The sequence below is a fragment of the Panicum virgatum genome, chromosome 3K (assembly GCF_016808335.1).
Source record: "Panicum virgatum strain AP13 chromosome 3K, P.virgatum_v5, whole genome shotgun sequence".
NCBI classification, from domain to species: Eukaryota; Viridiplantae; Streptophyta; class Magnoliopsida; order Poales; family Poaceae; genus Panicum; species Panicum virgatum.
In genome coordinates, this window is record NC_053138.1 from 55,283,943 (window position 1) to 55,353,253 (window position 69,311).

Genomic DNA, 69,311 nt, shown 5'->3' on the forward strand with positions numbered 1-69,311 from the left:
GAGATCGGGGGTGAAGTGGGGACTGGGGAGTGTGAGGGAGGAGGGAGGAGGGAATTTTGAAATTTGTGGACGCTGGGGAAATCGGGGTCCGTTAAAGGCTACTACTAGGGACTCGATCAGATTGGTGCTGTTGAAATCAAATCCAACGCTTCTGAGATGCACACCGCTCGCCCCAAAATCTAACGCTAACGCCGCCGCCTCCGTTTTCGCTCGCGGCCGCGCACAAATCTGCCGGAGAGGAAAGGGACCTCCACGCCTCGCGCGAAGATCGTCCCAATTCCGCCGCCGGGCCCGTCGCCACCGCGGCAAGCCGCCCGTCGCAGGTCGCAGCGGGGCGCGCCGGCCCTGCTGCGTGTGGAGGCGGCCACCTAGCACCTAGAGGAGGCCGAAAGAAAAGGAACTCGAGGGACAGAACAAGCAGAGTCTTCATGTGGCGCAGGACTTGGAATGATACAGCAAAGAACTGCCCGATGCAAATGAACTGGCTTAGATTCACACCGATGACAATGATGCAAGACAGTGTGAGGAAAAACTGCACAATCAGGGGTCCCATCAGCAGCAAGGAACAACTGCAAAACAATTGCAAGAATAGATTGAGCAGAGAGTGTTGGTCCCTGCAATCAAGGGCCAGGTAAGCAACCTGATCACCTTCCTCTTCCTCTCCCTCTCCTTAGCTCCAAGGTAGAAAAAGAGCTGAGCTCTTCTGCACACACATACACTCTGCTGTCTGCTCTCTGCGCTGGCTGAGAGCTGAACACTAGAATGTGGTAAGAATGAACTGTCTTTTCTCATTGCATTGCATTCATATTTATACACCATTGCTACCTACTCTAAGGTGCTACCAGTTATGGCTAATAACTTCTATCACTATCTGAACATTAGTGGCCTAGAGCCATAAGTCAACAAAGGCTGCAAGTCAACAAAAGCTGCTAGCAAACTGCAGACTTCCTTAACCTAAATCAGAGAAGGGACAGCTGCAAATTAAGTCTTACATTACTTCCCCAAATCCTGCTGCTAGCCCTGGACCTCATCCATGCCGATCATCTTCCTCAATTCCGAGAACCGAAGACGCCCAAGCGACTTGGTGAGGATGTCAGCGAGTTGCCGTCCGGTGTCGATGAACTCGATGACAAGGTGCCCCCCATCGACGCAGTCCCGAAGAAAATGGAACTTCACATCGATATGCTTGCTTCGGTCGTGAAAGACGGGGTTCTTTGCCAGCGCAATGGCCGGCTGGTTGTCCACCTTGAGTGCTGGCGGGCGAGCTTCAACGCCAGTGAGCTCACCCAACAGCCGGCGCAGCCAAACGACTTGGCACGCCGCGGTGGCCGCTGCAATGTACTCCGATTCACAGGTTGACAGCTGTAGCGAAAATGGTCTCTCATGCCATATTTCAATATAATGTTTTGGTGATTGATATAGACAACACAACACTTGGACTAACATGATTGTTAAGAAAACCATTCTCAGGCTTTTAGGTTCAAGTGATGACAAAGAGAAGATAGGTGTAGCTAGGCCCGAAGGAACAAGGATTGAGGCATTTTGCTATCATCGGTTAAACCGACGTAGGGCAAAATGAACTCACCGGTGCAATCACAGAGAAGGTCTGCGGGCTAGGGTTTTACACCGGATGAACCGACGCTACGGAAGTTATATACGTCGATACATTGGCAGATGAAGACCGAGGAAATTACATACACCGGTTGAACCGATGATGCATCGGTCAATTGCATCGGTTCAGTTGTCCAGAGAGGTGGTTTTTGGAGGAACATGAAGAAGTTACACTCACCGGTTAAACCGACGCTAATATTACATACACCGGTTGATTACATCGGTTAAACCGGCGATACACCGGTTGATTGCTAACGGCTAGTTTTTCAATTAGCAGTTTACATACACCGGTTGAACCGATGGTGGCTTTTGGGGTACGTCGGATTAACCGGCGTTACGCAGTTTTCTGGCAGCTTTTCTCCAACGGCTATATTTGCTTATACTGCCTATATATACCCCAAAGGCCGGGTCATTTGAGAGTGCTGGAGTTCAAGGAAGTATACAAGAGCTAAAGATCATCTCCAACCACCATAGAGCTTCATTGTACATCATATAGGCTTAAGCACACTTGTGAGAGTGCTTAGTGCTTGTTTAGGCTTAGTTCTTGAGAGAACTAGCTTGAGAGAAAGACTTGCTGCGGCAAGCATCTTGTGTACTCGTCGTGTGACCCTCCGACTTTGTGCGGGGAAGGAGGCCCCTACTTGGTGTTAAAGCTCCAAGATAGTGAAGACGGTGCCGTGGTGACGCTTCTAGATAAACGGTGGCGGTGACCTCGTCTTTGTGACTTGGCGTCACTTAGCCTTTGCTTGTCGGGAGCCTTGGAGGCGTGGCAAGACGGTGATTAAGCGAAGAGACTCGGCATCACACTTGTTCTTTGTGAGCAAGTGGTCGTGGACGTGGGGAGGGACTTTGGTGTCCTAACCGAACCACGTTAAATCGTGTGTCTTGGTGTCTTCACGGGAGTTTGCATATCCTCTCCCTTACCGCTTTACTTACCGCATTACGTTTCCGCATTTACTCTTTCTTGCTTACCTTTACTTTCCTAGTTAGTTTGATTAGGATTGGCTATAGGTTGCAAGTCTTTTGGGGCAAGTAGAGGGTAGCATAGATAAACCTAAGTCACAACTAGCATGTGTAGGACGTGTTAGGTTTATCTTATGCAAGAAGTTTGAGCCCTAGGATAAAAAAGCGATTAGCGACCCTATTCACCCCCTCCCCCTCTAGGGTCGGACACCCCGGTGATCCTTACAACAGCGCCACCACCTTCTGCTTCAGTGACTGCCAAGCCACCGGTGCGGTTCCAAGGGAGACGAGCACACCTGTGGTGCTCTTCCGTCCATCCACATCTCCAGCCATATCCGCATCGCTGAATGCCGTCAGCTGAAGCCCGCCATGCCTGGGGAAGACGACGGCCATGTCCAGAGAGCCCTGGACGTAGCGCAGCACCCGCTTGACCGCTGTCTAGTGGTCCTCCCGTGGGTCTTCGAGAAAACGGCTCACATACCCGACTGCGAACGTGATGTCCGGCCGCGTATGCGTCAGCCACTGCAGCCCGCCGACGATGCTCCAGTAACGCGTTGCGTCCACCCTCGCCGCCGTGCTGTTCTTCGACAGCTTGATCCGCTCCTCCATTGGCGTCGCCATGGGCTTGCAGCCCATCATCCCGGCCTGCTCCAGCAGCTTGAGCGCATAGGCGCGCTGGCCCAGCTTGATGGAGTCCCTCCCCTGCTTTACCTCGATGCCGAGGTAGTAGGAGAGTGCGCCGAGATCGCTCATCTTGAAACGAGCCGCCATCTCGCATTTGAACGCTTCAATGTCCTGCGCCCGAGCTCCGGTGACGATCAGGTCGTCCATGTACATGCCGACGATGAGCTCTTCCTTCCCCCGTCGTCGTGTGTACAGCGCATGCTCGGTGGCGCAGCGTGCGAACCCAAGCTCACCCATGGTGGTGTCGAGCTTGGCGTTCCACGCCCTGGGAGCTTGGCGCAGCCCATACAGAGCCTTCTGCAGCCGGAGCACCTTGTGCTCTGCCCCCGGCACCGCGAAGTCCGGCGCCTGCTTGACGTAGACCTTCTCCTCCAGGTCGCCGTTCAAGAACGCCGATTTGACGTCGAGGTGATGGACCTGCCAGTCCTTTGCCGCCGCAAGAGCTAGCAGCAACCGCACCGACTCCATCCGAGCCACCGGTGCGAACACCTCCTCGAAATCAATCCCTTCACGCTGCACAAAACCACGGGCAACGAGCCGAGCCTTGTGCTTGACAATGGTGCCGCGTTCGTCCCGCTTTACCTTGTAGACCCATTTCAGGCCAATCGGCCGGCATCCCGCCGGCGGATCGACCAGCTCCCAGGTGCGGTTGTCCTCGATTGACCGCATCTCCTCCATCATGGCCTTCCGCCAGTCCGTGTCACGCTCCGCAACCGCGAACGTGGCCGGCTCCTCCGCGCTCATGAGCATGAGCTCTGGATCGGTGAGACGCGAGGCCAGCCCCGACAGCTCTGCATCACCGATGACGTCGTCCACTCGCCTGAATCGGAGCTCCTCTGTGTCGTGGTAGGCATCCACGAACTCCGAGTAGGAGGACGGGGGAGATGCGAACTCAGGATCCGCCGCCGCTGTCGGGGTCCCCTGTTCTGGAAAAACAGGGGACGCTGAACTCGCCGCGCCAGGACTTGGCGAAACCTCCGCCGTGCCAGGACTTGGAGGCTCCACCGCCTCCGCTTCTGGCTCCTGCGCTGCCTCCTCTGCGCCACTCCGGCGCTCGATCACCAGCTGCTCGACGACGAATTCGCCCGTCAAGCCGCCGCCGGACCCCTCTGCTTCCCCTGCCGCGGGCGTGCTCCAACTCCATGCCGCCACCTCGTCGAAAATGACATCCCGGGACACCACCACCTTCCCCCGGGCTGGGTCGTAGAGCCGATAGGCCTTCGTCCCATCTTCATAGCCCAGGAACACCATCTTGGTGCTCCGATCTTCAAGCTTCCCAAGGCCTGGCTTGACGGTCTTCACATGCCCGATGCAGTCGAACGTGCGTAGGTACGAGACGTTTGGCTTACGCCCATACCACGCCTGATACGGCGTCATCCCCTTCAGGGCCTTGGTCGGTGAGCGGTTCAAGATGAACACCGCCGTGCTCACCGCCTCGCCCCAGAATTCCGCCGGCATCGCCTTCGCCTTCATCATCGAGCGTGCCATCCCAATGATGGTTTGATTTCGCCGCTCGACTACGCCATTCTGCTGTGGCGAATATGGTGCCGTCAGTTGACGCGCCACTCCCTCTCCTGCGCAGTAGCTGGCGAATTCCACCGCTGTGAACTCGCCGCCACGGTCGGTTCTGAGGACGTGCAGCCTCTTCCCGGATTCCGCCTCTGCCCGCGCCTTGAAGCGCCTGATGGCCTCCGCTGCCTCATCTTTGCTCGTCAGGAGCTGCAGCCACATATACCGACTGCAGTCGTCCACGAGCAGGAGGAAGTATCTCCGACCACCATGCGTCGTCGGCGTGATGGGCCCGCACAAGTCCCCGTGGACCAGCTGGAGCACCTCCTGTGCCTGGTACTTGGCCGCCTTTGGGAACGGCAGACGCCTCTGCTTCCCGGCCAAGCAGCTGTCGCAGAGCTCGTCGACGTGCTTGATCTGCGGCAGCCCGGTCACCATCTTGCCCAGGCGTCCAAGCGCCTCAAAGCTCAAGTGGCCGAACCTCCCATGCCACAGCCATGGTTCCTCCGTGCACGCCGCCGCGAGACACACCGGCTGCTCCACCTTCAAATCCAGGAGATAAAGCCGGTTACGGGAACGTGTTACCTTGGCGAGAAGACGTCGTTCCCGGTCCCTGATGCTTAGTACTCCGGCCTTGACGAGCACCTCCGACCCGTGCTCATCCAGCTGCCCCAAGCTCACAATGTTTGAGCGCAGCTGGGGAATGTAATACACTTCCTGGAGTGCACGGTGCTCGCCGTTGCGGCACCTGAAGAGGACCGTGCCCTGCCCGCGGATGATGACCCGCGAGCCATCGCCGAACTTGACCGTCCCGGTCTTGCTTTCGTCGAGGTCAGAGAAGGCGGCCCTCCTCTCCGTCATGTGGTTGCTGGCCCCAGAGTCCAGGTACCACCTCTGCTCTAGCTCGTCGCCGACCGTGCCCAGCAACACCCGCGCCTCTGGCTCGTCAAGGTTGACGGGCTGCGGCGCAGTCCTCTGCTCCGTGTCCGCCTCCTCTGCTTCGCCATCCTTCAGCGCGCAGTACTGCGCCATCAACAGCGCGTGGTCGTCGTCGCTCTCTTCTTGAGCTAGGTGGGCCCCTCCTTCTTCTCTTTCCGTTCCGGGCACTCCTTAGCCCAGTGCCCGATCTTGCCGCACTTGCGGCAGGCATCGGGGTCGAAGTTCTTCTTCTTTTTCCCCTTCCCGCGCGGATTCCCGCACGCCTTGTTGCCGCCGGCATACCCGCCGCGGCTTGAGTTCTCCCCGGTCCGCCGCTTCATGCGCGCGTTCCACTCCTCCTCAGTGAGCAGCAACTTGCCGCTCTCCTGCCTCCGCTCCAGCGGCGCATCAGAACGCCCTTCGGCCAGGCGAAGTCGACCGACGACGTCCTCGAGCGAGACCTGATCCAGGTCCAAGGTGGCCTCGATTGTAACCGCCATCTGGCTGTACTTGGCCGGGCACGCGCGGAGCAGCTTGCAGACGACGTCCTCCTCCTCCAACTTCTTCCCCAGCGTTGCCAACTGGCTTGCCAACGACTGGAGTCGGAGCGCAAAGTCCTCCACAGCCTCGCCGTGGCGGAACTTCAGGTCGTCGAAGTCCCTGCGCAGCTGCTGCGCCTTGGCCCTCTTGGCTCGATCCGAGCCAACTCGGAATGAAGCCAGCATGTCCCACGCCTCCTTCGCCGTCTTCTTGTTGCCGATGGCCTCGTGGAACTCTGGTGGCGTGGATGACAGTAGTGCGTCCATGGCCTGGACGTCTTCATCCTCTTCTTTGGTGCCGACTTCCACGGCCGTCCAGAGCTTGCGCGCCTTGAGCCGCCACTTCATCAGCACCACCCACTCGCCATAGTTGGTGCGAGTGAGCTGCGGCCAGTCCCGCGAGCTCGTCTCCCGCACCGTCCTGATCACAACCTCCGAGACATCCTTCCCCTTGTCGCCTGCACTGGACGCCGGGGAGTTTTCGCCAGCCATCGTTCAGCCGCTGGGCTAGAACGACACCGTACGGCTCTGATGCCACTTGTTGGTCCCTGCAATCAAGGGCCAGGTAAGCAACCTGGTCACCTTCCTCTCCCTCTCCTTAGCTCCAAGGTAGAAGAAGAGCTGAGCTCTTCTGCACACACATACACTCTGCTGTCTGCTCTTTGCGCTGGCTGAGAGCTGAACACTAGAATGTGGCAAGAATGAACTGTCTTTTCTTATTGCATTGCATTCATATTTATACACCATTGCTACCTACTCTAAGGTGCTACCAGTTATGGCTAATAACTTCTATCACTATCTGAACATTAGTGGCCTAGAGCCATAAGTCAACAAAGGCTGCAAGTCAACAAAAGCTGCTAGCAAACTGCAGACTTCCTTGACCTAAATCAGAGAAGAGACAGCTGCAGATTAAGTCTTACAGAGAGCTGCAGCAAGGAAGAACAAGTAGTTTGAGGTGTCTGACGAGATCAGAAACATCTTGCTACTCTAGCCATTGCCTTGATGGAAGAACAAGCAGTTTCAAACCCGCGTGATGGTTCTCTCCTCCTACAAGATGTTTCTGCGGCAGCCCCGCCGACCCTCCTCCTCGCTCGCGCGACGGCGGCTCGCCGGTGTCCCGCTCTCTGGTCGCGGCGGCAAGGGCAGTGCGGCCTCCTACAGGCGCTGGGCGGCCGGCCGTCGGCCTCCCGTTCGGCAGGGCCGACGCCCCCTCGCGCGGCGGCCGCTGCAACCTGCGACGGGCCGCACCTCCCACGGCGGCGACGGGCTCGGCGGACTCTGCACCAGCTCGCTCCTGCCCTCTGCGTTCGGCGGCGGCGCGGACGGCGGCGACTCGTTCACGCCTCGCCCTGTTGCCCCGGCGGCCGGCCCCATACTCTCCTCGCGCGGCGGTCAGCCGACTCCTCACTCGCGGCGGGACGCCGGGGCTGGCGGCCTCCTGCAGCGGCAGCCCGCCTCCCAAGCGGCAGGCGGCGGGATTCGCGAGCGGCGAGGTCGAGTTGGGCGCGAGCTGAGTGAAAACGGCAGCATTACGCCGTTACTGCGTTAGCGTTAGATTTTTGGGCGCGAGCGGTGTACATCCGTCAGAAAACGGAACCTCCTGCGGGCCGCCGGCTCAGAAGCGTTGGATTTGATTTCAACAACCAGGATGAGCCGCATGTCACACCTTGACATGCCATAGGCAATTCAGTAATTTTATAGAACACCCCTCCAAATTTTTAATAATCAACCTGCACTCCTATAAAGTTGAAGATGTACAACATATTGTTATGAATTGGTGACATACGGTGAATCAGGATTTAAAGTTAGGGTGATACAACAAAGCAAAAAAAAAAATTACATACCACAATAGCTTAGTAAACTGTCTTAGCAATCCTGCAATAAAATGATGCAAGACGTTACAAATTGCAATAAGTAATTTCTAATTTATCATGGGTGTGTTTGGAGAACTAGCTCTTGGCTATTTGGGCCAGAGCTATTTAGCCCAAACAAATAGCCTTTTGGCTCATAAAGTATTTTTCCTATCATTTGGCTGCCACCTTTTCAAGAGAGAGTGAGAGAATCAGTGGGGCTAACCCAAAATAGCCAAAATAATTATCTGTTGGATGGTATAGTTTTTCAAGATGGACTATTTGCAAATAGCCAAGAACTAACCCTCACATTTGGAAAGTTTGGACTATTTTGGGCTAGAAGGGGTGGACTGTAAATAATTCCTAGGATCCAAACATACCCCATGATTAATTTGGCTACCAATCTAGAATTAACATGTAAGAACAGCATTTTTTTTAGTCAGCAACAAGCTAATTTACCTCCATAGCTGTGGCAGTGTGGCTCCATTCAAACTTGCACCTTGGCACCTTACAGTTGCAGCACGTAGCTTGGGCCTCCGTGCGGCTGTGCCCTCCACGGCTCCACAGACGCTCGCCGGCCACCGACAGCGTACTCCCAATTGGGCTGCCCATTCAAATGCCAAAAAATAATCTAAATACATCTTAGGCCACGGCCTAACCGCCCCACACTCTAGATCCGCTCATGTTATATTTCACATCACATCTTCAATCTTAATCCTTATGTCAGTATTATATATATACTCTTCCACTTAACTCTGTAGGCGAGCAATCAACCACTTTATAGGATTTTTAGGAGTTGAAAAACCCACAACGGACACTGCATCATGATATATTTATTTGCTTGGTCATGCGCCTGTATTGGATTAAATCTCATCATATTTACCTCATATTCCTATTAATTGTTACCGATCTAATTGTAACCGCGGTTGTTATTGCCTCTTCTAGAATCAGTAATAACCATACAAAAAGGCAAATATTTACTCAAACTTTAAATTATCACCATTTAATCAATTTCAACATTACCTTCTCCGAGAGACAAAGTGCAGAAGCGTTAGCTTTCTGTTGTTTAAAGTAACACTATGTCCTCTTATCCTTGCCCTATCATAACTTTTTAATTTGCCTTCCTAGCTCTGTTCCACATGTGTGCGCCTTACCTTCAGCATTGGCCATGCTTTATATTTTTGTAGAGAGTCCAACATTCCAATTTGTGAAACTATACTAAGCTGCCATTAATTTGCTCTGTTATGTTTTCTGTTCAATCACCTACTTGTTTGAGTCTATCAATTGAATCTTAATATGATTGTTTAAGAAAAATATGATGTCATATTTGTTGATTAGGCTCTAAGCCTAAGTTTGGGTCTTTGGAACCAGCAGGGTCACTTCTTGATGGTAGCAAGCACGGGCAGCATAAGATGTCACCGGTGTTATCATTCTATATTTTTTTAGGAAAAGCTATAATTGTTTATTCAGATTATCATTAGACAATATTTATATATGTGTATGTGATTTCACCAGATATAAGATATGGCAACGCCTTGAGTATGCTATGAAGTACTTATAAACTGGTTTTTTTTGTCTGCAGCACACCATGAAAATGTGGTTTTGTACACCGCACATCGTCAAATTTGATTTAGTATCCAGCACATCGTGAAATAATTCTTTGGTCGTGAGGAAGGTAGTCGCTCCCAACAACGCACCTGATCGCCTGCGAGAAATTGATCGAATCTTGGGATGATCTTGGTCGCTTCTTGGGTGTTCTTGGTCTTGTTTTGGTCAAGAACCCAAGAATCTCGTTCGCGATCGAGTTTGTTCGGTTCTTACTTTATTTTGTCTTTGTTTCAAACTCCCAATGCACGAGTGTGGCAGCGCTTGGAGCCTGGCCGTCGCCGGCGAGAGAATTTGGGTTTTTGATCATCATGTCCTGACTTGCTTTCTTTCTTTTCTTTCATGTTGTTGGTCGAAGAGATCGATCCGCGGCGGCGGTCGCCGACGACTCAATCAGTTGGTGCGAGACTTGGAGGACGAGGTAGGGGCGCTCGAATCCTTCTTTCCCAACTCACAATGCAGTTTCGTATTTCTTGGTCTTGCTTGTGAACCATGAGTTGCTAACTTGTATGGTGGCTGCGGGGTTTTGCCTCTAGTGGCGGCACTAGTGCAAGTGATCCGCGAGAGGACCGCCGCCAGTGTTAAGCGGAGACCAATCGACCGGTGCGGCGGGCGGGACAAGCGGCCGGCCGGCTAGCGAGGGCTGTCGGGTGCCGCACGACGCCATTAGAACAGGGAGTACCTTCCACTCCTTTCTTTGTTTGTTTGCTCCTTTGTTTCTTTCTTTCTTGCTCGCGTTTGTTCGTTCTCCTTCTGCTATGCCATCGGGTTTCGGGTGGTTTGTGGACAGACACCTGGAGCGCGATGCAATAGTTCATGCAGTTCGAGGCAATGTTCAAAATAGCAGGCTAGAGGCACCGTTATAACTCAGTCTTTGAGAGAGTCCTGTCGCCAACTGGATGGGCGACATGCACCCTGTCGCCCATTAGGGGGGCGACATGCACCCATTTTTGAAAAGTTTCATATTCGGCATATATTTTTGAAATTTTGTTTTTTTAATATAAAAATGAAAAAAGCGCACTACGCTGCCCCTTATTAGCCCACCACCAAGAACGAAGGGTGTACTTAAATGAAAACACACCTAAAGAAGGCAGGCAGCAGCCCTTTGGTAACAAATTGTATACGGGGAAGGCCCAATAGCCCATTTGTAATGCGCCAAATTCCAGCCCAAGTCACAGCACTGCAACACAGTCGTCGTCAGCTCCGCTGTGGTTGGTTGGATGTTGTTTTGATGGTTCAGATTAAAATTTGCATAAAAAGACTGGTTTTCATCTAATATATTCTCCTCGTAATGAAAGGTGAGGAGAGGAGGTGGCCCTTCTAAAAGAGGATGTTTGGCAGGCACTCCACAGCCCTCCGAAACTATTTGACCGTTTGCATCCTTCGCACAACCCTCAAATAATTGCACGAATCCAATTAACCCTTGTTTATAATTTGCATTGAACGCATAATCAAGCAGATGATGCGTATCTCTCCTGTTTTATAACCAAGTACAATTTTGGAGAACCTATTAGGATTCTTTACAAAATATCCCACACTAAAAAACATTTGTTCCACGTTAAACGGAGAAGAATCCAAGCAATCAAAACTCCTGATCAATTTTATACAAAATCACACAGCAATCAGAGGACTGAGCTCCAACGGGTTCCAGAAATCGACTATGGACAAGGTAAACCAAAACATAAAACAGTACCCATGGCACCAGACAAGTAACATCCATGACCATAAGTAAAACCAGCTCTCCATGGTAATTAAACCCTGTACCTAATCCAAAATCACAACACTGGCCTCAACACGCCCCGCACCCAATCTGCCGGCACATACAGCCCAGGATAAATAGTACAAAACGGGGCACTAATATACACCTACTGGATGAGGTCCAGCTAGGGCCGCCGCATGTCGCTGTGAGTTGTAATTGAATCAACATACAAATGGGAAGGAAAATTGGGGTTACTAAAAACAAGCAATGGTGATTACAATAACTACAGCTATAGTTGAGGTTTTGCTTGGTCTGCTTTCATGCTTTCCCCCAATTGTCCGCAAACCAGCTTGGGTGTTTCTTCTTGAGTAACCTTATGCAGGCGCTGATGGGTATGTTCATTAATGAGGCTTGTTAGAAGAGCTCTTCAGAGTTGATTTTGTTCCATGCCTCCTGTTTGATTAAAGAACAGAGGAGAATTATTAAAGTTGGATATGCCAAGTACAGAAACACTGAATATCATCTAAGAAACTTCAGAGTTACTATCTAACAACTTGGTAAAATGAACATAATGTTACTGGAAAACCACAGAAATAATACCTCCTAATACTTGCCCAACACCCTTTCAACCAATAGATAAACATATTGAGTAAATGGAAATAACATAAACAGTGCAAAGATTTAATTTGCAGTAATCAGCACAGCGCATTAAAATTACTCAACCAATAGGTGTTGTAACTTCTAAAGACTAGTATTTTTTTTCCACAAACTTCCAAGACTACTATGAAGAAGGCTAACAAGTCATTATGATTAGCATTGATTTGGCTGTAGGCGGAACAGTACACATCAAGTACTTCCCACGCACCAGATGGTGGTCCAGGCTGACACAAAGACACAAACCATTGCTGCAATAAACATTCTGTCGTGCCAGGTGCCACAGATAACATCAAACTATAAAGGCTCGGTACTTTTCATGTATGATTATCCAGGCACCCCATCTTTTGTTTCCATGGACCAGTGGACCACAGTCACCGCACATCTAATAACTGTAAATACTAATTGAAAGTGAACATTAAATGAGAAAAGAGTAATTTTTGTGCTCAGCAAAACAGCTGGCACCCCTTATAGAGTGCAAGTTTTCTTCACCTCCGGAAATATAAAAAAACCTATCAAGGGCACAAATTTTCGTCATATTGAAAAAAGAGAACTAGTTTTTAATGTCTTGACAGTTGACACCATGGTGCTTGGGTTCAAGAAAAACAAGGATAAACAACATTATCATATTGGTTTGAAAATAGTAACTGCTGCAAATGTTTTGAGGCAATACACACCTTAAGGAGATCAAAGACCTTCTCAGCAATATATTTCTGCTGGAGATTTGCACCCTTTTGTTGCACCTTGTCAGGATGGATACACAATGTTGCTTTTCTGTACACTTTTTTAACAGCGGCAGCGGTGATCAAATCAGTAAGGGATACAGGTTGCCACCCACATTCTGGCCAAAGAACCTGTTCAGAAAGAACACATGAATTAATAGCAGAAAACTATTGCACATCTTTTTAACTAATTGTGCACAGGAATCATTCCAAAGATTACAAATGTAAAGCAATGGCATTGAGCATGATTACTGTTTCAAGTATTGCTCACAAAAAAAAATTGATGGTATGGTAGAGGGGCAAATGTTACTTCTGTCAATGTTCTATAACACTGCATGAAACCTTCAGAAATGCTACCGGTGGATCTGAATGCTTATAATCATAACTAAAGAGCCTCAAAGCCAAACTTGAACTGGAAGCCAACATGGTGATCATGGTGCATACACAATAAGAAACACACTGCATTTGTAAAATCACAAATAGGATGGAAAAAAAAATCATAGATTACAGTTGGAAGATCCAAATGCAGAATTTCATCTAAGAAGAATAACACCCACATAATAAACAGAGAAATTGATAAAAATGAGGAAGAGAGAATTGCACAGATCTAGAAGTTTCAACTCACGTATTGTAAAGTTGACAGCAATGCACGCAAATTGCCTTCTTTTCCAGCAGCCCACCGCTTAATCTCAAAGTCCAGTGTTTCCGCAATCCTCTGGAATAATCAGACAACACAATTTGAACGAAGTGAGGAATAAGTCGCTAGCAGCCAAGGATAAATTAAATGTTTATGATGTAGGTTCAGCATTGCAATGTATTTACGAGTTAATGACAAAAATACTTACATGTCTTTCAGCCTGCTCTCGTTGTTGCTGCATGTCACGTTCATTCTTCTCAGCCACAGCCTTTGCCTGTAACATAGGAAAGTAATAAAAACCAAGCATTGCAATATGTTTATCCAACAAAATATGCTTAAAACAAAGTGCAAACAGGAACATACAAAGTATCCAAAACCTTATGAACAACCACATCATTATCATCAACAACAACCTAGTCCCAAGCAAGTTGGGCTAGGCAACCAAGAATATACAAGTATCCACAGTAAAAATTGTACAGCGGGCTATAAGAGATAACTATTCTAATTCTTCAGGAAAGAAACTGTTCTATTAAAGTTAACATTACCGCTCGTTCACGAGTTCTTTGATGTCGTTCCAATCTAGCACGCCTTCTTTCTTCACTCTCCCCATCAATTTCTTGAAATTCATCTGATGATGTAGGAACTAAAATAACAAATAAAATCAAATGGACTATTACTGTCATGTATCAAGGAACACTGGCATCATAAGATTATCAGTACCATTACTCGAATGATTAGTACCTCCTCCAAATATTGCAGATAAGTCATCAGCAATATTTGTTGTTGATGATGCCTTTTTCACTGATGCTGAAGTGGAAGTCCCTCTATTTTGCGTTTGAGCATCAAACATTGAATCCTGATATTTCCCCAATCAGAAAAACAACGAGAAAATTGAAACAAATATAGATCTGGAATGAATATTTTGGCAGAGTAATCACCACTGTTGGAGCCCTTTGCTTCGGAGCACTATTAGCTCGGGCACCCATACCAAAGAATGACTCAAGATCATCTGGTTTACTCTGTTTTTCTCTTGCAGCTGCAGCCGCCGCAGCAGCAGCCTGTCTTTCCCGAGCCTCAGCAGCCTGCCTTTCCCGAGCCTCAGCAGCAGCCCTTTCCACTGCAGCTCGTTCAGCTCTCTTCCTCGCTTCTTGCTGAGCTCTCTCCACAGCAGCTCTTTCTGCTGCAGCCCTATCCCTGGCTTGACTAGTGGCTTTCTCCTTAGCTTCAGCAGCAGCCCTTTCCTTTGCTTCTGCAGTAGCTCTCTCTGCTCGCTCTTTAGCCTCCACCGCAGCCCTCTCACGTGCTTCCTGCTGAGCTCTCTGCACCGCAGCGCGTTCTGCACGTTGGCGTGCCTCCCTTTCTGCTTTTGCACGAGCCTCAGCAGCTGCTCTTTCCCTTGCCTCCTTTGTAGCTCTCTCCACTGCTTGTCTAGCTCGTTCTCTTTCTCTCTGTCGCTCAAGTTCTCTCTCTTCTTCAAGTCTTCTTTGCTCTCTTTCCTTTTCCTCTTTTTGTCTCATCTCTCTTTCTTGTTCTAGTCTTTCCTTTCTTTCTTTGTCCTCACGATCCTGGGCATACGACCTTGCTTCATTATCTTGTTCCTGATGTTCTCTATTTCTAAGCTTTGCATCACGTTCTCTCTCTCGTACTTCCTTGGCATGTTTGAACTTTGCCTCAGCTTTATCCATGGCCTCTTTCAATAGCAGCTGCAGATGCTGCTGCTGCTGTGCTTCTCTCAAATTCTTCCTCATTAAAAGCATGTGCATTCTGAGACTTGCCCATGGCAAAATCTTCTAGTTCATCTACTGAAGAAACACCAGCCTTATTTGATGAACTTCTTTGATGATCATAGTTTTTCCTAGACCGCCGTAGATACTCATCATCTTTTCTCTTTGATTTCAATCCATGCTGTTTTTGCTTAATTGCAAGAGGCGGCGGTGGTCTTGAAGGTGGTGGGGCATTAGTTGGCTGTGTGAAGAGGGGAATCTCAGAGACTGTAAGCCATATGTCATCTTCAGATTCATCAGATCTTGGTGACTGATCATTTACGCCATTGCCATTGTATTTCTCAGTGCCAATGTCAACATGGACATCAGAATATCTGGCAGATTGTGACTTATGAAAGATATTTTCAAAATCCTCTACAGAAGGTTGTTGGGCAGAGTTCCTATTGGGGAAACTTTGTACAGGATTTGAGTCTCGGGCTCTGCTCGAGTCATTCCTATCTTTTGGTACATTGTCCACCTTTGAGGTAAACAAAGGTTCTGATTTTGAAGTCTGGTTGAAAGTGCTTGGATCCTCAAACAAGCTACTGTCAGTGCCAGTACTTTCTTGGCTTTTCCCTTGATGTTTTGCAGGTTTACCCAATTCATCCAAGGGATCTGTGAATGAATGAGCTGATGATGAAGTTGTTTCAAGAACAACAAAGGGGTCACTTGCCATGCTAGCAGTTGGCTTAGATGTAGACATGGAAACCTTCTTTTCTTTTGCACCAACAGTCTCCCTGAATATAAGAAAGAGATAGATTTTAACATGTGAACTTGTTTAGAAGCAAGTGAACATGCAATTGCACAAAAGGACAGCCATTGTCATAAACACAGCATGTTATGACTCCCTCATTTTTCCACATGCATAACAATAAATAATCTGTTAGCCCATTACTTCCTCCGCATGTCTGGGACTCAAATGTCAAAACTTGTAATAACAAAAAAAAATTTGGACAGTATGGAGAACTTAAAAGTTGAAACCACGTCATTTGCAATAACATTATCATGTTAGGTGGCTCTATTCAAGAAATGTAATATGAAATAAAGAGTTAAACTGTTTAAAAAACATATGGGCTGTGGATGCCCAGCATATCATCTCAGTTTTCTGTGTACCTTACCAAAGATGAAAAATCTAAACAAATTGGCATATAAACATCAAAGCAAATTACAACTAAAATCATTCATTATGTAAGAAATATATAATACAATTCCTTGTTCCAGGGAAAAACTTCTAATGAATCAAATTGCCCAAATTTAAAATTTTGGATGGGGTATCACCTCCACTGAACATGTATGCAATTTCCTTGAGAAGGTTGGTAGTCATAACATTCGAGGAATATGAGACATGGCTCAGAAATGTATACTTAAATGCACTTAAATTCAAAGCAATCTTGAAATTTGATTTCATTATATAACAATGTATACATTACTCCAGCAACACTATACATATTGATCAGGCCTGATAGCATTATTTAAATCTACTCAACAGTTCCACATTTGAATGAGCCTAATTGTAGATCTTCTTTCATCTTTAAATCATAAAAACATAATCCCCCCAGTGGTAAACTTGAGATTTCAAACATGAAAAACAAGTAGAAGAGAAGCTGGTTTTGCTATCTGAAATGTCGAGTAAACTTGACTGGAGCTAGTAACTTTCTAATTAATCCATCTCAGTAGGCACATAAAAGTACAAAACTCATGGCACATTGGCACCAATTCAATATGTCTCCACAAACAATCTGACATTAACTACAAACTCTCAATCAATCAAATTTTGCCAACCTCATGACAGTATGATCGCATTCTCAAATCAAATTTGTAATTGACCTAGCACATGTATTAGAATCAACACAAGTACCTAAATTAAACCTAACATACATTATATGTACTAGCAAATATGCTCGTGCGTTGCTACAGGGAAGCTATATAATTAATTAGCATACATTTTTTTATAAAAATGTGATATATTATACAATATTCTATACCCACCTTCTATTACTAGCAAAAATAATCGTCAAAATGCTGAACTAAATTTACCAAGTCACTGAACAATGTTCGGCAATAGCTCGCTGATTACTAAACTACTGAAAATCTGTTCGTAATTCTGCTCAATCTAGGCTATTGGTGTAGAATAAACTGCTACACCTAAGGTGTATAATAGCACATGTAATTTATAATTGTATTTTTTATTATTGTTAAAAGAGTAATAACCTAGTATGTTCCAGTTAAGGACTTCAATATTTCCCTGTTTTACTCACCAAGCGCTAATTCTATATGGTTTTAGACTCTTAGCTCAACATGGTTTCCGATTGTGATTCGATCTTTTTTCTTCCATGGACCGACCACCGTTATGGACCAATCAAGATGGAGGAAAGTCAATAACAGATCAAGGAAACGATCTTCCCTTTAGAAAGAGGTAGAGATATCAGCAAGGTCTAAGCAACCAACAACGTAAAAGATTTTATGAGAAGGTGCACTGACATTCAGTAATCTAATATGTTATTGATTTGCACATTATGATCAATATTAAATGTGTATCATAACCAAGGAAACTGACAACTGAGTCTAACTTCCAAAACAGTTTTGAGATAATTTCTGCAGCATAGAACACTGTGTATATGATAAATGCTTCACTACCTCGCATGTACAGATTACCAAATCAAAATGAGGACACAACGGCAAGCTAGAATCTACTTGACAACACATCCAATAAATGAGGCAGCACAATTTGTCCAGCTCGGCAAAGTTCACATGATCCAGTCATTACCGAATACCGACAATTGTTTCCGTTTCAGTTGATTGAACTAACAAACATATGCGCACTGGCGCACATAGACGATGCGTATAGACAATATGACGCCCAAGGATTCCATGCACTTTGAATTGCACATAAAGCACTCACCTTTGCCGCGGCGAGCTTCTCCCGCCAAATCCTGGGATCAAATCATCGAACCCAGTGGACGCAGCAGCAGGCTTGGGCTTCCTCTTCTCCTCCGCCTCTTCCCTCCCCTGCGACTTCTTCCCAAACCCACCAAGCAGGTCATCGAAAGCAGGAGGCGGCGCGTGGCCCTGGCTGCCCCCGAACACGTCTTCGTACCGCGCCGAGGAGCTCTTAATCCCAGGGACCCCGTCGAAGATGTCATCGTCGTAGACCGGCTTGTCGTAGACCGGCATGGACGAGTGCTTCGGCTTGGGCGGCGGCGCGGCGGGCGAGGGCTCCTTGTACGAGTCGAAGATGGAGTCAAAGGAGGCCGACGGCGACGGGGCGGGCTTGGTCGGCGGCGGGGCGGACGCCTCGGGCCCGAAGAGGTCGTCGTACGAGGGCGCGGCGGACGCCGAGGCGGATCTGGTGCTGGCCCAGGCGGATCCGGAGGGCCCCGAGGACCGGGCGGCCGACATGGGCGCGGCCTTCCCCTGCGGTCGGAGGCCGAAGTCGCGGGCCAGCAGGCCCTGGAAGTCGTCCATGCCGGGCCCGGCGGCAGGCGGATCGCTGGATCTAGCGCTCGAGCGCGCGGCCTCCCCTGCCCACCGATCGGCGCGTGGGGAGCGCGCCGAGGAGACTGGGTGGATCTGGGCCGCCGAGCAGGGTCAAGGCGTACCTGGCGTGATGCAGCGATCGGAGAAATGGGGAGCGGCGGCGCCGGGGGTCGCCGGAGACGCAGCGCCGCCGGCGATGTCACCGGCGATGCAGGGGAGGAGAGGTTGAGAGAGAGAGAGAGGAAGAGAGGGTGGTGTTCGTCTCTCTTCTCTGACGCGGGTGTCTGGCGAGCGGGCCCGGGGGGCGCGTGGGATATCATTTCATCGCTGCGCGTGGGCCCCGCACCGTGTGGGCCCCGAAAAAAAGTGAGAGGGAAACTCACGGGGAAGCAGATCCAACCAGCCCGCGCGACTGACATTAGGGACCAAACAACTATGGGACCCACCCATCGGTGACGTGGGAGTGGCGAGGGGCCGGGGCCTCCCCGAGCGCGTCGGTGGCGGCTGCGCTCGCTCGTCTCCGTCGGCGGGGACACGCGTGGGCCCCGGCCCCCGGCTGGGCCGCGTGGCGACGCTCCATTGGTCGAAGCCGCGCTCCCCGTTGTGCGCCGCGCGGGGAAGGCGAGGTGGACCCCACCGCGGGCCCACACCCCCCACTCGTCCTCCCACGTGCGCCGACCCGGTCAGAAGGCGTAAACACGTTTGCACGCCGCAACGACTTCCACATCCAGCTTTGAAAGCGGAAAATCGTAAAATACGTAAACGTCGAAGCGAAGCGGAGTCGTTGCTGTGCTTTTTTAAGGGAGGGCGCGTTGTGTTTGAGCTCTGCGGGTGGTCAGCTTCTGCTAATCCGAAAGGATGGAGACGACGATGGCCGCGGTCGCGAGGACGGCGGCGCCGCTCGCCGGGGACGGCCGCCGTCCCTCCGGCTCGGCGCGGCCGTCGGCGTCCCTCTCCTTCGCCGACGCCGCCACGAGGTCCCGTGGCCGGCTCGGGGTGGGGCTGAGCCTGAGCGCGCGGAGCGGGAGGGCGGCCGGGGCGCGCCGCGCCGTCCCGCGCGGCATCGTCGCATCCGCGGTAGGTTCGCTACGCGTGCTTTTTTGGATTTTGTTTACTTGTATTTGCTAGGAAGTGACTGAAAAATGGCGAGGAGACGGGTTTCGATTTTTTTTTTCTCATGTTCCTTTGGTTGGAGGATTAGGACCTGCTGTGGGAGTAGTTTAGCTAGTTTTTTATGGTTTTTACTTTGACTTTGTAGTGGCTTGGCTCGATTATGGAGAGGGGAAACTGGGAAGGGTAATGGAAACGATAGGCTAATTCATAATTCTCTGAACCTTTTTGATTGCAAGCCTAGTGGGTGGGTTATGCAGAACAGCACAACCGAAGAAAATGCACCGTGAAACGTGTCAATTTTGTTTGTTTCACCTACCGTAGCCTGAAACATTTGTGTCCGTTCATAGATTCTCTGCGATTGTTGTGGCAGGAAGGATGTTGGAGTGAAATTAAGTTTTCGCTCTTCCTGTCAGCAGTCAATGCTGACAACATGTGTGTTAATTATCTAGGGGCACTCACCTTTTTCTTCGGCTGGACACCATAGTCACAGCATGTCTTCCCTTTTGATTTTACTAATACGACTTTCAATAGGAATGTTGTCTGCGTTATGTTCTCCCTGTTTCCATTCAAAGTTTGACCTTGCTTTCTTCAAAGTTTGAGTCCCTGTTTCCAACCATGTGTTGGGGAATTGCAGTACTTTTACATTGAATGGATGCAACTTTTCTGTGACAATGTTGTTCTCGCTGAAGCATGATATCGGCTTACTAACTTCACTGGTTTTACATGTCTTAAGGCATGCTTTGTGGAATACCAAATTATGTTGAAATTATTTAATTTGTTGTTTTAGCAGTTCTCAATACAGAGTCGAGGCAGCTGAGTTATTTTTGAAATATTTAAACATAATCTATTCCTTCCACAAATTTCCATGGGCACAATAGAACACCATTTTCTCTACACAAATCTCAGGTACATGTTACTAGGTAAATAGTGCTTAGTAATATCATCCATTGAACCCCCTGAAAATCCTCGTTAAGATCATCTATAATTCATGTGGGCTAGCTAATTCAGTTTTGCTATGGAACTCTAGCTAGGGATACAAATCCCCCTGAACATGCTTTGTTTCCCACAAACATAGTCCTACACCACAATCCTTGTCATAACCGTTGTTTCCTAGCAGCTTTATCATGATCCTGCCACATGTTTAATTTCTGTAGTCCACTAGTTCTACGCCAGAGGCTTGAATGCGTCACACTTACCCTTCTTTAATGAAACTCAGTCATTTTTTTCTATTTTCATCAAAGAAGTTTAGAACTCATGCAATGTCATAATATTTTAATTATTTCAATATCCCTTGACCTCAGCTAGAGGAGTTGAGAATCCTACATTCATCTAGTCCCTTGCTTACACAAAATGAATTCTTTCTTGACAAGAAATTTATCTGCAGGAGGTTGAGCAAACCTACATTATGATAAAACCTGATGGAGTTCAGCGTGGCCTGGTACGCCTTATTTTTTCCTACCTTTTCCAACTCTTAATTTCTTTCTTTCTTTCAAGTTTGATCTCAGATAAAACACATATCTGGTGCATATAGGTTGGGGAGATCATTTCTCGCTTTGAGAAGAAAGGCTTTTTGTTGAAGGGGTTGAAGCTTTATCAGTGCTCCAAGGACTTGGCTCAGGTTTGCCTCTCAAAATGTACTGAACATGGGAAAGCTATTGTGATTCTAGCAAAGTTAGTCATCGAGGGGGCCAAAAGTCTGTGATAGGCAACACCATTCTTAAGGAACATGTCTTTTTCTGCATCTGCATCTGTTTCATTGTTACTTGAAATGATCAATTTATCACCTTTTTTTATTGTCAAATATACCTTCCAGTGCCTCACATTTAGCTTATGTGCTTATGATCCTTATGTTTATCCTTTCTGAATAGAAATACTGCCCAATGTCCAATCTGCTATTCATCTGCAGTTATTCTCTCCTTGACTACCAGAAAGATTTTATTCCTCACCCATCTCATTCTTACATGAATTATTTAAGTGACTGGAAGATTTATTGTCTCAACCATCTCATTATTACATCAAAATATCTACCTATTTAAGTGACTGCGGCTTTTTTTTGTGTGTGTTCTTTTTGTACTAATCATTGATAAAGAGATTACTCGCATTTCATCTTTTTCTTGACATTTGTGGAAACATCAAAGATTTTTAGTTTAGTTTTCGGCATGTTGAATCTACTAGCTTTTAATACTCTTCATATGCTGTCTTATTTGGCATTCCCTTTCTCTCAGGAACATTACAAGGATTTGAAGGACAAACCATTCTTTCCCAGAGTGGTTGATTACATAACTTCTGGCCCTGTTGTTTGCATGGTATATTTTCGTTGCGAATAGATATACCTGCAGCTCTATGCTTTGTCCAAATACATAGTTCACAGTTACAATTTTTGTTATCCTTATAAGGCCTGGGAGGGTGATGGTGTTGTTGCATCAGCTCGCAAATTAATCGGAGCTACTAATCCCCTTCAAGCTGAACCAGGAACCATAAGGGGTGATCTTGCAGTTCGAACAGGAAGGTCGGCACCAACCCTCTTTCATGTCTTATATATATGTGATTATGTACCATGTCTCTGATATTGAGTTGTACACCTCCATTTGTACAATATACAAACAAATTATGATGGAATATGCATTTCAGGAATGTTGTCCATGGAAGTGACAGTCCTGATAACGGCAAACGTGAAATCGGTAAGTTCAGCAATAATTGAGTATGGTTCTATGTTGCTGTTAGGCGATTTTCTGAGTCAATAATCATTTTAAACAATTGATAAGCTACATGGAATGGCAAACTGATTTTATCTTCAAACTTAGTACACTGAGGACAGGAGTAGTTAACATGGCAATCAGGAGCAGATTAAATTCTCGTGACAAATGATCTCATTTACTTAGTGATATGGCATGCTAGCTATTATAATCGATAAGATGACATGCTAAAGATACTCTCCTATTTGCAGCGCTGTGGTTCAAAGAAGGTGAGCTCAGCCAGTGGGAATCAGTTCAAATACCTTGGCTTATAGAGTAATCTCAACCAATTGCTGTGAGATCTGTATTGAATTTGCGCTTGTTCAACTTTACTCATGGGGCCATGTATGAGTGTGCGAGTTCAGTTCGGCTTAGTAAAATAGCTCACCAGGTCCACTTTTCCAGTATCAATTTACCTTTACCGGGATGCTCATTTTGTAAGATTGAGCATCTGTGCAACAGAAAACATTTCTTCAGTGTTCTGGAGAGATTTCTCCTGATATTTGCATGTAAGGCCTTGAACTAAATACAGGCAACAAAGTTTCAAGAAACCATTTGTTTGGCACCGGTTGTATTTCGGATGCTGTGAGTATGAGGAGAATCGAGACAAACTATTCGCCTTTTGTTGTGTGTGTGTGTGGGGGGGGGGGGGGGGGGGGGGGGGAGTTGAGGTGAGTCTGGTCTGGTGATGCGGAGGGCGGGTGCGATTACATATCGCTGGAGGCGATGTTTCATCAAACTATCGCCTTAAGCGCATCTTTGGATAGCAATTTGGGCCGCAATTAAGCCCATTAACACTACGCGTTATGCTTCCATCTAGAGAAAAAATTCTACCCATGCAACTGATGATGTCACCCACATGCTTGCTAATTCTTAACTAAAAAAAGCTACAAGTAAAGCATCAAAATAAAATTTGGATTGCACCATTATTTTTCTTGTAACAAGATCTTTAAAACAAGATCACACTTGCCTATGTTTGCACGTTAATTTTTAAAAAATATTTTTTAAATACTTAATAAAGAATTTCGGATACTGAGAACAAATATTTTAACCAAACGAACAACTGATTATTTTATACGAACAAAAAGGTTAAGCATAACGAACAAATAATAATACACAACGAACAAAATATTATACATTGCGAACATTTGATTGCATAGGATAATAATAAAAAATAAATATCACGAACAAATTAGTCAACATCACGGAACAATTTAATCTACAAAGTGAACAAATAATATGGTGTTGCGAAGAAATTAGTAATACGATGATAAATAGTTTTATATGAGGACAAATGCATCTATATTGTAAAAATATTGTTTTATAAGCATAATTTTTCATCATGAATATATAGTTTGTATAGTAGATAATCTAATTAAAGATATATTTAATAATATACAATCATGGAATGATGAAAGGAAGTAGAAACAAGTTTAAAAAATATAAAAAAAGTCAAGATACAAATAAAAAAGGAAAAGAAGTAAAACAAAAGGAGAAAGGAAAATATTTTGTATATGCATGCGGACAATAAAAAAATATGAAAAGAAAAGGAAAAGAATGTAGAAAAAGAATAAAAGAATAAGAAAAGAAAAAACTACTCACATGACCCCAATCATCGTCTGCATGCATGCACATGCAAAAAGTAAAGAAAATAAAAAATAGTGTGTAAATTAGTAATAATAAGAAAGAAAAGCAATGAAAAAAAGAATAAAAATAAATGCTTCATAGTAAATTTGCATCGTGCATGCATGCATGCGTTCGTATATAAAAATTATAAGTCTGTAACGCATATGTGCATATATGTATGGATATGGACAGCAAATCTGTTTACTACATGTTACCAATGAAAGTGTTATCGGACTGAAATCAATCTCGTCAGCCCAATAACCAGCTTCAGGTGATGGATCCTGAAATCATCACGCGCGCGATATACAGTCATTCCGGCGGAGGGCAGAAGCGGAGCACCGAGTAGCCGCTGTGCGACGGGCGGCGTCGAGAGTGCGAGTCCTAAATTCCTAATCACGAGCTGTGTCATCACGAGCCGTGTCTTAATGGGCCCGGGCTGTACCATTCTGGCGGCCCATTTAGCCAGTTGTGATGACGCCCATCATCCATTCATCCTCTCCTTTGTCGCGGGAAATTTAGGGGGCTATTGGGAGAGAGTGATCTTGTCGCAGAAAGAGAGAAAAAATAAAACAGGCTCCGCACGGAGTCCAAGAAAGATCGAAAAGTCCAATTGCAACATATCAAAAGCCATATCATTTAGCACAAATATTATAATCTCAAAAAAAATTAGCACAAATATTAATAATCTTCAAAATAAGACAACCTTGAATATATTTGGATAACTTTTATACTAGACTACAGGTTGACTTCGCTAGAGTGAGAGAGCTTTTTCGTAAAAAAAGCCTGAGAGAGGACGCTAGAATACGGTTGATTTTGTTAAAAGTTGAGAGTTTTTTGAAAAATGATCAGAATTTGCGCGATGGTCTGTCCACTCTGCTGATCCGACAGCCAGAAAACGCTAGCAATATATGGCCCTGTTTGGTAACTCTTCTAGAAGTCCTAGAAAGAACTTTGACAGCTAATTTAAAGGTGTCAAATAAAGGTAGTTTACAAAAGGCAAAATAGTCAAAATGGTCCTCAAACTTTTTACAGGAGGTCAAGTTCGTCCTCGAACTTTCAAAAGGGCCAATATGGTCCCTGAACTCACGTTTTTGGCCCAAATGTGTCCCTATGCTGATGTGGCGCTGCAAAGTGCCATGAGATGAATGTTAAATGTCCATTTTGCCCTTGATACTTAGAACTTCTTGTGCTGCTCATCTTTGCTTGTGCATTTCTTACTTGTTTTATGTTTCTTTTTGTGTGTTTGCAGTATAGTTTAAGGATCCAGTCGATGCAGCCGGCCTCATGTGCCTTCGGTTGGGCAAGCACCCGCCTGATTTTTTTTACAAGTTCCTCTTGATCATGAAAAAACACAGAGCCCCGCGCAACTTAGTCAGATTATTGCTTCCCATTGTTTAACGAAAACGATAGAAGTAGAGCACATACAAAAGGCTCTATGTTTGATATTATAGAATTTTATTGAAAACATAATATTAAATGTTGAGCACATACGATAGAAGCAGAGCACATATAAGTACATGAGACTTGAGAATGTAAGAAACAAAAAAAAAAGTAAGAAAGGCACAAGCAAAGATGAGCAGCACAAGAAGCTCTTAGTATCAGAGGCAAAATGGACATTTCACATTCATCTCATGGCACCTTGCAGTACCACAACAGCACTGGGACACGTTTGGGCCAAAAAAACAAAGTTGAGGGACCATATTGACCCTTTTGAAAGTTCGAGGGTGAACTTGACCCCTTGTGAAAAGTTTGGGGACTATTTTGGCTATTTTGCCTTTACAAAACCAACTCCAAAACTCCTGCGCTAGGAACCCTGACAAATCTAATGAGGTTTTTGACCGCGCGATTAGAGGATGATTACTGTAGTATAGCCGATCATTGATTAATTACCATCATTAAATTCGTTGCGAAAAATTACACCCATGCGTAAAGAAATTTTTAAATAAACTTTATTTAGTACTCTATGCATACAAGATTTTCTTCTCGACTTGCGTGTTCTATAATTATAATTTGGAGAAGAAAACGCCATGGCCACGCCCACGCTGCCTTTTGGGCCCGAAAAAAGCACGCACAACCAGCGCGTCAGGCTTCTGCCATGCGCGCGACCGGGCAGAATCCTCCATTGTAACAACATCTATTAATCTGTTATCATTTGTTATTTGTTAACCACTCAACCCTCGGCGAGCACATGCATGCGCAATCGCATAAAACCACGTGACCCTCATCTGAGCTGCCCATCCGTTGGGTTGAAGGCTGCAATCTACTAGCTTTCGAAAAAAAAGCTAGGGGATCTCAATATTACTTTATTCAATTCTTCTTCCGGGAGCCAAATAAATCATGAATTTCCCGGTTCTTCAAAGAACTAGCTTCATTCTGAATTATGCTTTAGATGTTTTCAATAAATTTAGTAAATATCCATTCAATAAATCGAAGAGGCCAAATTCAAATCCCTAGCTACCACATTGTCAACTGTCAAGCATTGGCATATTATATATGTAGCTGCCCCGCTCAGGTGCCCCATATGTCCATATCAACTAGCTATCGGGTGGCATCGTCATCTCTTTCCCTGCTGCACCACCAGTTGCTGGAATTTTAATGTGGCGATCATTAGGAGGATTATTTAGCCGGGCACAAACTGATTGAAGAGGAAATTAGTGAAGGTGCATTTGCCTCAGGGGGGGGGGCAGACGCAGTACGTGAACATACAATAATTTTGACAAAAAAAATCTTAATTATTATGTATACACATGTACGTATACTAACAATAGGGCCAGACTTTGTATATTGCAGCCCAAATGAGAAAACCAAACCAGCTCTGGACCAAATTTTCCACCCTCCTGTCTTGGGCTGGCCCAAGAAGGCCCAATTTGCTTCACTCCTCTTTCTCCCACAGAACTTAGGCTTAGGGTGCGTAGTGATGAAAAATTTAGCAAATGGAAGTACGCATGATTGGCTAATTGAAACTGTCGAGACCTTTTTAATGGTTTACAAAAAGTTGCAGTTGTATCGGTCGGAGTAGCATAGAGTGTTTGGATTGTTGGATGTTGGACTCTCAAATTAGTAGCCGCCGGGCCCCTGGCACTGCAAAGCCTTAAGACCATCAAGAGTAATGATACAGCCCGCTCGACGGTAAAATATACTCCAGCGTGGCACGGCAGTGGTATCGACAGCTTTGCAGCAGCGAATGCAGCCAACGCGGAGGGAGCGCAGCAGCAGAGCAACGAATTGGAGCGCAGCGTGCGCGTATCCGTCTGCTTTAAGCCGTCGTTTTGCGAGATGCCTGCTCTCCGCTCTCTTTTTTTTTTCTTTCTTCGCCAGCTGTGATGCAGCCGACTTGCAGCTAGTCATAATGGTTATGTTTATATCCGTAAAATAGTGATAAAAAGAGTCACATCGGATACTATAGTATATTGTAGCATTTTTCGTTTGTTTGTGGTAATTATTGTCCTATCATGACCTAACTAGGGTCAAAAGATTCGTCTCGTCGTGTATATCAAAACTTTACAATTATTTTTTTATTTATCTATATTTAGTACTCCATACATGAGGTAAGAAATTTGATGTGATAAATAAATAGTGAAGTTTGGAAAGAGAAATTTTAAAACTAAACACAGCCTATACTTGTTGACCTCGCGTCTTGCGCCCGTTAAGCTTGGCCTGCGACCGCATCGACCAATCAACGACGCTCGCTTCAATGCAAGGTCCTTTCGCCGTTGCACGATATTAATTATTCTAGGTTCACTACTGCCCATCACGTAGCTCGGCAAAATAGCCAAATTTATCCTGAACTATGGGTCTGGCTCAATTTAGTCTCTGAATTATAAAAACATCTAATTTAATTTTTGAACTATTCTAATTGGTCCAACTTCATCCTTGAATTTGACGTGACAAGTCACGTAGGCTACTTCAGTCACCGCTCAGTCAGTTTGGGGTATGAAATGTCATTTTGACCCTTCATCTATAGAGCAGGCTTAACACAGACAGCGCAAGATTCTCTTCCATGTTTGGTTTACGTGTAAAAAATTTTGCGAAAAGAGAATCTTACATGCATGGAGTATTAAACGAAGTTTGTTTGCAAAACATTTTTACAAATAAGTGTAACTTTGCGAGCTGAATCTAATGAGCCTAATAAATCCGTGATTAGATACAATAATGCTACTCTAATCATCCTCTAAGCGCACGGTCAAATGTCTCATTAGCTACAGTACCGCTACAGTAACCATAGTTGCCGAGGTGATTTTGTTATTAGACTTCATTTAAAACCTCTAATTAGTGGTCAAAGTGGCGAAAAGTTTTCACGAAACTTTTTACACACACAACCAAACACGGCCTATACCGGGAAAGAAACTGCTTTTTAGTCAACAATAGTTGATTCCGAAAATCAAAAGTCTCTCATTATTAATATTACATTGTTATCACTTATTATCATCTATATATGCCAGTTGTCTTTCTTTATTGAAGAGAACATTGAATATATGGAAGCTTTTCTATCTGATTTCTAATATGTTTTCTCGCCCTGGCAAATTTTTGTTTTATCTCAAAACAAAAGCTGCCGAAATTTTGAGCTAAAGCCCATTAAGAAATTCATAAATCTCAAAGGCAACGTATGCCAGAGGAGATGGTGCAAAATCTTAATCCCATCCTGCTGCTAGCGAGGAGTGGGATGGCCGACATAAATATGAAAGTTGCCTCGACTCGTGATGAGGAAGAGAAGAGAAACATCACACGCACGCACGCAACGCCATGCCGTGGCGGGTGGGGTGGCACAAGCGTGAAAGGTCTGCCAAAATCCAGCCCCCTTTGCCTTGCGAGGCGCAGTTTCCTTTTGCATTTTTTTTAACTTGGAATCTAAGTCCGCAGAATATGGAAACCTAAATCCTAATCATGATCGGTTTAGATCGTGATCGAGATGCGAGCTCGATTTGGTTTTCCTATATATACACGACCCATCGGCCTCTCCACAACAAACATATCAAAACAAGCTACGATTTTGGCCTCTTCTAACTGGTGCATCTTCTCACTGGTGCAAAAGGAAACTCCATCTCGAGCGCTAACATGCACTAATGAACAAGAGCAGGTCTTCAAAACCTTTCGTCTTCGGGAACTTACATCAGGAGAGGGCGAATAAGATTTTTAAAAAACGCTTCGTGCGACTACTCAAAATCTTCACCCGTCACATGTTCCGGTCAACTTCGGCACCTCGTGGGCCAACCGCCTTCATTGTCTCTAGGAGCGGTGGTTCATCGTCGTTAACCCTCCAACTGAGACTCAACAAAGCATGTATTTTGATATTCTAGCTATGTTGTTTCGCTACCGGAATCCCATGCTTTGTCAAGTGCCAAGGCTTTGCCGAGGCCGTACGAAAAAAAAGTAGTCAACAAAACACTCGGAAAAGGCTTTGCCGAGGCCGTACGTGAAAAAAAGTAGTCAGCAAAGCCTTTGCTGAGTGCTAAAAACATTCGGCAAAGAAAAATTCCAAAAAAAAATAAAAAATCATTTTAAAAAATAAGAAACAAAAATATTTTAATTCAGGAGGACCCCACCAGCCAGAGTGCTAAAAACATTCGGCAAAGAAAAATTCCAAAAAAAATAAAAAAATATTTTTAAAAATAAAAAACAAAAATATTTTAATTCGGGGAGGATCCCACCAGCCAGCGGCAGCCTACATCCACATTTTTTTGCAAGTCGCAATATTTTTCCTCACACTTTGTGGCAGGTGGGATTCGAACCTACGACCTTAGCTTCGCGGGTTACCTCTAACCACCGCACCATACTAGTTTTTGTGTCAAATTATGTTACTAGTTTGTGTCGTTCTGTACTCGACCTATATTAAACTAACTATTTGAGGCCCTAAAAATTTCAAATGAAAAAGTTTTGAACTACCATGTTTCTTAACTTTTCGATATCAACTTTGATGTTTTGAGTTTTTCGATCCGAGGTCATTTGTACAATTTGAATTTAAAATTTGAGAAATTCAAACTCAATTTTGGGAGCCTAAATGAATTCAAATGAAAAAGTTGTGAACTACAAAGTTTCATAACTTCTTGAGATCTACAACTTTGATGTTCTGAGTTTTTCTATCCGAGGTGATTTACAAAAATTGAGATCTACAAATTTAATTTGATTCAAAAAATTGTTTGAAATGCAATTAATTTATAAAAATATACCAAATTTTAACATGGATTACCACATGTTGTGCCTGCAGAGTAGAAAAAATTTGAAGGGTAGAAAACAAGGAAAAATAAATTCTTTGCTGAGTGCCCATAAAAAACACTCGGCAAAGAGCTTCTTTGTTGAATGTTTTTTGCACGACACCCGGCATAGAGATTTTTTGCAGAGTGTCCGAAAAATTGCACTTGGCAAAGCATTTGGCACTCGGCGAAGAGCCGGTTTCCCATAGTTTTTATACTGTCTAGTATTTTAGATCTATACATGCGAGTTCCTGTATTTATCATAATTTTTTTCATATGTAATTTAATACTGCCTTTGTCTATATGTCTACTCAACAAAAGCTCCAGCTCAATTTTTTTATGTCTACAAACAAGACAAACAAAATTTAGTCGACATGAACCCGGGGCTATTTAACTTTTGCCTTATACATGGAACCTCTAGAATTTTTGTCACCCCAAACTATTTCTGAAATAAATTATTGTGCTAATAAGAAGATGGACTAGCCATCGGCATTCCCTACCGCGCCGCACAGACGCCACGGCCTGGCACAGCCTTCCCTTGCCTGAGCCTCGTCGTCCTCTCCTCGGAGAGCTGTCTCGCCAGGTCGGCGAGAGCTTGCGCATTGGTCCTCTCACCCGGCACCACCTCGTACTTGCCGGTGTCCACGTTGACCCTCGACACCTGCTGCCTCAGCAGGTTCTCGCCGGTCCCGACGAGGTCCCCCATGTTCTCCGGCGTCGCGGCGTCCACCGCCGCGGCGGTGCCGCCGAGCGTGTTGTCCTGGAGGCGGAGGTAGTTGCTCTCGCTGCGGTACAGCTTGAACTTGGTGGCGACGTGGATGTCGACGAGGTCGGAGCTGGCGGCCATGAAGAAGTCCGTGATGGGCACCATGCCCCTCTTGCGCACCCACCCGATTTTGCCCCACCTGGAGCAGGTCTCCGCGGTGTACTGCTCCTCCTCGGACCTCAAGCCGGTGCCGATGGACAGCACCAGGAACCGGCCGCAGTTCTCATCCGGAGTGGTCAGGTACTGGTGCGCGTCCTCTTTCCTGGCCATGATTATCTCTTCCGTGATCATCGTCATGGCAACCATTGTCTGCAGGGATGATGCAGCAGGTGCAAATTAGAGCAGACACTGCGCGTCATGATCATCACATTGCTGTGATATTGAGGAACACAATCGTGAAAAGCTGCCGTTAACAGACCGGATTGTTGGCCGCAACACCGCCGTCGATGAGGTTGTATTCGCACTTTTCTCTGTTGGCATCTTTGGTCCAAAAGTAGTGTGCTGGGAGATAGGTCGGAGCTGCCGACGTGCCGATGCAGACATCAGATAGCAGCGCATTTTTCGAAGGCGTGACCTTGGCCTGTTTCAGAAACGAACGATTTCCATGAGTTACCGCAACACACAACATCTGATGTTGTTGTTGTTATTATTAGCAGAGAACTCACCGGATGTATAAAAAGTATAAATTTTAAAAATTCTTACGAATGGTAGAAACCTTGTGACGATTAGTTAGATAACCATTACGGTCGGTTTTGCTCCTGAGGCAAAAGGAAGAGGAGAAACACCGAGTTTTCAGGCCAGCTAAAGGTTGGAGACTTCAGTACGTGATGTACATCTCTTCTAATTATGGGTGAAGGCTTATTAGTAACTGGATTTATTTTTGAAACTTTTTATCATGGGTTGGAATTGAATCTAGATGTTGAAAATTCAAAAATGCTTCTCACATTGGGACCAGTAAAGAAAAGGAAAAAGTCCAGTTTACATCTTCTAACATCACAAAAGTCCAATTTTCAACTTTCAACTACAAAATCGGATACCTAGGCTATCTAATTATCGAAACCAGGCAAATTTGTCCGTTTGAGTGGTTTCGATGGTGGTTTTTCAATTTATAAAAATTAAGATTATTCAAGTTTGAACTGAAAAATTTATAACTAGTTCATTTTAAATTAAAAAAAAATGGGTGTCAGCATTTTTCTAAAAATGTAACTTATTTACTGGCACTCTACCTTATCTTTATGGACCAAATCCCAGGCACTACAAAGACTTGCACTTCGCTATAGTGTGAGAAAATCTGCTGGATCCACCTTTGTTTGATATCAAATGGACCTTATGCGAGAGAAAGTGATGCCACCAAAATCTTCTGGTACTAATATGTAATTGGATAAACTAAGCTTTCACCTAGAAATTTCTATTTAACCTAGAAATTTTTATTTATGTGTAAGTTATTCGGATCTAATTCATTTTATATTCTAAGTAATTGCTTTCTCTGAGTTCCTCCGATCCCGGGCTGTTGTCTTTCCTTTGCGTCTGTTGATGCTTTGTGTGTTGCGAGAGGGACTGCTCCGCGTCGTTGTAAAACTATTTTTCACTCCTTAATACAATGATACGCAACTCTCCTGTGTATTCGAGAAATTTTTTTTTGAAGAAACAAGATTCAAATAGAGCAACAATAGATATATTATATTTTTAGAGAAAAAAATTGGTACTGGCTTCATATTTTTCTGATTTAAAATAAATTAGTTTTTATTTTTAGATCTAATCAATTTTAAAAAAAAATACAAAACCTTTTTTAAAACCATAGAAAGTGCCAAACTTTTCCGATTTAGATAGTTGGATGACTCTCGTTATTCGGTTTTGTAGTTGAAGATCGAAAATCAGATTTTCATGATAGTTAAGGACATATATAAACTGGATTTTTTTCCTAATTAAAATTAACCTTAATGTGCCTCTTTGCGAGATGCAGCGGTTCTACGGTTGGGATTATTTTGTTCCTTTACATATAGCTGTGAGGCAGTGGTCGTGAGTATACATACGTCGTATGTCGAGAAGATGATAGGCTGCAGCAGCTTGATGTCGAAGGTGGGGATGACGACATTGGTGAGCGTGTCGAGCACCCTCTTCTCGCCGAGCTTCTCCCGGATCAAGGCCCGGAGGTACTCGCCGTCGTACTTGGGGCCCCACGCCGCGGCAATGCCAGCAGCGAGGCTGCTCCACCTCTGAGGGAAGATGTGCGGGCCGTGCTCGAGGTAGAAGGGGTTGATACCGTCGGCGGAGAAGCGTGGGCGCCCGTCCTTTCCCGGCGTGGCCAGCATCGCCGCGATGAGCCCGCCGGTGCTCGTCCCGGCGATGTAGTCGAAGTAGTCCGCCAGCCTCGCCGCCGGCCCGTCCTGCTCCTGCAGCCGGGCCTCGAGGAAGGCTAGCACCGTGCCCGGGATGAGGCCCCGGATGCCGCCACCATCGATGGTCAGGACCGTCACCCGGTCGCCGACGACGCCGCACGGCCGCGCCGCCGCGCCGCTACCGCATGGGTGGTGGAAGACACGACGACGCTGCTGGGGTGGGTGACTGTGACTCCTCGGCCTCCTCCTCCTCCCGGGTTCCTCCCCTTTGCTCAGCTGCCACGACGAGCCAAGAATCACCGACCGGTGAAGGTCGTTTACATTCAGAGTAGAGGAGGCGCAACTGAGCTGATGGCTAGGCTGCCGGCCACAACTGCGAAGAGAAAACATGGCAGCAGAGCAGAGCAGAGCGAGAAAGCAGAGCTGATGTCTTGGCTGGCGTCAAGGAAGATCACGTTGACGGACACTATACTGTGATGCAAATAAATACTAGTTGCGGCCGTAGTCAGATCCGGTTGCGCTTCATATACACTTCATATCTTTTGCTACGCCTGGTCGATAGAGAATGACCAAAGAGGGGTGAAGTCTTCTAAAGACTTTCATAAAAAAAAAAGACGGTCTCTCAAAAAGTACAGCAACCAAGGTAACGATTGACAGGCTCGAAGCTCGATCAACTGGGACACAAATTATACCCAGTGGCCGGCCGGAGACCGTATTCAGTCTGGCGAGCTTGACCAACATGGTGTCGATAGCATGCACTGGAGTGGACCTCATCACACAACTCTTGTAGATTCATCGCCCTTGCATTATATTGGTGGGTCGTAGAGCAGCAACCCATAGAAAATCCATGACTGCAGTCTAATGTAACTACTAGTGGACCTGGTTGCAACTCGCAGTCGTCATGATCGCTGCTATGGTTTTCATTTTTCTCATGAAAAGCCTTTGTTCCAGACTCGAGCTTAAACATTTTATCATAACACTAACAATTGTAACCACATAAATTAGAATCATCTAACAATAATGAAATGACCATATGTAAGGTGCGGTGGCAAAATTAAACTGTGAATTGCTATAGAAGTAAAGATATTGATGCATGAGTGAAAAAAAATGGTGAGTATGCTAACCCGGCTAACTGGACCACGGTGATGACCTGTAAGACTCCAAAAGTCTTTCTGTAGCACCGAGACGAAGCCACCAAGCAGGACGACAGTAGCCCATGTAATCACCAGTATAGCCAGTCCCTTCACACATCTGAATAGCGCACGCATATTTCTGGCATACGTGTTGATCTCTGCCTCATGATCAGGCCATTCCGGGTTGATAGCGGCGTCGCCCAGGATAGCCATTCTTCTGCCCCAGAGTGCCAAACCAAAGGTGACTATTGCAATGAAAGAAAGTCAGCAAAGCCTGTATGCATACTGGCAGACACATCCTCCCTCCTCGATCATGTATTTCAAGTAAGGAAACGCTATGCTTATATCCATGCTGATGCTTAGGACGAGATTAGATCCAACACAAAGCCTGAATTCCATGTCTAATTGAGTAGCTTGGCCACCTGTTCAGCAAACTTCCATCCACCAGCGAGTAAAGCTGTAGGACACGGAGATGTCTCACACACTACCAGTACTACTCTCTCTTTTCCAAATGATGAAAGTCGAACTTCTCTAATTTTGATGAAGTTTATAGAGAAATGTATCAACATCTACGGCACACTAAATCAGTTTTGTTAAATCTATCATGAAATATGTCTTCTTCTTTTTTTGAGAGATGAAATATGTCTTGTTAATTAGTGCATTAATTTATCACTTCAGCCCACTCCGAATCGTCAAATGGATTCAAAGCTATAGTTCCCCTGGCCTCAAGACTTGAGGTCGACTGTTACCAACCGAAACTACGTATAGCGTGCATGCACACTTCCTCTATTCTTACTGCATACTAAGAGCAAGACTAATAGTTACGCCCGCTGCCGGCTGCAACAAATAGTGGACTCCGCGAACATTTAGTACAGAGTGAAAAGTGCAGCCAATGGGAGCCAGACATTTAATAGTGCGGAGTTGAAAAAGCAACGAATGGAAGCAGCCGGAGCACGTATGCGCCCGCTCGAGCGAGCGACTCGGCAGCCGCCCGGCTTCCCTCTCTCTCTCCTGCTTTCTCTCTCCTCCCCATTGAATTTTGCCCGCTCCCAACTCCTCATAATACTTGCTCTAAGGTGGCTGTAGGTAAACAGTGGCCCTGTTTGGTTTGTGCTACGATAGGAACTGTAGCAACTTTGACCAATAATTAGGGGTACTAAATAATAACAGTTTACAAAACTAACTTCAGAACTCTTGCATTAAGAACCTTGAAGAATCTAATGAGACCTTTGGTCGCGTGATTTGAGGATGGTTACTATAGCATCACTGTAGACAATCATCAATTAATTATCGTTATTAAATTCGTCGCGAAAAGTTACACCCATCCCTAAAGAGATTTTGCAAATAGACTTCATTTAGTATTCTATGCATAAAAAAAAAATTATGCTAGGACGTAGCACGGAGAAACCAAACGGGCCAGTGTGTTTATTTATGGCAAGAACGAGGTGTGATCACGACCAGTGCAGCAAGCGCGAGGTCGTTCTGTTAATTCTAAAAGCCAGCCTGTTTAGTTCACGTGATCTGGCTTCGTACTTCGCCACATCCCAATTCTCAATTGCCTACTCTGAGTTTACTTCATTTTTGTACAGTCGATAGTGCTCCTTGCATGCTTGGTTTGTTAATTTCAAAAAAAAAAACACACAATCCCGGCCCATTAACGGACCGGTAGCCCATGATCAGGGTGAAGGCGTGAAGCCGTTGATATTTACAACTTCAGGCCAGCCAGTGGGGATGATCAACCCTAACGTGTAATGTATAATAGTTGACCTGAGGACTCGAGGTGGCTCACTGGCTCTACAACCCAGCAAACCTACATATGTTGCATGCATCCTCGCTGTCTTGACTATAGCTAGCTACTACTATATAAACTTTGCATTTATCTTGGTTAGGTCGTATGTGTTTTCTTCTGAACTACTCCCTCCATTCCAATTCCAAATCGTATTCCAATTCCAAATCGTAGGTTGTTTTGGCAAATCTAGATACATATTTTCTATAATGTATTAGACACAAGTTTATCTAGGTGTATAGCAAAACCTATGTATAGATTTGTAAAAACAACCTACAATTTGGAACGGAGGTATATAGGGAAAACAGCAAATAACCACTTGTTCGGCCATGGCCCGGAGGTAGTACTACTACGACTAGCGTTCTCATTTTATATGTTACCGTGGATATATATTACGGTCCTCAGCACCGACGTGGGAGTACAAGGTTGGCTAAAAGCACATACTCTGCTGGGGACTGGGGAATTATCAGCTGTGAGTTGGGGAGGTGTCGGCCTGGAGCGGTGAGGGTGACAGCTAGGTCCGGCTGTGACCCTGTGGGCTGGGGAAGCGGCCGGCCAGCCGGAGTGGCAGGGACCAATCTTCCCTGCTTGCCGGCAACTACTCAGTCACCCTCTCTTCCAATGAAGCAAGGTTGCTTGTAGTGCAACAAATGTCTCACCTGAAACAAGCAAATATAATTAGGTAAAGACTTCATTGTAGCCGGTCGTAAATTTGTTCACCTACACGGCCGCTTGTCTTTCATCCACACGACATGTTCACAAAGGAGGGCGGCTCCCACTCACCCACAGGCCGTCAGGCATCAGCACCATCCCCGACCCATCATCCACCCACCAACAGCTCCTACCCTTGCTTGCCGTAAAAAAAAAGCTCCCACCCAACGCGGCTCCCCCTCAAGGCGGGGCAGGGCGCGCTGCCCACCGCCTGCGCCCTCCTTTCCCGGCCATCTACGGCTGCCGCCGCAGCAGGTCGCCGGCGGCTGCCAACACCCCCCCGTCTCTCTAACCCATCCCCCCTCTCTACCTCCCACTGTACCCTGCAAACCCTAGGTTCCCTGCCGCCATGGATGGTAGCTGGTCGCCGGTCTTCATCAGCTCACCTGACGACTCCTCCCCTACCCGGATCTGCGCGCTCAAGAGTCGTGGTCATCTTCCCTGCCCGCACCCCCACCCCTGGCCACGCGCACTTCCTGGGGGCGGCTCGACTGGGCCTAGCTCCGCTGCGCTGCTTCCGCGGCGTCATCTTTGACAAGGACAATACGCTCATGCCCCTGTGTTCTCGCCGCCATGTTCGACCAGTGCCGCACGGTGTTCTCGTCCGGCGCCGGCGCCATCTACAACAACTTCACAAGTTTGGCTGTTCCCACGAGCTGTTCGATTGGGGGAAATGCTACATGTTGATGTAATTGAACTGTTGATGGGCGGGCGCAGGGATGAAGGAGTACGATCCGGATGGTGTGGATGCGACGAGGTGAGGCGGCCATGGAGGGTGTTCATGTGATCAGGCATGACAAGTGCAGACTCACTGTCACACAACCAATAGTCTTAATAGTTCATACAATCATAACTGATCATACTAATTTGGTTTGATTTATTGGTTAATCCACATTAATTCTGGTATTGTGTGGAAATGGGTTTGTTCATGGTAATGACTTAATGGGTACATTGCAAACTGTAGGAGTCTGATATTTGCATTATTTATGGAACTTGTTAATATCTTCTGCAATATAGATTTCATCATTAACCCACTGTTTAACCTCGTTACTTTGTTCGATAGTTTCATTTTGTATGGAGATATTGGGCACTAAAATTCACCTCACAATTTGTTTAACATTTCTTCTGTAATGGGATTTAACTATATGTAGAGAATATAATGCATCTATGCATTCTTTTTCACATCATCATAAGCATTTCAGTACTTTGCAATAGGCATTTTTGTCAAAATAAGGAAGCATTTTCAGTACTTTACTATAGAGAATTATATCAATTACTAGAAGCATTTTAACTAAAAAAATTACTAGATGCATTTCAGTACTTTCCAGCAGGCAAATACATCAAATATGAGAAACATTTCAGTACTTTCCAGTAGGCAAATACATCAATTCATCAAATACTAGAAGCATTTTTAGAACTAGGTAATAATATTGGTAGGAATTGGACAATAATATTATTCTGCTATCTATGCCGTGTCATCAGTTAGTTAACGCAATATGTCTTGAAAACAAATGTCCTCTGACATTTTTATATGTTCATGCATTTTCCATGTGGTGGGTTCTGAATTAGGCAATAAGCCAATAACATCTTCTAGGTTCAGGCAAATTCATGCATTTTTATTAGGCAACTTCATTGAATATTCTTACACATTTTTTTACTATCATTGTAGTATGTGGTCCCGAATTAGGCAATAACACTTTTAGCATAAGACAAATTCATATATTTCATTGGGCAAATTTATTGGATCATTTTTTCATCTAAAGCATTTCCTGATTTTTTTAATTTTTGTTCAAAGTTCCAGCTTCTGAAGAAAGACAATCCCCATTTGATATTGGTCTGCTCTTTTTGTCTGCATTTGCCGTAATTTCTCTTCTCTGCTTCATGCAGATAGGGATAACATGAGCTCCGTTACCTCTTCTTCGATTGGGTCGGCATAGCAGCGACAGCGGTAACAGTTGTTTAGCCACTGCACCAGCAGCAGCGTCTGTCACCAGCTTGGGCAGGTAAGCAGCTCAGCGTCTTTCATCTAGTATCGAAATTGAATATGCATTGCTTGTCTTTGGCTGTGAGTACTACATAATAGACATTAGTCTACCTTATTCTTCTATGTAGAATAGATACCTGCCCCTGCAACTGGAAAACATTTTGATTCATTGCTCTCTGTTTATGATTCATTGGTTCCCTCCTTACTTCAGTTTGTCGTGTATCATGCTTAATCATCGTTCATATCAGCCCCTAGAACACTGAATTTTACCCTGGTTTTACCCTGGATGTGCAATGATCTGGTTTGGTCATGTTCTAGGAGTATTATCATATCTGAGATGACCGAATTATCAAAGCCAAAGTCACAGGAGAGGCCAATTCTATTTATTATACATGCAGAAATTGAAAATAATTTTTTGGTTGCTTTGGTTTGGTGAAGGGGAAGTCAATTTCTCTAGCATTTTCTTGGCTATAATTTTTTTAGTTTATAGTTAAATGGTAGGTTGTATTCCTTCCACAACTATAGCTTCGCTCTCTAGCATTTTCTTATTATTTATTAAGCAATTTACATATCTTGCATGAGCAGTTTGCATCCATTTTAGTTGTGTGCTAACTATAATTTGTTCTAAAAGGAGCTAATTAGCACATTTTTGTCTTTTTGCTATCAATCATTTGTAGGCCAGTTATGCAAAAACAACGTGCAAATTATTCATTCTATGATAGCATATTTTATTTTCAGCATATGTCTGACAATTGCTAGCAATAATATAGTTGTATATTGGATAGGTTTTGATTTTACACTTTGTTCCTTTTTTGATTTTCAGCATTGGTTTTGATAGTTCTGTATGAGAAATATGATTTCAGAAAGCTCCAGGATGAGCTGCAATTGTGTGCACTGATCCTTTTCTACTCACCAAAGGATGAAAGCACATGGAACCATAGATACACCTTGCGCACTTCTTCAAAGAATTAAACCGGCGTGCCTGTGAAACTCTTTTAGATAAAAGGGTTGTATCCTCTACCTATCTATTTGGAGCTGGTTTCACTTGGCACCAAATTTTCATGTTGATTTGTAATAACAATAAAATCATGTAGAGTTTAAAGTTATTGTTTGCTGCAGGAGCTGTGTGTTAAAACATGCAGGAGCTGGGTGTAAAAACAAGTTGCAGAGCAACATCAAGATATGTCAGAGCTTGTAGAGAAGGAATCGGTATTGGTGAAAGATACTTACGAATTCTTGCTCATTCAAATTGCTAACAGTGTCAACTTGTCTAAGCTCAAGCTCATCAACTTTGTAACAGCATTATGTTTGATTGAGTTGCAGTAGCGGCAGGAGTTGTTTTGTCGCGGCAACAACAACAATGGCTATCATCATCAGCTTGGGTAGGTAAGCAGATTAGCACTCAGCAAGGTTTCACATGTCAGGTTTATGGATTTTATTTTTCATGCTATATTGATGCTACTGCTAGTTCCATTATTTAGTCACTGGTTGCTTGCTTTGTTCGGTCAATTGAGTAGTTCATTAGTTTATTTACTAAAATGAACTTTAGCTCATGTGCTTTTGTTCATCTCATTTGACCTGCATAGTAGTTTTTCTAGCATCATTTGCAGATGAAGGCAACTGCAGCTTAACTTTTATCAAGAGAAATTAAACAACGATGAGATGAGAAGACTACTTTTTATGTCGATGTTTTCTATGAAGTAAAATGCTAGTTTTGCAGGCATTTCATCTCGATTTTGCCCTATTTTGATGAAGAAACAATGTTGTTTTGAAGTAAACCATTTTTGATTGGATTTTGTCTACAATTTACTGAAGTTTCACCTCTCCGCTCGAGGGTGACAGGAATAACAACATCTCAATTCCTCTTGTTTGATTGAGTAGCAGCGGCGGCAGGAGTTGTTTTGTCGTGGCAACAACAACAATGGCTATCATCACCAGCTTGGGTAGGTAAGCAGATCAGCACTCAGCAAGGTTTCAGATGTCAGGTTTATGGATTTTATTTTTCACGCTATAGTGATGCTACTGCTAGTTCCATTATTTAATCATTGGTTGCTTGCTTTGGTTGGTCAGTTAAGTAGCTCATTAGTTTATTCACTAAAATGATTTTGTCTATGAAGTAAAATGCTACTTCTATATGCGTGGATAAGAGGAGCAATTAAAGAATGAGGAGATGAGAAGAACTACTTTACGCGGATGTTCTGTCCTTGAAGCAAAATGCAACTTTTGTTGGGATTTCATCTCGATTTGCTCTGTTTTGGTGAAGAAACAAATGTTGTTTTGAATCATGGTCATTATTTGCTTGTACATTTATTGTAAATTGCTTATGAGTTATTATAATATGCTTTCAACTTTTAACAAAAATGCTTCTCACTGTAAAGAGATCGAAATATATTGAAGTGAGATCTTGTTTTAAAGTTTTTGCCGAGGTGAACACAATGGTACAATCAGATTTGAATTTGGTTGCTCAATTGTAAAACTACGCATTTTTTCAACTTGAGACTTGTTTCTTCGGTAGGAATCTTGTGTGGGCCCACTGCACACCGTGGAGCGATGTGTGCTTGCAAAAAAAGGCGTCAATAGCAGATTTTACCAGAAAAGGCAAGAAGCTAATAGTGGACGGTTCCACTTTCCAAAAATAGAGAGGCCGTAAGAGCAGATTAATTTACGGCTGGCCGTAAGTTAGCCACGTCCATATAATTATATAGATTGAGACAAAGTGCCAAAGATCAAATTGATTACCACAAGGATGGAAAACCATTAGAATGTTATGGGCATGAACATACCTTACCTGATCCGAAGCTCTCAACGTTGCTTTATCTGCTCAGTTGCAATGTCAGATGTACATGTAAAAGCGAAAGAACTTTTGTAGGTCCCACTTAAAATACTTAACGTGGCATCATAATAAGCACAAATGGAAACATTGGAAATGAACACAGCATATAATTCACCAGAAGTCTCCACATGAACAACTGCCATTGGTGAAATGGTGAAATCTGTACACATCCCTTAATACAATTTCTCTTCCTGTGACATCAGAGGTAAATTTCATCCAATTGTGGCAGTCATTGCAGACACGAAGATTCTTAATCACCCGAAGGGGCATACAAGGAGGCAAACTCATTAACCCAAAAGCAACAGCTAACTTCTCACTATGGACGAAGGAAGTGGGATCTCTCTGTTCTTGCTCTCTTTCGTGGAAGAGATGGTAATTATCTTGTTTGTACCCTATTTTGGCTATCTTATCATTTAGATCAGCTAAAAATCTGTATATCTGGTCAGCCAAGGGGTGCAACCGATCACCAGCAAAGAATGCATGAACTGCACTCTTTACCTCAATCCAACTACGACCTGGTTCCTTTTTTACTCCTCTATCTTTCATCATCTTTCTGACCTGATCCCTATTGGACCACTTTCCAGTAACAGCATATGCATTTGAAAGAAGGACATAGGACGCTGAATCATGAGGCTCTAACTCCAATAGATGTTTGGCAGCAAGCTCCCCAATTTCTATGTTCTTGTGTACTTTACAAGCACTGAGAAGGGTTCTCCAAACCATTGCATCAGCGGCTATTGGCATTTCCTCAACAAATCTCCTTGCACGATCAAGTTGACCAGCTCGTCCAAGAATATCCACAACACAAGCATAATGGTCAGGTGTTGGAGTAAGTCCATACTCATTAGACATGGATTTAAAGTGTCTAAGGCCTTCCTCAACCAAACCCACATGACTGCAAGCAGCTAGCACGCCTATGAATGTGACATCATTTGGTTTTAGACCTTCTTGCTTCATTTGATCAAATAAACCCAAAGCTTCTAGTCCATGTCCGTGCTGTGAAAAACTTGTGATGATAGTATTCCATGACACCTCATTCCTCTCAGACATTTCAGAAAACTCCATTTTGGCATCTTCAATACTTCCACACTTTCCATATAGTGAAATCAAAGCATTAGAAACTTCAGTTTCAGAGGTGTGCCCTGTCTTAATAGCTCTACAATGTACTTGTTTTCCTTGTTTTATATCTGCAAGGTTAGCAGAAGCGCTTATAGAGGAAACAAATGTGAACACATTGTACTTGGTACCTGCTTGGCCCATCTGCTTGAATACCTTGAGAGCTTGTTCATATAGACCACTTTGTCCAAAACCGGAGACCATTCCATTCCATGTAATCTCATCCTTACGTTCAATTGCCCGAAACAAAGAGAAAGCTTCTTCGCTTCTTCCACATCTTGCATACAGGTTTACCAACGTGTTCCAAATTGAAACATCAGCTGAATAACCAGACACATAAACCCGAGCATGAATCTGCAAGCCCTGGCGCATTGCTTTGATTCCAGCACAAGCACTTGCGGCACTAGCTAGTCCTATGTTATCTGGCCAAATTCCAAAATTCTGCATTTCTTTGAATGTTGCAAGAGCCTCTTCACAAAGGCCATGCTGCACATATCCAGCAATCATGGAAGTCCATGAGACCACATCTTTGTTTCCAAGCATTTCAAGAATTCTGCGAGCTTTATCAAGCCACCCATATTTGGAATACATATCTATCAGTACACCACTAACATACATGTCAGATTCGAAGCCATTTTTTATGCTTAATGAATGAATCTGGTCTCCAAGTTCAATTTGACCACTGCAAGTGCAAGTCCTCAGAATGCACGGGTAGCTGAATTGGTTGGGGCGAATACCAGCAGCTTGCATCTGACAAAAGATTTCAAAGGATTTTGCTAGATCACTGATCTGCCCATATGCCACAAGCATTAGATTCCATAGTACCACATTCGTCCTATCACCTGAATCAAAGATCTCATGGGCTGTTTCAATGTCACCACATTTCACATAGAGATCGAGGAGTGAGCCTTCAGTTATGTAATCCATAGACATACCTGCTTTCAGTAAATATGAATGGAGTTGTTTTCCCTTTTGAAGATCCCCCACGGAGGCACAGGCTGCAAGCAGACTAGCTACTGTCACACAGTCAGGCCTCAACCCTGACGACTGCATCTCATCAAAGATCTCCAAAGAACGCTCACCATGTTCACACTGAGCATGTCCTGAGATCAATGTATTGAACGTCACTCTGTCACAGAACGGCATGTCAGAGAATACCCTTTCAGCTAGCTTAAATGATCCATATCGTAAGTAGAGAGCAATAAGCGCATTCCCCACGAAGGTCTCCGAACAGAATCCTTGCTTGTAAACTTGGGCATGGATCAGCCGACCTTGTGCAAAAAACTCTGCCTTAGTGCAAGCACTCAGCACACTGGACAGAACATACGGAGTCGGAACAACTGCGGATCGATGCATCTGGCGAAACAACCTGAGAGCTTCTGTTCCCAGACCATTCTGTGCGTACACGGACAGCATTGCCACCCACGAGACATGGTCCCTGGCAGACAGACCCTCAAACACCTGCCTTGCCCGCTGCAGGAGCCCATTCTTCGCGTACAGATCGATCAGCAGGTTGCCAATGAGACGGTCACCCCCGAGCCCACGCACCACTGACGTCGCGTGGACCTCCAGCACACGCGGCCAGCGATCGCCCCGCCCCCTGCACGTTCGCAGGGCGCACGCGAGGTCCGCCGGGCCCAGGGCTCCGTGCTGCCTCGCCTTCACCGCGACGAGCGAGAGGGTCCTCTCCGTGCCGTCATGCTCGACGAACCAGGCGAGAGACCGGTGCAGCGAGGCCGCCGCTTCCCGGCGCATCATTCCGTCGAACACCTAGCCCGCGGCGCGAGCGCGACGGAGGTCATCATCCGCTGCCCGCTCGTGAGGATCGCGGAGTTGGCGCGCGAGTGCGGGAATAGAAGATGCGGCGAGGTCGGGGATGGTGGCGGTGGAGGCCAGGCCAGCGGCGTGGCCCAGACCGGCAGAGGCGGCGGCGGCGGCTTGGGCGGGGAAGGGTCGACGAGGAGCTAGCTCTCCTAGCTTTTCTGATGCTGGCGGTTAGAGTCCGCGCAGGCAGCAAGGAAGCAAAGCTCGCGGTTTTTTTATTTTTTTATTTTTTATTTTCGTTTTTTACAAAAATATATTTTCATTTTCAAAAATTACAGGAATATACCCGGCCGCCCCGGCCGGGGCGGCCGGGACCGGGTCGTCCCGCTGCGAGACGGCAATGGCTTTTCTGCAAAAAATTTTGCGAAGAATTTGCGCTGAAGCCCCTGGAAGATCGGTCGCCCGATAGTGGGGCGGCCGGCCCCCCAGGCCGCCCGGCAGCGGGGCGGCAGACTCCTTCGACAAAGACGAGGCCTCCTTCGACGACTTTACACGGTTATTTGCTACGCCTGCCCAGGACGATGATCCCAGCTTGCATATACCTCTGCCTCAGTTACGCCGTCCTGCCAGAGACGTGAGGCCACCGGACCGTCATAACTACCCTACAGATCACGTACACGCACAACATAAGAGAGGTCGGCACGGTAGGGGTGGTTAGTTGTTGCCACTTGTTTTTCTATTGTTATTATGGACCTGGCGTCTTGGTTTTCATATTTTGTACTCAAACTTCGTTTATGCTACCTTGCAATGCAAGCACAGTTTTGCAGTACCAATGAACTGTTAGACCATTATATATTATATAAATAGTATTACGACAAACCGAGAATTTTTTTCTGAATTTTTGGTGAAACAAACGAGGGCCGGCGGCCTCTGGGAGGCGGTCGCCCCACTGCCGGGCGGCCTGGGGGCCGGCCGCTCCGCTGCCGGGCGGCGGTCCTCCAGGGGCCTCAGCGAAAATTTTTGCAGAAAAGCCCCTGCCGCCCCGCAGAGGAGCGACCAGGTCCCGGCCGCCCGGCAGCGGAGCGGCTGGGTATATTTCTGTAAATTTCGAAAACAAAAATATATTTTTATAAAAAACGAAAATATAAAAATAAAAAAAACCGCAGCAAAAGCTCCGCTTGCGCCTGGGCCTGCTTCCCAAAATCGACCCATTAGGCCCAAATCAGGTAGCACGATTTTTACATGCTTCAGCTACTTTATTGGTTCAAAGTAAATCATAGGACCTTAACACATATTATTTGAGCAAATCAATTTACACATTATGAAATAATCAAAACACTTTTTTGTCAAAAGCGAAAATGGAAGCACATAATAGGAGTAACTCGAAAATTTATAAGGAAATTCCCTATATGGCACTGAATAAAAGTCCCGCGGTTCCTCAAATGGCACTATAAATTTTTTTCTGCCTTATTTGACACTGAAATTTAACTTCCATTCCTTTCTTGACATTACAACTATATCCATCAGAAACTTCCGTCAAATCACTCTCAATATGTCAGATATTTAGTAAGTGTTGAGTTTTTTTATTTTAATGTGCCAAATTTCTTATTTAATTTAACGCATGGTTATTTCTCTAACAAATTGAAAAAGGCACAATCCTCTAGGATATACGTGGAGCTTGCCTTGCGACTAGTGTTTTTTTATAAAAAAATATTAGTTATTCACATAGAAAAATTATCAAGAAAATCATCCATCGATGTAAGACGACAAACTACTCTAATTAGGATCTTTAAATGTGCTGCTGGAATAAGATCACTACACCCCTATGAATGAAAGCGAAACGAGAAGACGACCCCGTTTCATTTCTGTTCTGTTGCAGAGCCGGCCTGGAGCATCACCCACCAGGAGGAGAGAACGCCGTCGTCAGTCGGTCAGTGATTGTGCTTTGGCCTCTTGACGACCATGACGGTGCAGTGCGCGTGGTGGGTGCAGTAGTCGCTCACACTTCCAAGAACAGCCCTGCACGCACGCACGGCCGGAGGAGTTAGTTCATGAATTTTTTGGAGGAAAAAGTTTAAGCCAACAGCGGAACGGAACAAGCTGATCGATCTCATGCATGGAGGATCATCAGATGAGCAAGAAATTTGAAGACGATCGAGATCGACCTCTTCCACTTGCTGTAGCCATGGCAGCCGATGACCAGGATCTCGGCGTGGTGCCGGTCGACCGCCTCGCAGATCACGCCCCTGGCGTCTCCCTCGATGGCTTCGTAGCTGACGTCGGCCACCTGCTACAGCTAGCTCTCTTCTTGTTAGGTCATCGATCGGTCCAGCTAGGCAGCGTGCGTGCAGTAACTGCTACGACGACGTACCTCGGCGCAGAGGCCCTTGGCCCTGTCCATGACCCTGGCGGCGGTGCGCTTGAGGTCGGCCTCGACGGTCGGCAGGAGCTCGGCCGCGCCGATGCCGGCGATGCCGATGACGGAGGACGCGGGCGGCTTGGCGGTGAGCACGGCGAGGCGGTACTGCTGCGGCTGCCCCGGCGCGAAGAAGTGCTGCAGCGTCCACTCCAGCGCGTAGTAGCTGTGCTCGCTGTCGTCGATCCCCACCACCATCACCGGCCTCTTCCCCGGCGACGATCCACCACCTCCTCCTCCTCCCGCCGCCTCCTCCGCCGCCGCCATGCCGCCTTGCACGATATGGTTCAATTTGATGAACAAAACAGGCGGGAGAGATCGAGGCGTGTGTGTGTTCTTGTGTGGCTATTCGTGTAACGAACTTAACTGCCCCTCGATCGCGATCGAGGAGGGACGGCCAGAGGTCGGGAGGAGACCCCGGAGCGCGGGAAGCGCTTGCATGTCCACGTAAACCCTGCCCTGTTGATTCTAGAGGAAACAGTGGTTCATGTGATCGAGGTAGCTAGCCAACTACAGAGGAGAGTTCTGCCTATACAGTTTACACTACGTTTGGATGTTGGTATTGAGGCCCAGAATTAGGCATCAGCATTAGACCCGCTCCAATTCTGCTGTTTGGATCGTCTAGATATTGGCCCGGAGAATTGAATGGCAATACCACAAAACTTTCGGCCATGCTCGCGGGAGCCCGCCTGCAGTTCCGAGCCCTCCCACTCTGAATTTGGCTGAATTGACTCCTCCGCCCCCTCCCGCCGCTCTATATCCGTGCGTACCCCTTCGTTCGCGCCCCTGAAAAACAAAAATTGCCGCCGCCGGGGAACGGAAGGGGCGACTGAAGGAAGAAGACGGCACGTCGCAGGTTCCCTCCCTCCTCATTCTCTAGCATCTCCAGCCATCCTCCATCGATTCCCATCTCCAAGCACCTGAGATCCCGCCCTCCTCCCCCTGACCGCCCGACACCGTCACCCAGCTCCGACTCTCTCAGTCGGCAGGGCCAGCGGCTTTGGCATTGAAGGTCATTTCCATTTCCACCGAGCTTTGGCATTCCTCCACCAATGCAATTCCACCACCTCAATACCAACATCCAAACGAAGGCTAGGGACTGACATACTGATGGCAAGTGCGGGATTGCAAATTTCTTCAATGGAAAATTATTCTATCTTAAACTATAACGAAACCATATTTTCTTTACTAAATTCGAGCACCTTGTCGAAGAGCTCGTCGAAGCGAACAAAATGGAGATACCATTTCCCCAATTTGGAGTCCTTGTTACTCTGTATCTCAGACTGACAACAGGGGAGACCAGAATTTGCAATCAAACACATACACTTCACACGTATTGCATTCCATGAACAAATACTAACAATGTTTTTGAGGTGCTGGACAGCAATTATTTTGTACTTGTCGATCCGTAGGCAGTAGGATTGCATATCCGGTTACTCGACCAAGCAACCGGTTATGTATCTTCTGATTATTCACAAAGCAGACACATGTGCAACTTGACAATACTGACGAGTACTGACGAGTCGTCAGATCGCCACACCGATCGGTGCTTAGTGCTTGGTCTTGGGCTTCTTCACGATCATCACGCTGCAGTGCGCGTGGTGGGCACAGTAATCGCTCACGCTTCCAAGAACAGCCCTGGTGGAGGTTCAGGAAAGTCAGTACTCAGTAACACAGAAGTGAAGGGAGAGCAAGGAGAAGCATCAATTCAGAAGGGAAAGATGGAAAAGAATGCAGCTTCGAAGTAGTATATAAAGCAATGGATACTAAGATAATCAGTGCCCTGTTTGCAGATATAGTAGTGTAAGCAATTTTTTTTAAAAAACATTGATGACAGGTTCAGCCGAGAATATAAATTGTTGACAATAGTAATTTTTTCTTTTCAATTCTTAGTGTCTTTGTCAGCCACCAAATTTCCAGATAAAACCACGATTAGGCTTGGTCATCCGGATCGTCGCAGGCGTACACATTCATACACGCATTCATACAGCTCAATGATCATCACCCTTAACACATGTTTTTGGTTGACCTGAAATCAGTTTTGGGCCTGTGGTGTGTTGTGGCGCTGCCAACAAATGTGGGTCACTTGTTTCGGAGCAGAGAAGAGGGAAGTAACGCGCAGGTAAAGATTGGAGCGGCCAAATGCAGTTGCTGGATGGGGAAACAGAGGAGAAGAGAGCATAACGTAAAATAACACTGAAAGTGACAATCTATTTTGGAAAGTACCATTCCGTTAACTTTTCAGTTAAAATAAGATGGAAATGATAAGAAGGGCAAAGCACCATTATATGACTGTTGGAAAAAGGAGAAGGAACATAGTGATAAGCATTCATTTGGACAGGGGTGGACTAGCCCACCACAAGGATGGACGAAACTAAATGTGGATGCTGCTTTTGACCAACCTTCAGGAGTAGCAAACATAGGAATGGTGATCAGAGATCATTCTGGGAAGGTGCTGCTGTCAGCTTGGAAGCATGGCATTCGCTGTGTGTCGGTGGAGGATGCCGAAGCAATGGCCTGTCTTGAAGGGGTTCAGTTATCAAATGAATGGATCAGGAAACCAATGGTGATTGAATCTGATTGTCATAATGTGGTAAAGTCTCTGCTATCCGGTGCTGAAAACAGAGCTAGCTTCTCAAACATAGTGAAAGAAATAAAGTTTGCTATGTCTGCAATCCCAGAGGTCAAAGTTTGTAAAATTGGAAGAGAGTGCAATAAGGTAGCTCACGAGTTAGCCCAGTTAGCAAAACGTTGTATGCATTCGGCTGTTTGGAGAGATCAATCTCCTTCTTGTGTTTTTGAGCTTGTAAACCTTGATTCTAATCCTTTATCAGAATAATGAAATGCACTCCTTCTTCTCAAAAAAAAAAAAGATGGAATTTCAGTGGTATTTTTCTGGAATCAGCCATCTTCTGTCAGTGTTAGGAAACTAATTTGCCGGAGGGAAACAGGGGAGAAAAGCAGAGGATAACAGAGCACAGCAGAGGCAGGGGGCAGCAGGAGATACTGTACCTTTTGATGGCGCCGTAGCCGTGGCTGCCGACGACGAGCATCTCGGCGAGGTGCCTCTCGACGGCGTCGCAGAGGACGCTCCTGGCGTCGCCCTCGATCGCCTCGAACTCGGCGTCGGCCACCTGCGCGGCGGCGCAGAGCTCCCTGGCCCTGTCGAGGACGCGCAGCGCGACGCGCTTGAGGTCCGCCTCCACGAACGGCAGCACGTCCGCCGCGCCTGGTCGGTGGTCGATCGACGATGATGATTCAGTTCGCGGGTGAATAATCGACGATCCGAGAGATGGGGCGGCGGAGCTGTGGAAAACAGAAAGGGTAACCTACCCGGCCCGGCGAGCCCGACGGCGGACGCGGCGGAGGGCTTGGCGGTGACGACGACGAGGCGGTACTGCTGCGGCTGCGCCGGCGGGAAGAAGTGGCCGAGCGCCCACTGCAGCGCGTAGAAGCTGTGGTCGCTGTCGTCCACCCCCGCCACGATCGTCATCTTCGCCCCGGCCGGCGCCGGCGCCGGCGCCGACGACGCCTCCTCCGCCATGGCTGCTACTAGCTTGATCGGCTCCGGCTTAGCACCTTAGCTAGCTTTGCTTGGCTTACGCTCCCTACTTGCAACGACCTCCGGTGGCGTGTGGTGCAGTGCAGCTCAGGAGGAAGAGACGGGCAGGGCAGGCACTGGATAGTCGAAGAAGGATCGCGATGGGCGTGGCAGCGACCTGGCGGTGTTGGCGCAGGCGTCTGGCAGGCGGCCCCGCCTCGAATGATTGAGGTGATCCGCGTCCGGATGGAACAAGGTGGGACCCGCTCTCGTTCGCGGCGGACTGGCCAATAATGCACGCACGGACGCGTTCGATGGATGCTTGGAGGAGAAGACGGGGGACCGGCAGCAACTGGCGCGCACGAGCACCATGGATGCGGCCGCATCATGGGAGCGACGAATGATCCTGCACCGTGCATATCGGGTTTCTTAAAGACCGGTGCCCCCCTCCGGCCTTGGGCATGTTTGGTTCATTCTGATTTTTTTTAAAAAAAAACGAATGTATGCATGAAGTTTATTTACAAAAATTTTTTATGGATAGGTGTAATTTTTCGAGACGAATCTAATGAGCTAAGTTTCACCATGATTGGCTACAGTGATGCTACAATAACCGCCTCTAATCATCTTCTAATTATGCGGTCAAAGATATTATTAGCTACAACACATACTACAGTACCATGATTATGGAGATTGTTTTATAATTAGGCTTTATTTAATATCTCTAATTAGTTGTCAAAGCGAAAAAAAAATTTCATAAAAACTTTTACAACCCCCCACCAAACAAGGCCCTTGTCCGCGTTTGTGACATCCCGAAAAATTACCAAATCAAATCACGCGCTAAATAATTTCAAAATCTCTTTTCAATCGTTGAGCTCAATCCATTCAAAATCGTTTCCCCGCCCGATCTCCCGATCTCCCGAAAAACCGGTCCCGACACCCGAATCCAACAGCTGTCCCGTCTCTCTGTTCCTCCTCGTCCCGCGTGCCACGCCCGACCGGCGCATGTGCGCGACCGGCCGCGGTCACCGCCGCGAAATCTGGCGAGCGATCTCTCTTTTCTCTCTCTTTCCCCTTTTTCTTTTTCTTTTTCTTTTTCTCCATTTCTTCTTTTTCTTTTCCTTTTTCCATTTTTCTTTCCCCTCCCTCTCTCTCCCCTTCTCCCCTCTCCTCTGCCGCGCGCTCCCGAGCGCCGCACCGCTCACCGGCCACCGCCCCCACCCCGGCCTGCGCCACCGCCACGCCCCGCTCCCGTCCACGCGCACGCGCCCCCCCTGCCCACGCGTGCCTCACGCGGCCGCACCGCTCACCGCTCGCAGCTCCACGCCGGCCGCCCCCTGCCACCCCGCCTCGCCGAGTGTAAGGATCGATGGACCAAGAGGGGGGGTGAATTGGGCCTTTTTCAAATTTCTAAAACAATTAAAACAACCTTAACCTATGCAAAGCTAGTAAGGCTCAATTCACCAACCGGCTAACTAAGCAAACTACACAAGCTATCAAAGATACAACAAGATATGAAACTAAGCAAGGTAGGGCTAAGTTATGATCTCTAAGGTCAAGCACATGAATAATTGCATGAAAGTAAGTGCTTGAAATGAAAGAGTGGGCAAGAGACAACCGGATTTTTTCCCGTGGTGTCGATGTGTTGGCACACACCCCTAATCCACATTGTGACACTCACTAAGAGTCTTGTCACCTCCCATGTCACCGAGACTTGGGCGCTCACTAATTGTCTCCGTTCACCATCCCGGCGTGGTGGAGCTCAAGCCACGTACAAACTTCTTCGGGCTCCCACAATCCTTGGCAAGCTCCGGAAGAAACACCTTCAATCACCAAGATCGCCTAGGTGCTGCCAATCACCAAGAGTAACAAGCTAGGGCCTTCACTTGAGCAAGAACTGATCACCAAGAATGGATGCACACAAGTTTCTCTCTACTCAAGTCCTTAGTCTTGCTTCTTGAATGATTGAATGAACAAATGTGTGGAAGATGAAGCTCAAGGTGGCTCTCAACAATAGTATAGTGTATGAAAGTTGCCTGGTGTCAAGAGAGAGCAAAATGACCCATTGGAGGGGTATATATAGGCAGCTCACACGAATAGAGCCGTTGGAGAAAAGCTGCCAGAAAAGTACGCAACGCCGGTTAATCCGACGATCCTCCAATTGTCAGCGTCGGTTTAACCGATGAATGCAAACTGCCCCTTTTGGAAACTAGCCGTTACAACTCGGGCAGATTAACCGACGTATCATCGGTTTAACCGGTGAGTGTAGTTGTCCACTGATCAACTGAAAAACCAACCCTCTGGACGACTGCACCGACGTTAACTCAAATCTATCGTCGGTTTAACCGGTGAGTATAACTTCTGAAATCCCTGGAAAAACCAACTCACTGGTCAATTGCACCGACGTTTAATTTCAAACATCGTCGGTTTAACCGGTGTATAGAACCTTGAAACAGCCTGGAGAAACCAACTCTGGACTAATGCACCGATGTTAATTCAAACATCGTCGGTTTAACCGGTGTATAGAACCTGTCCAGACTCTGATAACTGTGTTTAACCGACGTATAGAAAAGTTGAGTTGTCGGTTAAACCGGTGTATAGTCTTTTTCTGATTTTTGCCTTTTTTGATTTGAGTCTTGAATGAAATCCAAATATTCTTGAGATATAAGTTGAGAACCACTTATTTGAACTTCTAATAACCTGAGTGACCATAGTGTGCATCCATTTTTGATTGACCATGTCCATGCTCAAGTTACTTGGCCTTAACCCCTCTTAATAGTGCGATCACTACAAAACTATAAAACCTATACTAACCTAAGTGTCCTTCTCAATCTTATGACACTTAGGACTAGAAAGATCCTTAGTCTTGATATATATTTGAGTTGAATACCGAGATCGCCTTTTTGAATAATGAAATTGAGGGACCTCTTTAACAAATGACCAAATGAGCGATAATGTTTCATTAAGCTGCACAAACTCATTAGTCATAATAATGGTTGTCATTAATCACCGAAACATACCTAGAGGGCCTAGATGCTTACAATCTCCACCTTTTTGGTGATTGATGACAACATAAACATAAATAATAACGAGAGAGCAAGAAAAATAATACAGGATAAACTTAAGCAAACTCGAAAGAGAACCAAGGATCTCAACGGCTCAAACGAAATCCATAGATATGTCTCAAAGCACAGCATACTCAAGAGTCAAATGTACATATCCATGAACTAACATCAAATGAGACAAGGTCCTGCAACTACGAGCTCTCTCTATCTCTACCTCTACCCTCCCCCTGACCCCAACTCCCCCTAACTCTCTCCCCCTTTGGCATCAAAGCACCAAAAAGGCGAGCTACTGGTCCGGCTGTCGCGGTACGGCGAGGAAGCGGTCCGGGTCATCGTCGTCGTCGTTGTCAGATGGAGAGCCCTCTGTGACGAACGGGAGCTGCTGATCTGAGCTGACTGGGGGTGTAGTTGTCGTGGATGCTCTCGTGCTAGCACTGCTTAGGAGAGGGTCCGTAGACGTGGTAACCGGGTCAGCAGAAGAAGTGTCAACATCTGAAGTAGTGAGTGCTGAAGCTGCCGGCTATGTCGACTGCGGAACTATAGACCCCTCTCCTCCTCCCCCTGAAGATAGTGTCTGTGGTACGACGGGGAGGGCGACTGTCTGAACTGCCGACGGTGAGTCCTGAAAGAGTGTAGTCGCTGGCAGTGGCGAGAAAAGCGGACGACCGGCAGACCCAAGGAGTGCGGACATCGAGAATGTGGTCTCCGGTGTCGCCGAAGTAGCAGGGGCTGCAGTAGGGGCTGGAGCTGGAGTGACTGCAAGCTGAGGTGCTCCAACACCCTGATGTCCTGGCTGCTGCGGGGCGAGTCCGGTGTGAGTGTAAAGCTGTGTGATCATCCCGAACATCGCCATTGTCGTGGGCTTTTTGGGATACCCACAGCCAGGTGGCGGAACGCACCCGCCTATTCCCTGAGGGGGAGTACTCGGGGAAATGCCAAGCTATTAGGCCGATCTAGCTCGGGGGCAAGAACGCAAGAACACACGAGTTTAGAGTGGTTCGGGCCGCCGGAGCGAAATACCCTACATCCACTGTGTGGTGTATTGCACTTGTATGAATGAGTCTATCCTCTGCCCTCCGGGACTTGAGTCATTCTCTAGCGGGCGTCCCCCTCTTATAGTGCAAGGAGGGCGCGTACACGGGTGTTGGACCCCGACAGATGGGGCCAACAAGGAGATATTCTTTACTAAATAGACACTAATGGTGCTACAGTGATGGAGAATCTCCTGCCGGATACGCTTCACCGTCTTGTAGACTCTCTGACCGAGGAGGTCTTCTCCTTTCCCATCGGTGAGGCACCCGTTGTAGGTTGCGGCGTAGACTGTTGGGTCTACTGTGTAGCCGTTATGATACCCTGTCGCGCGAGTTGTCATGTCTAACTGGCGTAGTAGACTGACATGCGTGGCGTAAGTGGCGCCAGCGGCTGTACTGTGCACCTTGGTAACGCGCGACCAACAGTACAGCCTGGCAAAAGTCTCCTCGGGCTCTGCTACGGCAGAGCGCACTTAACGTCTCCCGCATTGAATGCGGTAGGTGGGCAAGTCTTCCAGAGGAAGCTTGGCAACCGCGCACGTTCCTGCGCCTGTGGACACATGGCGGCTCCGGACCACTCCTAGGCGGGGTGTCTGCTCCCTTCCTACTAAGGGGTCCGGGTAGCATATGGGGGTTCGGGACCCCGTGGGGGGTCCGGGGCCCCCGGCCATTTTGGTCCTGAGCGCTTTCTTCTCTAGGACACGTGGTGACACCGGACCTGTCCCGAGCGGGAAGCGGGTCCGGGGCTGTTGGTCCGGTGAGATGGAGCCGGACCCCAGGGATCCGGCTGCTCAGCTCCTTAGGGCATAGTTACGGATAACTATACAGGTCTTGTCATAGTAGGAGGGGGTACCCCAGTCTTGAGGTACCGACAGTGGCCCACGGGCCCACCTCGGGAGAGGTACGAACCCGCAGGTGGGGCCATTATCATGACACAATGCTGATTGCGTTGGCGTGCCCATGTCAAGAGCGTGTGCTCCGGACCCCTTCAAGGCCGTAGCACTTGTCGCCAGGTTCAGGTACTAGAGTGCTCTCCATAGGGCGGCGAAGGTGCAGGCTTAGTGTACGGAGTCGAGCTAAGCGGACCTCGAACTGCAAACGGAGCAAGCACTACTTCCCCGGACCCGGCTTCAGGCGACCGTGGCGAGCGGTCTCCGCCGGAGCGGGCCACCGGAGTGGACTTGGAGCGACCGTGGCGAGCGGTCTCCGCCGGAGCGGGCCACCGGAGTGGACTTGGAGCGACCGTGGCGAGCGGTCTCCGCCGGAGCGGGCCACCGGAGTGGACTTGGAGCGTTGCTGACGATCCCATGAATTACGTCACCGGGTCTTGCAGTAAGGTGTAGGAAACCAGGCCTTATACTAGAAAGGAGCCCGGGACCTCTAGGGACAGCAGACTCGGGGACTAGGGGACTCGTAACAAGGCAGCGAAGTACGTAGGCTTAGGGTACATTACCAGGCTAAGCTACGCAGAACTTCTCTACCCCAGGATACAGGCACCACTTCTCCTGAGCAGGTCCCTAGGGGTCCGAACTGCCTTCCAGCTAGAGGGGTGTCCCAACCTGACCACATGCCAGCAACTCAATTTGGATTGTTAGCAACAAAAGAAAAAATTCCATGCGGGAAAAAGAAACATGTAGATTGAACGAACAAGAGCTATTAGGTTAAAGTAAAGATAGGACTGAGGAAGCAAATCTTCTTCATTACTTGATTTGTGGTGTACATCAGAGGTCGGGATTACGAGGGCGGACCTCTACCGCTCTGGACCACTTGGTGTTGCCTGATGAAGCCAGAGGCCGGGTTTACAAGGGCGGACCTTTACCGCTCTGGACCACACGTAGGCACCAAATCATTACAAAGGAGAAACTAACTCAAACCTATCTAGTGGTAACCTACAGCTGCCGCTTCGTAAGGTAGGCACGTTCTTGGCTGGAGTGGAACTGCCACCTTGGAGGTTCTTCTCAGTCGTTGGAGGCGAAAGTGCCCTGGACATGCTAACACAGCATCATCCAGCATCACCTCAGGAGCTTGCCGGGCCCTCCTTTGCACAAGAACTGTTTCATGCTTAGTTTGCATGAGAGCAAATTCTTGGCTTTGAATGGGAGTGGCCCAGCCGCCGCCGTCTGCCGCCGGAAGACCAGCCCGATGACTGCTCGTCACGAGCTGGGTGCTCATTTGGATGAGCACGGAGCGCGGAGAAGGGCGGTCGTTCGCCGGCTCGACCTTGGTGCTGGTGTCAGGCCCCCGCGCCTGGTGGCGGAATCCTGTCTGCAGCAGCACCAAGAGAGCCTTGGTCCTGGCGAGGGAGGAGACGACGGTAGACTTCCCCGGGCCACAGCGGTCGGCTCCAGGCTTCATTGAGAGAAAGCCTTGAGCCGACGCCATGTCGTCATAGGAGAGTCCTGGTGGTTGCTTGAGAGAAAACCTTGAGCCAACGCGGAGGTGTTTGTAGGGTGACGCACAGTGGGCGTATCCGCTGCGCGCCGCTGCACCGGCTCGGTGGTGTCGCAGTGGCGACGCACAGCAGGCGCCGCTGCCGTACGCCGCCGCACCAAGGGCACCGCTGCCTCGGCGGTGTGGCGTGCGGCGTAGGTGTCGCCACGCCTATGTTCATCTTCTCGTCGCCGTTGCAGAGGATGAGCTCAGCCCCAAAATCCTGGAGATCTAGCCACGCTTGCAGCTCCCCACGGACGGCGCCAAATGTCGTGGGCTTTTTGGGATACCCACAGCCGGGTGGCAGAACGCACCCGCCTATTCCCTGAGGGGGAGTACTCGGGGAAATGCCAAGCTATTAGGCCGATCTAGCTCGGGGGCAAGAACACAAGAACACACGAGTTTAGAGTGATTCGGGCCGCCGGAGCGTAATACCCTACATCCACTATGTGGTGTATTACACTTGTATGAATGAGTCTATCCTCTGCCCTCCGGGACTTGAGTCATTCCCTAGCGGGCGTCCCCCTCTTATAGTGCAAGGAGGGCGCGTACACGGGTGTTGGACCCCGACAGATGGGCCCAACAAGGAGATATTCTTTACAAAATAGACACTAATGGTGCTACAGTGATGGAGAATCTCCTGCCGGATACGCTTCACTGTCCTGTAGACTCTCTGACCGAGGGGGTCTTCTCCTTTCCCATCGGTGAGGTGCCCGTTGTAGGTTGCGGCGTAGACTGTTGGGTCTACCGTGTAGCCGTTATGATACCCCGTCGCCGAGTTGTCGTGTCTAACTGGCGTAGTAGACTGACATGCATGGCGTAAGTGGCGCCAGCGGCTGTACTGTGCACCTTGGTAACGCGCGACCAACAGTACAGCCTGGCAAAAGTCTCCTCGGGCTCTGCTGCGGCAGAGCGCACTTAACGTCTCCCGCATTGAATGCGGTAGGTGGGCAAGTCTTCCAGAGGAAGCTTGGCAACCGCGCACGTTCCTGCGCCTGCGGACACGTGGCGGCTCCGGACCACTCCTAGGCGGGGTGTATGTTCCCTTCCTACTGAGGGGTCCGGGTAGCTTATGGGGGTCCGGGACCCCGTGGGGGGTCCGGGGCCCCCGACCGTTTTGGTCCTGAGCGCTTTCTTCTATAGGACACGTGGTGACACCGAACCTGTCCCGAGCGAGAAGCGGGTCCGGGGCTGTTGGTCCGGTGAGATGGAGCCGGACCCCAGGGATCCGGCTGCTCAGCTCCTTAGGGCGTAGTTACGGATAACTACACGGGTCTTGTCATAGTAGGAGGGGGTACCCCAGTCCTGAGGTACCTACAGCCATCATGCCCTGCTGCATCTGCTGGAACTGAACGTCTGTCCTCTGTGAAACTCGGTCAATGAGTCCGACAAAATGCTCCTCGGCTGCAGCACGCTCTCGGGCAGCCTCCCTCTGAATGGCTGCAAGCTGAGCCTCATGGGCTCTCCTGGCCTCCTCCTGTGTGATCCGATCCTCTCTCTGCTGAGTGACAAGCTGCTGAAGGAGAGAGGTGAGCTCGGACGGCTGAGTCACCTGGGACTTTGTGACAGTAGCAGCTGCTGGAGACTCTGGAGCTGGCTCTCTGGACCCTCGTGGTCGTGACTGGCTGGTGCTGCAGGAAAGTACTCGACGTCCTCGGAGGAGTCTGACTCAAGCTCAGACTAGTGTATCTCGTCATCTCCTCCGGGAAGCTGTGCCTCGGCTGCTAGGAGTGCCTCGTCATCCTGTGCTACTCGGGCCTGTGCCTCAGGTGATAGCTGTGCCATGGCAGCTCTCTCGGCCTGTCTGCCCCTCCTCCGGTCCTGGGGAGCTGTCGGACGGTAAACTGGGAACCGGGGAGCCTCATCTTGACGGTATACTGCACTGACGGGTGACTATGCTGGCACGATCATAGAGCAGATGTAACTGATGCAGTGAGCATAAGGGAACAGACGTACAACACCCATCCTATCAGTGATCACATCCTCGATCTCAGCTAGAATAAAGTCCACTATATCAAACGGCTCGTGAGTGAGGATGTGAAGTAGCAGCAGCTGCTGCAGGCTGGTAAACCCCTCTGGGTAGCCACTCCTCGGTAACAGAGTCCTCCGGAGGGCCATGTGAACTGCATATGCCTCTGGGGTCAGCAAGCTGGGGACTCTGGCATATGACACTGGAAACGGCTGGCGGAAGCACTGAGAGATCGCCTCGTGAGAAGGTGCAATCCCGCCAATCATCGCTCTGCGCGGTGGATCTGCGTCTCCATATACCATCTCGTGTAGGGAGACATCGACCAAAACGACTCCGAGAATCCCTGCAATCGTCGCCCTGGACAAACCAAAGACCTGGCCTCCAAACACGAAGTGTACGGCTCTACGCTCGGGAGCGATCCAGGTTGTGGCATAGAACACTCTGACCCAGTCCTCGATATATCTGTTCTGCTCCATCTGAAGTAGCCTGGGCAGACCTCTGAAGTGTGCAAAATGCTCTCTAACATCTGCTCCCCCTGCAGCTGTCCTCAGTGAGACCCAGTCTAGCACTCTGTGTGGGAAGATCCTGTGCCCTCGCCTCTGGTAGGTCTCGTAGAAGCTGGCCTGAAGAAGTGTCTAGAACCAACGATCAACACTGCTGTCACAGGTCACGGGGAACCAGTCCTCCTCTGACACACTCCACCTGAGCCTCTTGACCTTTGCCGCATTGGCCTTGGTCAAGTTCTAGAGCAGCACACCTGGCTTCAGACGCACAACAGTGTCCATACGGAACACTGCGCGCTCGGCCTCTAGGGCCTCGGCTCTGCGAGCTACTGCTACTGCAGCTGTGGACCTGCGAGGCTCCTGTGGCTGGTGACCTCCTCGCGTCCTCGGTCCAGTGCGATGCTCGGTCGCAGGCGAAGACTCTCCTGCTGGGGACGTCTGCCGAGTGCGGCTAGAACGTCGTAGAGTCGGTGACCCCTGTGTGCTCTGCCCCTGAGACTGCTCGGACTGTGCTGCCTCTGAATCTGCATCTGAATCTGCAGCAGTATCTGAGCGATCTGACTCTGCTGCTGCCTCAGTCGTGGCTCTGGTGGCCCTAGCACCTCTGACCCTGCCCATACCTCGGCCTCTGCCTCTGCCCCTGGCTGGCTGTTCCCTAATCGCGAACGGACGAGCACGGCCTGACGCCTGCTCCTCGGCGGCCTTGGCCACCATCTCGGCCCTCTCGGCCTCTCTCTCTACGCGAGTCTGCTTGCGGACGGGCTTCTCGACAACAACCTCCTTTCCCTTCCTCTTTTCGCGACCCATCTTGACTGGCGGTGGCTAGATCGTGGCGCGGGAGTGTGCGGAACGCGAACGCGGCACGAAAGCAGTGCGAAAAACGGCTCAGGCAAAAGATCTAACACCTCGCTAGCACTGAGTGGCTGCGGCTGCGGTGTGAGGTGCTGCTGCGTGGGTGGTGGCGCGGAGTGGCAGTGGTGGCGGCACGGAGGCAGTCGGTGGCGGTGGCGCACGGGCGGCGCTGGCGGCGCTGTAGTGGAGCGGCGCGGTGGCGCAGGCTGTGCGTGGCAGCGGCTGCGGTCCTGCGTTTGAGCGGCGGCGCGTGGAGGTGCGAGACGCGGTGGTGGCAGCTCGGGCCGGTGGCGTGCAGGCGAGCGCGGGTGCGAGACGGCGGCGGCTGCGTGGGCTAGTGGCGGCGGCTTGAGTCGGGAGGAATCGGGCGAAACAGAGAAGGAAGAGAGGACGGCGGCACGAGCAAGACACATATATGACAAGTGGGCCCCGCGATTTTCCTTAACGCCAGTTAAACCGATGCTTAGGTTTAGAACGCCGGTTGATTGCATCGGTTCAGTTCACCCGAGACTCCAGCAGAAATTCATCTGAACGCCGGTTGAACCGATGTTATGCACATTGAACTCGCCGGTCAAACATTGCTATCACCGGTTGATTGCTAGGTCAGATTAGTGTTACGTTCACCGGTTGATCCGATGCTGTGACTTTTGTATACGCCGGTTTAACGCCTGGTTTGTCTGAGCTGAGACAGAAACTTAGTAACGCCGGTTAAACCGATGGTGTTGTTCCATTAAGCGTTGGTTTAACCAGTGAACCCGAAAAACCTTCACTCAGCTCACTATTCTATGCTAAGTCCAATAAACTTATAAGATTCAACTAAACTCAAGTTAATGGACTTGCATAGGCGATTTTACCCCTCAAAATATTTAGGATAGCACACTAGTTTAATAGTTTTTCTTTTCAAACACAAGGAAAAGCCGCAAAGCGAGACAAAGCGCCAAATAAAATGTATGAGCCTTGTCATAGAAATATTGAAGATAGAGAGCTTCAAACTCATCATGACATGGCTCACTAGGCAATAACGCACCTAACACTTTGCTCTTTTCACTTTTCATAAATTAAGATCTTGCATATGAAACAAGTCTCATTTTCATCAAGTGATCTCCTTTGTGACCCTTACGCATGCAATGATGGTGCAAGCTACAACCACATGCGAAAGAAGAGTAAACATGAAGTGCCCATCTATATGACAAGAAATGCATAACAAGAAATTAAGTTCTACTTGTCAAGTTTGAACCCACGGGAAGCTTCTTCATGATGAGCCTTTCTACAAGCCTAGAGGAAAACAAGTGGACCACCACCTCTAGCTAAACCCATGCTCATCACTATCTTACCATGGTTAGACAAGTGTCCTATATGTATGCATTTTTCTATATGACATGACAACATACATGATGTTTGCCACATCTAATACATTAAGCGCATTCCTTAGCCTAACAAATGTACTCTCGTCTAATGGTTTTGTGAATATATCCGCCAATGGCTCCTCGGATCTCACACCTTGAAGAGATATGTCTCCTTTAGCTTCGTGATCATGCAAGAAGTGATGGCGAATATCAATGTGCTTTGTGCAAGAGTGTTGAACCAGATTTTTGGCAATTTTTACGGCACTTTCATTGTCACAAAGGAGTGGTATCCTATCTAGTTTCACACCAAAGTCCAAAAGGGTTTGCTTCATATATAGGATTTGGGCACAACATGCACCGGCCGCTATATATTCCGCTTCTGCGGTGGACAAAGCCACGGAATTTTGCTTCTTACTCGACCAAGAGACTAGAGAACGCCCAAGCAACTGGCAACCCCCAGAGGTACTCTTGCGATCCACACGGCTTCCGGCAAAATCCGAATCCGAGTATCCCAAGAGATCTAAGCTAGCGCCTTTGGGGTACCACAAGCCTATGCTTGGGGTGTGCTTGAGATACCGAAGGATCCTATTCACAGCCGAGAGGTATGATTCCTTTGGGTTTGCTTGAAAGCGGGCACACAAGCACACACTAAACATTATATCGGACCTAGATGCAGTAAGGTAAAGCAAAGACCCTATTATAGAATGATAGAGGGATTGATCAACCGGTTTACCGTCCACATCCAAGTCGAGATGCCCATTGGTTGCCATGGGTGTCTTGATCGGCTTGCATTCATCCATCTTGAACTTCTTCAAGATATCTTTAGTATACTTTTCTTGATGGATGAATGTCCCTTCCTTCAATTGTTTGACTTGAAAACCAAGGAAGAAGGTCAATTCGCCGATCATGGACATCTCGAATTCCCTAGACATCATGGTAGCAAACTCATGGCTTAGTAAATCATTAGTTGAGCCAAAGATAATATCGTCAACATAGATTTGACAAATGAAAAGATCCCCGTTGACGTCTTTTGTGAACAATGTGGTGTCCACCCTCTCGATCTTGAAGCCTTGCATGATTAGGAAGTCACGAAGCCTCTCATACCAAGCCCTTGGAGCTTGTTTGAGCCCATAGAGTGCCTTGTGCAACCTATAAACATGGTTAGGATTCCTCGGATCTTCAAACCGGGAGGTTGCTCAACATAAACAAGTTTGTTAATAACGCCATTTAAGAATGTACTTTTCGCATCCATTTGATATAACTTGATATTATGATGTGAAGAGTAAGCAAGAAGTATGCGGATAGCTTCAAGTCTTGCAACCGGAGCAAAAGTTTTACCAAAATCCAAACCTTCGAATTGAGAGAACCCTTTTGCCACAAGTCTTGCTTTGTTGCGTATCACCACCCCCATGTTCATCTTGCTTGTTTCGGAAGACCCACTTGGTGCCGATGATGTTCTTGTTTTTCGGAACACTGCGCGCTCAGCCTCTAGGGCCTCGGCTCTGCGAGCTGCTACTGCTGCAGCAGCTGTGGACCTGCGAGGCTCCTGTGGCTGGTGACCTCCTCACGTCCTCGGTCCAGTGCGATGCTCGGTCGCAGGCGAAGACTCTCCTGCTGGGGACGTCTGCCGAGTGCGGCCAGAACGTCGTAGAGTCGGTGACCCCTGTGTGCTCTGCCCCTGAGACTGCTCGGACTGTGCTGCCTCTGAATCTGCATCTGAATCTGCAGCAGTATCTGAGCGATCTGACTCTGCTGCCTCAGTCGTGGCTCTGGTGGCCCTGGCACCTCTGACCCTGCCCATACATCGGCCTCTGCCCCTGGCTAGCTGCTCCCTGATCGTGAACGGACGAGCACGGCCTGACGCCTGCTCCTCGGCGGCCTTGGCCACCATCTCGGCCCTCTCGGCCTCTCTCTCTACGCGAGTCCGCTTGCGGACGGGCTTCTCGACAACAACCTCCTTTCCCTTCCTCTTCTCGTGACCCATCTCGACTGGCGGTGGCTAGATCGTGGCACGGGAGTGTGCGGAACGCGAACGCGGCGCGAAAGTAGTGCGAAAAGCGGCTCAGGCAAAAGATCGAACACCTCGCTAGAACTGAGTGGCTGCGGCTGCGGTGTGAGGTGCTGCTGCGTGGGCGGTGGCGCGGAGTGGCAGTGGCGGCGGCGCGGAGGCAGTCGGTGGCGGCGGCGCACGGGCGGCGCTGGCGGCGGTGGTGCACGGGCGGCGCTGGAGTGGAGCGGCGCGGTGGCGCAGGCTGTGCGTGGCGGCGGCTGCGGTCCTGCGTTTAAGCGGCGGCGCGTGGAGGTGCGAGACGCGGTGGTGGCAGCTCGGGCCGGCGGCGTGCAGGTGAACGCGGGTGCGAGACGGCGGCGGCTGCGTGGGCGAGCGGCGGCGGCTTGAGTTAGGAGGAATCGGGCGAAACAGAGAAGGAAGAGAGGACGACGGCACGAGCAAGACACATATATGACAAGTGGGCCCCGTGATTTTCCTTAACGCCGGTTAAACCGATGCTTAGGTTTAGAACGCCGGTTGATTGCATCGGTTCAGTTCACCCGAGACTCCAGCAGAAATTCATCTGAACGCCGGTTGAACCGATGTTATGCACATTGAACTCGCGGGTCAAACATTGCTATCACCGGTTGATTGCTAGGTCAGATTAGTGTTACGTTCACCTGTTGATCCGATGCTATGACTTTTGTATACGTCGGCTTAACGCCTGATTTGTCTGAGCTGAGACAGAAACTTAGTAACGCCGGTTAAACCGATGGTGTTGTTCCATTAAGCGTCGGTTTAACCGGTGAACCCGAAAAACCTTCACTCAGCTCACTCTTCTATGGTAAGTCCAATAAACTTATAAGATTCAACTATACTCAAGTTAATGGACTTGCATAGGCGATTTTACCCCTCAAAATATTTAGGATAGCACACTAGCTTAATAGTTTTTCTTTTCAAACACAAGGAAAAGCCGCAAAGCGAGACAAAGCGCCAAATAAAATGTATGAGCCTTGTCATAGGAATATTGAAGATAGAGAGCTTCAAACTCATCATGACATGGCTCACTAGGCAATAACGCACCTAACACTTTGCTCTTTTCACTTTTCATGAATTAAGATCTTGCATATGAAACAAGTCTCATTTTCATCAAGTGATCTCCTTTGTGACCCTTACGCATGCAATGATGGTGCAAGCTACAACCACATGCGAAAGAAGAGTAAACATGAAGTGCACATCTATATGACAAGAAATGCATAACAAGAAATTAAGTTCTACTTGTCAAGTTTGAACCCCCGGGAAGCTTCTTCATGATGAGCCTTTCTACAAGCCTAGAGGAAAACAAGTGGACCACCACCTCTAGCTAAACCCATGCTCATCACTATCTTACCATGGTTAGACAAGTGTCCTATATGTATGCATTTTTCTATATGACATGACAACTTACATGATGTTTGCCACATCTAATACATTAAGCTCATTCCTTAGCCTAACAAATGTACTCTCGTCTAATGGTTTTGTGAATATATCCACCAATTGCTCCTCGGATCTCACACCTTGAAGAGATATGTCTCCTTTAGCTTCGTGATCACGCAAGAAGTGATGGCGAATATCAATGTGCTTTGTGCGAGAGTGTTGATCTGGATTTTTGGCAATTTTTATGGCACTTTCATTGTCACAAAGGAGTGGTATCCTATCTAGTTTCACACCAAAGTCCAAAAGGGTTTGCTTAATATATAGGATTAGGGCACAACATGCACTGGCCGCTATATATTCCGCTTCCGCGGTGGACAAAGCCACGGAATTTTGCTTCTTACTCGACCAAGAGACTAGAGAACGCCCAAGCAAGTGGCAACCCCCAGAGGTACTCTTGCGATCCACATGGCTTCCGGCAAAATCCGAATCCGAGTATCCCAAGAGATCTAAGCTAGCGCCTTTGGGGTACCACAAGCCTATGCTTGGGGTGTGCTTGAGATACCGAAGGATCCTATTCACAGCCGAGAGGTGTGATTCCTTTGGGTTTGCTTGAAAGCGGGCACACAAGCACACACTAAACATTATATCGGGCCTAGATGCAGTAAGGTAAAGCAAAGACCCTATTATAGAATGATAGAGGGATTGATCAACCGGTTTACCGTCCACATCCAAGTCGAGATGCCCATTGGTTGCCATGGGTGTCTTGATCGGCTTGCATTCATCCATCTTGAACTTCTTCAAGATATCTTTAGTATACTTTTCTTGATGGATGAATGTCCCTTCCTTCAATTGTTTGACTTGAAAACCAAGGAAGAAGGTCAATTCGCCGATCATGAACATCTCGAATTCCCTAGACATCATGGTAGCAAACTCATGACTTAGTAAATCATTAGTTGAGCCAAAGATAATATCGTCAACATAGATTTGACAAATGGAAAGATCCCCGTTGACGTCTTTTGTGAACAATGTGGTGTCCACCCTCCCGATCTTAAAGCCTTGCATGATTAGGAAGTCACGAAGCCTCTCATACCAAGCCCTTGGTGCTTGTTTGAGCCCATAGAGTGCCTTGTGCAACCTATAAACATGGTTAGGATTCCTCGGATCTTCAAACCGGGAGGTTGCTCAACATAAACAAGTTCATTAATAACGCCATTTAAGAATGCACTTTTCACATCCATTTGATATAACTTGATATTATGATGTGAAGAGTAAGTAAGAAGTATGCGGATAGCTTCAAGTCTTGCGACCGGAGCAAAAGTTTTACCAAAATCCAAACCTTCGAATTGAGAGAACCCTTTTGCCACAAGTCTTGCTTTGTTGCGTATCACCACCCCATGTTCATCTTGCTTGTTTCGGAAGACCCACTTGGTGCCGATGATGTTCTTGTTTTTCGGAGGAGCTTCGAGGACCCAAACTTCATTGCGGGTGAAGTTGTTCAATTCTTCTTGCATGGCCATCACCCAATTCGAGTCCTCAAGTGCTTCATCTATGCTAGTGGGTTCAATACAAGAAACAAACGAGTAATGTTCGCAAAATGAAGCATGCTTAGAGCGAGTTCTTACTCCCTTGGAAGGACTACCAATGATTTGACCAATTGGATGATCCTTGGAGATACGACCATGCTTCACTAGCGGTATATGCGTGGATGTTTGTTGGGGTGGATCATGGGTGACTTGTGCTTGTGGTGGAACATTTTGCTCTTCTTGTTCTTGGACTTGGGGTGTTGGCGTTGGCACATTTTCTTGAGATTGTGGATCATCTTTTTCTTGATCTTCGTCCACTTGGGGTACCATGGAGGTGCTTGGTGTAGACGAGAAAGGTCCTCCCCCTTGATCATTGCCTTCATGCACATCTTCCGGCTTGATATCCACAATGGACATCTTCTTCAAAGCTTCATCAATCTCCTCATCACCTACATTGTCGTAGCCAACAACCTCCTCTTGGGAGCCATTATATTCATCAAACTCTACATCACATGTTTCTTCAATTAACCCGGAGGTTTGATTGAATACTCTATATGCTTTGGAGTTTGATGCATAACCAAGAAAGAAACCTTCATCACATCTACTCTCAAACTTACCGAGCCTTTTCTTCTTATAAATGAAGCATTTGCAACCAAAGACTCGAAAGTAGAATATATATGGTTTCTTCCCGGTGATGAGCTCATATGGTGTTTTCTTGAGGAGTCGGTGGGGATACACTCGGTTGGATGCATGGCAAGCCGTATTGATTGCTTCCGCCCAAAATTTCTCGGACGTGCCATAATCATCCAACATTACTCTTGCTAGAGTGATTAGTGTCTTGTTCTTTCTTTCCACCACTCCATTTTGTTGAGGCGTGTAGGTGGCGGAGAATTCATGCTTGATGCCCTCTTCATCGCACCATTCTTCAATCTTCATATTTTTGAACTCGGTTCCGTTGTCACTCCGGATCTTCACAATTAGGGAGTTGTACTCCCTTTGAGCTCTTCTTGCAAATGTCTTGAAGACTTCCGGAGTTTCACCCTTATCGCCTAGAAACATGACCCAAGTATAACGTGAAAAATCATCAATGATTACTAGGCAATAGAGGTTACCACCAATGCTCTTGTATGTGGTTGGACCAAAAAGATCCATGTGAAGTAGCTCGAGCGGTTTGTAGGTAGACAACATCGTCTTGATAGGATGATGTGTTGCAACTTGCTTTCCGGCTTGACATGCTTTGCATAGTTTGTTCTTGTCAAATGTGACATCCTTCAAGCCGGTGATCATCCCTCTCTTGTGGGCTTTCTTGAGGTTGCTCATGCCAATGTGAGCAATTCTTCTATTCCAAAGCCACCCAAGAGACGACTTGGTGAAGAGGCATGTCATGGAGCTTGTTTGCTTTGAAGAGAAATCCACCAAGTAAACGTTGCCATGCCTAAACCCCGTGAATACCAATGACTTGTCTTCTTCAAGAGTTACTACAACACCATTCTTGTCAAAGGTACACGTTAGTCCAAGATCACATAATTGAGTAATAGAAATAAGATTAAAACTAAGTGCTTCTACAAATAAGACATTAGAAATAGATAAATCTTTTGAAATTGCTATTCTACCCAAACCTAAGACTTTCCCCCTTGAGTTATCACCATATGTGACATGTTCATGATCGTCGGGGTCTTCAAGAGAGGTGAACATGCTATCATTGCCGGTCATGTGTTGAGAGCAACCGCTATCAAGTACCTAATGTTTTTCACCGGCTTTGTAGTTCACCTACACACATGAGAATTCACTTTTGAGTTTTTGGAACCCAAACAAGCTTTGGGCCTTGCACATGTGTGACAAGAGCTTTTGGGACCCAAAGTTGCTTGGGGAGCTTCTTCTTTGACTCTTTAGTGATTTTGCCAATGAATTTGGCCTTCACCTTGCCCTTCACTTTACTCAAAATAAAATGGTTATTTTGAAACATTGATGAGTAATTCTTTGGTAAAGTGGGAAGAGGGCGTGATGGTAAGGTGCACTCCCTAGTGTGGTGCCCGGTGACTTGGCAATGTTGGCAATATGAACCAACTTTCTTGATGAAGCTAGTCTTTATCTCCGGAGAAGGAGAAGTGCCTTGATTTGGCTCCGGAAATGAACCAAGACCTCTCTTGCCATAGTCACGAGCATTGTTGAAGAGAATTTCCTTGTGGATGTATTCTCCTCTTGAGAGCTTTTCCACACTACTCTTGAGGCTTGCCACTTGATCCATCAATTCCTTTTCCCTAGAAGGAGCAAGCTCGGGCACAATATTAGTAGCACTTCTATCAATGAGTAGGTCATCACATGAAGTAGAAGCATTGACCTTTTCAATAGTTTCATTGACAAAGTTCTCAAGACTTGGGTCAATTGCTTCATAGGCAAATTCAAGTTCTTGATATTTGTGAGCCAACTCCCTATGCTCTTGTTTAAGCTTTTTGTGGCTCTCTTCAACTTGCTTAGCAAGTACAAGTGACTCATTGTGCTTT

The 69,311-nt window shown here is 47.2% G+C and overlaps 7 protein-coding genes and 1 long non-coding RNA gene across 12 annotated transcripts in view; 2 read left to right on the forward strand and 6 right to left on the reverse strand.

The window, feature by feature from the left end:
- Positions 1–56, reverse strand: part of LOC120699722 (condensin-2 complex subunit D3-like) — a 5,845-nt gene extending 5,789 nt beyond the window's left edge. Inside the window, exon 1 of the mRNA XM_039983773.1 lies at positions 1–56. This exon is cut by the window's left edge and continues 2,109 nt beyond it. The gene's annotated coding sequence lies outside the window, so the exon portion shown is untranslated.
- An 11,200-nt stretch (positions 57–11,256) lies between these two features.
- LOC120699724 (auxilin-related protein 1-like) lies at positions 11,257–18,913 on the reverse strand. Its single transcript, XM_039983774.1, is given in 9 exon segments — positions 11,257–11,831; positions 12,710–12,886; positions 13,380–13,469; positions 13,600–13,665; positions 13,937–14,034; positions 14,133–14,247; positions 14,330–15,088; positions 15,090–15,891; positions 18,057–18,913. Coding segments are annotated over 9 exon segments (2,709 nt in total). The 5' UTR covers positions 18,620–18,913; the 3' UTR covers positions 11,257–11,792.
- A 533-nt stretch (positions 18,914–19,446) lies between these two features.
- On the forward strand, positions 19,447–23,071 carry LOC120699725 (nucleoside diphosphate kinase 2, chloroplastic-like). Its single transcript, XM_039983775.1, has 7 exons — positions 19,447–19,708; positions 21,129–21,182; positions 21,276–21,362; positions 21,970–22,050; positions 22,141–22,253; positions 22,376–22,425; positions 22,692–23,071. Exons 1-7 carry the CDS (start codon positions 19,490–19,492, stop codon positions 22,757–22,759), a joined length of 672 nt encoding a protein of 223 aa, XP_039839709.1. The 5' UTR covers positions 19,447–19,489; the 3' UTR covers positions 22,760–23,071.
- Positions 23,072–30,792: 7,721 nt separating this feature from the next.
- On the reverse strand, positions 30,793–33,789 carry LOC120701063 (patatin-like protein 1). Its single transcript, XM_039985234.1, has 3 exons — positions 33,096–33,789; positions 31,481–31,642; positions 30,793–31,371 (listed from the first exon to the last, which is right to left on the reverse strand). The coding sequence occupies exons 1-3, from the start codon at positions 33,372–33,374 to the stop codon at positions 30,793–30,795; spliced, it is 1,020 nt and encodes a 339-aa protein (XP_039841168.1). The 5' UTR covers positions 33,375–33,789.
- A 2,843-nt stretch (positions 33,790–36,632) lies between these two features.
- LOC120699726 (pentatricopeptide repeat-containing protein At4g13650-like) lies at positions 36,633–44,965 on the reverse strand. Of its 2 annotated transcripts, none has more exons than XM_039983777.1 (2): positions 41,804–44,965; positions 36,633–36,979 (listed from the first exon to the last, which is right to left on the reverse strand). In XM_039983777.1, exon 1 carries the CDS (start codon positions 44,720–44,722, stop codon positions 41,960–41,962), a length of 2,763 nt encoding a protein of 920 aa, XP_039839711.1. In that variant the 5' UTR covers positions 44,723–44,965; the 3' UTR covers positions 36,633–36,979; positions 41,804–41,959. The 2 variants fall into 2 exon arrangements, with proteins under 2 accessions (XP_039839711.1, XP_039839710.1); XM_039983776.1 differs by having other exon boundaries at positions 41,799–44,965.
- LOC120699727 lies at positions 39,974–41,309 on the forward strand. 2 transcript variants are annotated; one of them, XR_005685574.1, is made up of 2 exons: positions 39,974–40,401; positions 40,900–41,309. It is a non-coding gene; the product is annotated as an uncharacterized LOC120699727 (long non-coding RNA). The 2 variants fall into 2 exon arrangements; XR_005685575.1 differs by having other exon boundaries at positions 41,133–41,309.
- Positions 44,966–46,492: 1,527 nt separating the features above from the next.
- Positions 46,493–47,411, reverse strand: LOC120701547 (universal stress protein PHOS34-like). The gene is made up of 3 exons (XM_039985554.1): positions 47,100–47,411; positions 46,894–47,018; positions 46,493–46,747 (listed from the first exon to the last, which is right to left on the reverse strand). The coding sequence occupies exons 1-3, from the start codon at positions 47,409–47,411 to the stop codon at positions 46,660–46,662; spliced, it is 525 nt and encodes a 174-aa protein (XP_039841488.1). The 3' UTR covers positions 46,493–46,659.
- Positions 47,412–48,347: 936 nt separating this feature from the next.
- On the reverse strand, positions 48,348–50,911 carry LOC120699728 (universal stress protein PHOS34-like). 3 transcript variants are annotated; one of them, XM_039983779.1, is made up of 4 exons: positions 50,478–50,911; positions 50,157–50,373; positions 49,547–49,661; positions 48,348–48,782 (listed from the first exon to the last, which is right to left on the reverse strand). In XM_039983779.1, exons 1-3 carry the CDS (start codon positions 50,686–50,688, stop codon positions 49,577–49,579), a joined length of 513 nt encoding a protein of 170 aa, XP_039839713.1. In that variant the 5' UTR covers positions 50,689–50,911; the 3' UTR covers positions 48,348–48,782; positions 49,547–49,576. The 3 variants fall into 3 exon arrangements, with proteins under 3 accessions (XP_039839713.1, XP_039839715.1, XP_039839712.1); XM_039983781.1 differs by having other exon boundaries at positions 48,354–48,782; positions 49,547–49,665; XM_039983778.1 differs by lacking the exon at positions 49,547–49,661 and having other exon boundaries at positions 48,354–48,782; positions 50,478–50,892.
- Between the last annotated feature and the right edge of the window lie 18,400 nt (positions 50,912–69,311).

Coding starts and splice junctions, on each gene's coding strand:
- LOC120699725 (XM_039983775.1), top strand. CDS start 19,490: ATGGAGACGACGATGGCCGCGGTCGCGAGGACGGCGGCGCCGCTCGCC. Junction 22,254..22,375: donor CTTGCAGTTCGAACAGGAAG/GTCGGCACCAAC, acceptor TATGCATTTCAG/GAATGTTGTCCATGGAAGTG. Junction 22,426..22,691: donor TAACGGCAAACGTGAAATCG/GTAAGTTCAGCA, acceptor TCCTATTTGCAG/CGCTGTGGTTCAAAGAAGGT.
- LOC120701063 (XM_039985234.1), bottom strand. CDS start 33,374: ATGCTGGCCACGCCGGGAAAGGACGGGCGCCCACGCTTCTCCGCCGAC. Junction 31,643..33,095: donor TCATCTTCTCGACATACGAC/GTATGTATACTC, acceptor TTTCTGAAACAG/GCCAAGGTCACGCCTTCGAA. Junction 31,372..31,480: donor GTGTTGCGGCCAACAATCCG/GTCTGTTAACGG, acceptor TCATCCCTGCAG/ACAATGGTTGCCATGACGAT.
- LOC120699726 (XM_039983777.1), bottom strand. CDS start 44,722: ATGATGCGCCGGGAAGCGGCGGCCTCGCTGCACCGGTCTCTCGCCTGG.
- LOC120701547 (XM_039985554.1), bottom strand. CDS start 47,411: ATGGCGGCGGCGGAGGAGGCGGCGGGAGGAGGAGGAGGTGGTGGATCG. Junction 47,019..47,099: donor CCAAGGGCCTCTGCGCCGAG/GTACGTCGTCGT, acceptor AGCTAGCTGTAG/CAGGTGGCCGACGTCAGCTA. Junction 46,748..46,893: donor GGCTACAGCAAGTGGAAGAG/GTCGATCTCGAT, acceptor GCGTGCGTGCAG/GGCTGTTCTTGGAAGTGTGA.
- LOC120699728 (XM_039983778.1), bottom strand. CDS start 50,688: ATGGCGGAGGAGGCGTCGTCGGCGCCGGCGCCGGCGCCGGCCGGGGCG. Junction 50,374..50,477: donor CGTCGGGCTCGCCGGGCCGG/GTAGGTTACCCT, acceptor ACCACCGACCAG/GCGCGGCGGACGTGCTGCCG. Junction 48,783..50,156: donor GGCTACGGCGCCATCAAAAG/GTACAGTATCTC, acceptor AACCTCCACCAG/GGCTGTTCTTGGAAGCGTGA.